General features: G+C 38.6%; 3 protein-coding genes across 3 annotated transcripts in view; 1 reads left to right on the top strand and 2 right to left on the bottom strand.

Moving 5' to 3' along the window:
* The first annotated feature begins 18,164 nt into the window (after positions 1–18,164).
* LOC141595129 (uncharacterized) lies at positions 18,165–24,397 on the top strand. The gene is made up of 2 exons (XM_074415103.1): positions 18,165–19,976; positions 24,362–24,397. The coding sequence occupies exons 1-2, from the start codon at positions 18,165–18,167 to the stop codon at positions 24,395–24,397; spliced, it is 1,848 nt and encodes a 615-aa protein (XP_074271204.1).
* Positions 24,398–31,219: 6,822 nt separating this feature from the next.
* Positions 31,220–35,309, bottom strand: LOC141594327 (putative F-box protein At3g61730). The gene is made up of 8 exons (XM_074414420.1): positions 35,180–35,309; positions 33,596–33,795; positions 33,428–33,472; positions 33,045–33,206; positions 32,909–32,956; positions 32,119–32,289; positions 31,865–31,972; positions 31,220–31,538 (listed from the first exon to the last, which is right to left on the bottom strand). Exons 1-8 carry the CDS (start codon positions 35,266–35,268, stop codon positions 31,456–31,458), a joined length of 906 nt encoding a protein of 301 aa, XP_074270521.1. The 5' UTR covers positions 35,269–35,309; the 3' UTR covers positions 31,220–31,455.
* A 23,809-nt stretch (positions 35,310–59,118) lies between these two features.
* LOC141596797 (histone-lysine N-methyltransferase ATX3-like) overlaps positions 59,119–72,089 on the bottom strand; it is a 14,845-nt gene continuing 1,874 nt past the window's right edge. Inside the window, exons 3-23 of the mRNA XM_074417044.1 lie at positions 71,596–71,794; positions 71,335–71,448; positions 71,181–71,249; positions 71,017–71,085; positions 70,819–70,913; positions 70,613–70,687; positions 70,343–70,478; positions 69,380–69,452; positions 69,168–69,267; positions 68,938–69,062; positions 68,644–68,789; positions 67,939–68,043; positions 67,145–67,209; positions 65,968–66,187; positions 62,173–62,259; positions 61,984–62,040; positions 61,807–61,896; positions 61,158–61,244; positions 60,379–60,453; positions 59,658–59,758; positions 59,119–59,440 (exon numbers count right to left, since the gene is read on the bottom strand). Of these exons, the coding sequence (XP_074273145.1) occupies positions 59,350–59,440; positions 59,658–59,758; positions 60,379–60,453; positions 61,158–61,244; positions 61,807–61,896; positions 61,984–62,040; positions 62,173–62,259; positions 65,968–66,187; positions 67,145–67,209; positions 67,939–68,043; positions 68,644–68,789; positions 68,938–69,062; positions 69,168–69,267; positions 69,380–69,452; positions 70,343–70,478; positions 70,613–70,687; positions 70,819–70,913; positions 71,017–71,085; positions 71,181–71,249; positions 71,335–71,448; positions 71,596–71,794 (2,179 nt within the window). The 3' untranslated portion in view covers positions 59,119–59,349. The remainder of the gene's footprint in view (positions 59,441–59,657; positions 59,759–60,378; positions 60,454–61,157; positions 61,245–61,806; positions 61,897–61,983; positions 62,041–62,172; positions 62,260–65,967; positions 66,188–67,144; positions 67,210–67,938; positions 68,044–68,643; positions 68,790–68,937; positions 69,063–69,167; positions 69,268–69,379; positions 69,453–70,342; positions 70,479–70,612; positions 70,688–70,818; positions 70,914–71,016; positions 71,086–71,180; positions 71,250–71,334; positions 71,449–71,595; positions 71,795–72,089) is intronic.

Raw genomic sequence — 72,089 nt, 5'->3', positions numbered from 1 at the left:
TTTTGAAAAGGTAATAGGGTTTAAATAGGATGTAAGAGCTTGAGTTTTGGTAAATAAGGAGAATTTGGGTTTAGGTAGAAAAGCTATTCCTTTTTTTTTTCGGCACCTTCTTTTTTTCCCCGGTAGTTTTCCTTTTTTTTTCGGTACCTTCCTTTTTTTTCGGTACCTTCCTTTTTTTTGTATATATGAGGAAAGAATCTTTTGAGTTGGTGTTTAGGTAGGATTGTGAAGAGTTTGTTGCACGGATATGGCAAGGATATATTTGTGAAGGAGTATAATAAGATAGAAAATATCTTTATTATACTTAGGCCTTATTTTGTAGATGTTATCGATTTTGTTGTAAATATGTGTGATTATGCAAGATATTAAATATTACCATACACATAAACAAGATATACCACGTAAAATAAATATCATTTAACATAATTGAACTTGCAACAAAATATACGGACACAATCGTACAATCTCGTTTTTCTTAGCGAGTCATTCAAGTTCCCAGACATAATTATGACGGACTTAATTATTGCTAATTAAACCAATCTCTAATATCAATAACTCAAAGCGTTTTCTAGCTAACGACTTAGTCAAGATATCAGCCCATTGCCTTTCTGTACTACAAAATTCAAGTGAAATGTTGCCCTTTTCTACATGATCTCGTAGAAAATGGTGTCGAATATCTATGTGTTTGGTCCTCGAATGCTGAGCAGGGTTTTTAGAAATTACTATAGCACTCGTATTATCACACATAATAGGCATACGACCAACATTTACACCATAATCACGTAGTTGTTGCTTTAACCAAAGTAATTGAGAACATACCAGTCCAGCAGATACATATTCAGCTTCAGCTGTAGACATTGCAACAGAATTTTGCTTCTTTGAACCCCAAGTAATAATGCGTGGTCCAACAAATGTAGCAAATCCTGAAGTACTCTTTCTATCTAACGAGCATCCTGCATAATCTGCATCTGAATATCCTACTAGATCGAAATTACACTCAAGTGGATACCATAAGTATAAATCCGATGTACCAATTAAATATCTCAAGATACATTTAACTGTAATCATATGTAACTCTTTAGGACACGATTGAAATCGCGCACAGACACAAACACTAAACATTATATCCGGACGACTTGCAGTTAAATATAAAAGTGAACCAATCATACCTAGATATATAGTCTCATCAATACACTTACCATGTTCATCTATAGTTAACTTCTTATCAGGTACCATAGGTGTATCGTAAGACTTTGCATTTTCCATATCGAATTTTCGAATCAGTTCCTTGATATATTTCTGTTGGTGAATCTTTATACCTTCATTTGTTTGTTGAATCTGCAACCCTAGGAAGAATTTCAATTCTCCCATCATGCTCATTTCAAATTCAGAAGTCATTAGATCTGAAAAATACTTGCACAATTTTTCATTAGTAGAGCCGAATATTAGATCGTCTACATAAATTTGTACAACAAGTAAATTAGAAACTTTGGATTTTAGGAACAAGGTCTTATCAACAGATCCTCTTTTAAAATCATTTTGTAATAAAAACTTGGATAACCTGTCATACCATGCCCTTGGAGCTTGTTTCAAACTATATAAGGCTTTGTCTAATTTATAAACATGGTTTTGAAACATGCTGTTTAAAAATACGGGAGGTTGTTCAACAAAAACTTCTTCTTCCAAATAGCCATTAAGAAACGCGGTCTTAAAATCCATTTGGAACAATTTCATCCCTTTATGAGCGGCAAAGGCGATAATGAGACGAATAGCCTCAAGTCTTGCTACAGGTGCAAAGGTCTCGTCGTAGTCAATCCCTTCTTGTTGATTGTAGCCTTGGACAACTAGTCGTGTCTTGTTTCTTGTAATATTTCCTTCGTCGTCCAGTTTATTTATGAACACCCATCTCGTACCAATAACGGTTCGATCACTAGGTCGTGGCACTAAATATCATACCTTATTGCGTTCGAATTGTTGAAGCTCATCTTACATAGCTAATATCCAATCGGGTTCAGCAAGATCTTCTTTGATATTGGTAGGTACAATGGTTGACAGTAAAGAAAAGAACGAGCAGAAGTTATTCAAGGACCTTCTAGTTTTAACACCTTGTTCTAGATTTCCTAGGATTTTGTCCAAAGGATGGGAACTTTGATGTTTCCACTTCTTGAGAATTCTAGGTTCATTATTATTTGATGAGCTCGCACCTTCTACAGACGAAGCATCATGATTTGTTCCCCCTGAGTTGGACTTGGAGTTTTCTTCAAACGTATTATTAACTTCATCGGAATTTTCATGATTTGGATCGGAAGTTATAACATCATTAGGTATAACTTCAAGATCTTTTTCCTTATTTGGAGAAGGGTCGATAGTATCATTAACTACGGACTTATCACTTCTTTTAGGATCGTTTGCAGAGTTATCTATGTTGGAATAAGTGTCCTCCGACAATAATGCCATCACAACTGTCGATCATAATGATCACATGTTTAAATCTCATTTTAAGAATACATGTGAGATGTAATATTTTACAGTCAACTGGTCCACACATATCGGTAATGATTGGTCGACTAGAGTTTGACATTCGTAAGATGCGACGGTGGTGATCAGTTGATCCCCTTAGGTCATACCTATAGGGAAATACTCTTAATTGATTATTTAATTAATCGTATGCCGATACGAGTTAATTAAATTGCTTAAAATTGACGGATGATTTTTGTGAGTAATATTAACGTGTCTCATTGTAATTCGATTAAATAAGATACGTACTAAGTAATCAAATTGTTTTATTACTTAGATAAATTATTGTTTACGAAACAATTGAAATTGAATGAATATTTTATTATAAATACAAGACATTGTGATTTATAATTTGATAAACCATTTTGGTACAAGTAATTACGAATTACTAGTCAATTTTGTATATGACATATTTTATGAGTTTGTTGATTTTTAATATGTTAAAAATACATTACAATTTCACATATCAAGTAACATGTCACATATGTCACAATTGACAAATGACAAAATAAAATGGATCTTCCATTTTATGTATATGTGCCGAAAAATTGGAGAGAGTATTAGTGGATAAATTGTGTTGATTATTTTAATAAGAGAAAACACAATGATTATAACCTAATACATAGCCATGCAAACCTATTATTTCTTGGAAAGAAAACAAACTCATGCATTGGCTCCTCTCCTCCCTTGCCAACCGGTTTTCCATCAAGAGGAACAAAATGGTTTTCCTCTATCATTCATTCACTACACTACATAGTTTTCTAGTGTAAGAAAAATATATTCTTCTCTACAATTTGTGAAACATTTTAGAGAAAGAAAAACACACAAAAATCCTCTCCTATAAACCGAAATAGAGGAGAATAAAATCAATATTTTGGGTCAAATATTTAAGCTAGATTAATAATATTACTAGTTCATAATATTATTAATTATTAAGAGTATTCCTTGGGTATATGCTTTTGGGAGAGGTTCTAATTTGAACTTTGTTCATCCATTATAAGAAAAGCTCAAGAACTAACAAGAAGGAGATCTTGTTGGTACCGAAATGGCCGAAAATAAGATGGTGAGAAATAGATTTTTCATCTCTTTTTATTAAGTTTGCATGCATAATATCTTGTCTTTATTTTATGAACAAATAAATCAATTCATATATGAATATGTAAACTTATGAGTTTAATGAATCTAACAAGCGGTATCATGACCCTTAGGTTGTTTGCATGCAAATCGGTTCATAGTTTTTCCGAGTTATAAGATTAACATACAAAACTAATTAATTTGGATTTATGAAGATAAACCTAAAAATAACTTTTCATGTTAAACGTTTCTGGTCCTAAGTTATTTTTAGGACATTTTGGTTTATTTATGGATTTTATTGTTCATTTTATATAATATTGGCATTAAAATGTGATTTTTATGATAAAAATGTCATTTTTGGACGAAAAATAGCTAAACTTCGATTTTTTTAGTGGTTTTTGGATATGTTTTCACATATATTATCTACTGATGGCCTGTAAATTTTCATGTTAAAATAAGTTGTTTTCCTCGAAATATGGATTTTTAAAGTTAAAATCATATTTAAATGAGTAAATAGGTTAATATGAGTTATATTTCGAATATGGTCATGGAAATTTAGTATGTTGTCACATGAAATTTTACAAGATGTGTGTAAAATATTTGGCTATAATGAAGTCTTTATGCATGATTTATGAATTTTTATGAAAAATCACATAAATAGTGACTATAATTAGTAATAATGCTAAAACATAATTCATGACTAAAGGAAAAACGTCACATGTTGTATTTTATCATATATTTCAGATCTAAAAGTGAAAAGTTGATGAAAATAATTTTTTCTCATATTTTAATGGTCATATTTGTTAAAACCGATAAACCGCAACATTGTTTTTCTCGATAAATTTTCGAAATTTTTAACCTAAGTTTTGAATATTATGAGTGTCATGGTATTTTTCCAGAATGTTCATGAGTTTAAATTTCAAAATTTGAAATTATTTGAAATTTTAATAATTTAATTTGAAGTTTATAGCATAATTTTGTATTTTTGGATCCATTTATGAACAATATTAAGAAATCAAGTTTAATTATCGTCAAAATGTTAGTGAAGACTAATTTTTGAGTCCTAAGTTGGTTAGGGTAATTAACTTGTACATAAATATGAATTTATGTAATTATTGTGATTTTAACAAGTTTAATATACGATATTGGCTCTTTAAAGGCGATTTACCATAAAATCTAGCATGTTCATACATATTATAATGCTGCATTTTATTTATGATTGTCATATTTTAATTTTATGTAATTTTTGAATTATGTAACTTTACTTAGTATGGCCTTAGTTTTAATTGGTATTACCCGAAATGTATGGGAATATCGATTCGGTTGTAATTATTGTGATCTCGTATCACCGTTTTGTAATTTAATAGATTTATTTTATTTTCATTACTAATGTATAATAGGAAGTTATGTAATTCATTTTGTAATTTAATTATTCTGGAGTTCCTTGAAGACGGTGTCAAGACCGAAGTTCAAGGGACCAAAGGAGTTGGTTTCCGATTTTGTAATAGTTTATTAGATTTACTATTTTAGAAAGGCCATACTAAGATTTTATTTTTTATGCTTTGCATTTTATTTATATGTTGTATGCATCGCTAAATCGCCATAACTAAACATGCATTTTAAATCGAGTTTATCGACCGTGTCAATTACAATTATCGTAGTTCACCGCTTTAGTTCACTTAAAAGTGATAGATAATAAATTGACATGACCTCTCCCTAAAAATAAACAATTGAGACTTAACCTTACCAAAAAGTAGAAACTCTGAAAACCTATTTCGTGAGGGAGTGCGCTCGGCCACACCGGGGTACAAACCTTGTTACGTAGGGGAAGTGGGTGATAAATGTCTATCCACCGAATTCATATTGATAAGGGATGAATCGGCTACACCGTGCCCAAGTTAATATGAATTTGGATCATGGAATCATTTATCATAGTTGGGTAGAGGTCACTATGTAAATGCTTTACTTGTTAAATTATTTACAAGTATTATTATAACGATAAATGTTTTGTTTTCATTATTCCGTTATCATATTGTTCTATTTCTTTACCTCAAAATATACGATATCATTTCGTTTTTTAGTTCAAATCTCCATTAAAACATCGTAACTAAAGACAAAATATGAATTTTTCTTCTAAAACCTCGTGTTATCCATTGTAAGGATGTCTTGTGAAGAGTATAGATAAAAGTTATCCGTGATCAAAAGGGTTTTTGATTCTTGACTAACATATCTACTTACAATAAATTGTTTCTCATATGCTTAATTGAGTTAAGTACTTTGAAATGTTAAATCATTTTGGTAACTAGATTTGTTGGAAATCAAAATTGACCAAAATACCGCAACCACTTCATTGAAAGTTTTAAGACTAAACGAATAAAATGAAGAGTAGCCTTCATGAATTTCAATTTTGCTTCTCTTAGCAAAGACTCATTGAAATGAGTGGGAGCATTCTCTTAAACCGTTAAGAAAAGGACGAGGTTCAAAGAAGTAAATTAGAATGGAATTGATACAAGGTAATGTTAAAAGTAAAGTTGTTGAGAATAACGATACTAAACCTATCAATCACGACCAATAAAGTTTCCATTGTCTTAATTGTTGGACGCTAGAAAGGAAACTACCCCAAATTATTGAAGAATCAGCAAGTTAGTTGTGGGACATCTAATGGGACCTTCTTCTTTAAATGTTTATTCGATTAACATAAATTTTGCTAGTACTACTTCGTCAATATTAGAAATCGGTGGTGGTTTTCATCATTGTATTTGATACATAGGATGATTAGAATATGACGACTAGCAACAATGATGTCGAGAGATAGAGTCATTGTGTACTCAATCTAGTTTTGGGTTTATATTTATACCTTAATTATGACTATTAAGTGAATAAACTCTAAATAAGAATATAAACTTGTTAAGATACAAAAGAGATTTCACTTTTGTGACCCTATACACCATGATTTTATGTATGGCTAGCCCATTATCAAGGGGGTTATATTCTAAACCAAACTAGAATGATATATTATGTAGATGATGCAAGACTCAAATTGGTAACCCAAGATTAAATCTTAAATTCTGGAATGATGGAACGCAAAGAGTTATCGAGTACTCTTGGAACCATTAGATTGTTAATCTTATGGTATATGCGTATCTTGTATTCAAAGCAAGATGTCTCGTGCTTTTTGGTTGAAAAGGAGATCGAGGTTGTAAATCATTGATCCAAAATAGGTTGATCATTTTCTTTTACCAACGATTTAAGTTGACACTAATGTGTTCACTTAATAAGGTAAATGGAGAAATCTTTGAAGAAGTTCAAAGAGTTCCAGGAATCACGATTTAGTCGTGATGGGATTATCAAAGTTAAGACTTTGATATAAGCCAAAGGAAATGTGATATAGTATCACAAATTAATCTCTCTTAGCATGCATTATGGGATAATGTGTGGTTGGATAAAGAAATCAAACGCTATTCGATATGATTTGGACTTCAATCAAGTTACTTTGAGTTACTTGATCCTTTTGGGGATTTTATCATTTTGTCTAAATTATTTTTCCACTAAATCTAAAACGAATCATATGAGATGTGAAATGGTAGGGTACCATGTTTGTAAATTTTTCAAAAGAAACAAATGCTCATTTTTCCTTACTATAATCACGAATACAACGGGTTTGTGGCTTGTGAAGCTGTCTTTCTAGAATACTAGTTTATTTCTAGAAGACAGAGTGGGAGAAATTATTCGAGAGCCACAAAGAATGTTATGTCGCAAGAAACTGGTCTTTCTTGGCTACATGAGACGTTTTATGTAAGACGTTGTTTCTTCAAAACCTAGGAGGTTAAAGTCGTCACTTGTTGAAGATGATGAATTAGTGTTACTTTTAGAAAGTAAAGAGCTTGTAACTTACAAAGAAATTGTTTGATTCAAGTTACTTCTGGAAAGTAATGAATATATGACTTACATGAGAGTGTATAAGTCACAACTCAATACAAGGCTTAGAGCCATGAAAATCCGAAATAAATTCCGAGTGGAATTGTTGGATATCTAAGAGAGATATCAAAGCTTGATTAGTTGCAAAGTGTTTTGCACTATTCGGATCTTCTTAGGGATTGTGTTTCATTATGATGATATACATATAACGAGTGAATCTAAAACTCACTTCTTCAATTAGAAGGAATGTATTCAATACATGTCATGAGCTTTGTAGATTCTTGCAATCCTAAAATAATGTGCAACTTAAGAGAGGGTCTTAAGTAGGACATCAATGAGTTGGAATAAATGTTTTGATCATGTTATAAAAATTTTCTCGAGAGACGAGAAGTTGTGTTTATACATAGAGTTTAGTGGGAGTTACGGTAATTTTAATTAGTCTAATATGTGGATGACATATTGATCATTGGGAATGATTTAAGACTTGGAGAAATATAATACATCTATAATATCTGGATTTATGGAGATAAATCTATATGATATTAGCATCATATAAGAGTTCTTATGTTGATAAGATTCATGACTAGTTCAATCGAGTTGAACATATTTGATTGATTCCAATTGTTTCCACTGCCGGATCAATTAAATGAGTAATGATGTATAACACTTCATATACTTTGAGTATGATGAATTATTTCAAAATCGAATTTAAGTAATAGTTACCAGTAGCCATATAGATTATTCTAAAGTGCTTGAGGAAGCATTAAGGATGGAAAGTTAAGTGTTTTTGATGCAATTAACTAATTTGTGTAAGGGTGTTACACGAATGACAATTGAGATTGCGAAAGGTTCAAGACAAAACCATATTCAAAACACATGAAGATGGTTAAGGAACCATTGTGGCTATGTTATTTAAGAAATAGATTTGCTAGAATCGTTCTAGGCAATAAAGAACAATGAGAGATATTTACAACGAAAATTGAGTACACTTGCAATCATGGGATGTGCAAGAAGGATGAGTCCCACACACTGTGAAAACAGTGGGAGCTATTCTAAGGCTAGAGAGCTTATGTCTAGATTGGATCTAGACACGTACTCAGGAAGTTTTGTAATGCAAATGTATACATTACAAAGGAAAACGAGTATGTAGTAAGGTTGAGTAAGGTACAAAAAGTTGATAAAACCTACTAACCAAAGCCTTCTCATAGGCTTAACATGATGAGTCATGTCATATGTCGTTTCAATTGCATTGAGATGAACAACTACATATAAGATGAAAATGGATTATAAAAATATGAAGTAGTAATCAGGTATTGACTATTCATATGTGATAATCACATTTGTCGTTCGAGTTTTTTAAATCTAAAACTCCTTTTATACTTTGTTACATCCAAACGGGTTGTAGAGACAATATTGAACCCCGTTAAAGTGAACACGGATTAACATGGTATTTGCCCATAATCACTTGTATGAGGTGACGTCTCGAAGTGACTAGAGTGTGATGCAATTGATGGCAAGTTCAAGTGCCATAGAGTCATATGAAATGACTAGTCGATCACATAGACAGACTGTTAGGACACTTTGTCGGGCCTAATGACCGCTTATAAAGTTCTGGCAAATTTATATAGCCTGGTCGTGACGAGAACTACTATAGTATTCTAATGAGTCGATTCTTTTGACTAAAGACTGTTCGCCTAAGGTGGCACAGTTTCAGATTAACTTTGATTTATGTTACTACGACCTTCGTAAATGGGGTCAAATGGGCATATTTTGGGTTATGATGGTTGTGGCTAGTCGAAGGGAATAGTGCGATAGGAATTGTCCACCCCTTGTCAGGGTTAAAACAATATCTCAGGGCCACTCGAGGAGTAATGAACTGGAAATGCGTGGTCACGCTCTGAAGGTATCTATGGTAGATGATTCCGGTCAATCAGTTATTCTCCAGATCGAGGAAACCACTCTCGATATGATCACTTGCAAGTACGACCTGAAAGACACCTTGCATTGAGTGGGAGATAGTAATAGGACAACAGAATTGGTGACGCACACTTGTCGAGGATAGGTGGGAGACTGTTGGAATAAGTGTCCTCCGACAATAATGCGATCACAACTGTCGATCATAATGATCACATGTTTAAATCTCATTTTAAGAATACATGTGGGAGGTAATATTTTACAGTCAACTGGTCCACACATATCGGTAATGATTGGCTGACTAGAGTTTGACATTACTGTCGTGCGACGGTGGTGATCAGTTGATCCCCTTAGGTCATACCTATAGGGAAATACTCTTAATTGATTATTTAATTAATCGTATGCCGATACGAGTTAATTAAATTGCTTAAAATTGACGGATGATTTTTGTGAGTAATATTAACTTGTCTCATTGTAATTCGATTAAATAAGATACGTACTAAGTAATCAAATTGTTTTATTACTTAGATAAATTATTGTTTACGAAACAATTGAAATTGAATGAATATTTTATTATAAATACAAGACGTTGTGATTTATAATTTGATAAACCATTTTGGTACAAGTAATTACGAATTACTAGTCAATTTTGTATATGACATATTTTATGAGTTTGTTGATTTTTAATATGTTAAAAATACATTACAATTTCACATGTCAAGTAACATGTCACATATGTCATAATTGACAAATGACAAAATAAAATGGATCTTCCATTTTATGTATATGTGCCGAAAAATTGGAGAGAGTATTAGTGGATAAATTGTGTTGATTATTTTAATAAGAGAAAACACAATGATTATAACCTAATACATAGCCATGCAAACCTATTATTTCTTGGGAAGAAAACAAACTCATGCATTGGCTCCTCTCCTCCCTTGCCAACCGGTTTTCCATCAAGAGGAACAAAATGGTTTTCCTCTATCATTCATTCACTACACTACATAGTTTTCTAGTGTAAGAAAAATATATTCTTCTCTACAATTTGTGAAACATTTTAGAGAAAGAAAAACACACAAAAATCCTCTCCTGTAAACCGAAATAGAGGAGAATAAAATCAATATTTTGGGTCAAATATTTAAGCTAGATTAATAATATTACTAGTTCATAATATTATTAATTATTAAGAGTATTCCTTGGGTATATGCTTTTGGGAGAGGTTCTAATTTGAACCTTGTTCATCCATTATAAGGAAAGTTCAAGAACTAACAAGAAGGAGATCTTGTTGGTGCCTAATTGGCCGAAAATAAGATGGTGAGAAATAGATTTTTCATCTCTTTTTATTAAGTTTACATGCATAAGATCTTATCTTTATTTTATGACCAAATAAATCAATTCATATATGAATATGTAAACTTATGAGTTTAATGAATCTAACAATCTAGTTCATCATTAATGCCTTCTATATTCTCATCATCATTTAATGGTTCATCTCTGGCTAAAGAGAAATCGGGCTCATCTGGATCCTCTTCTTCCTGTTCAACTTTATCAAACACATTATCTTCATCAAAATGAACATGAACACTTTCTTCTATGTGCAAGGTTCTCTTATTAAATTCTTTGTAAGCTTTACTATGATCCGAATATCCCAGAAAAACAACTTCGTCACTTCGAGGGTCAAATTTTCCTAAATTGTCTTTTCCATTATTGTGAACAAAGCATTTGCTCCCGAAACAACGGAGATGTGATATATTGGGCTTTCTCCCTCTTAAAAGTTCATAGGGAGTCTTTTTCAAAATTGGACGGATCATAGCTCTATTGTGCACATAGCATGCGGTACTAACAGCATCTGCCCAAAAACTTCTAGGAAGGTCATTACATAAAAACATAGTACGAGCCATATCCTCTAGGGTTCGATTCATACGTTCCACGACACCATTTTGTTGTGGGGTACGTGGTGCGGAGAAGTTATGCCCCACACCATTTTCCCTACAAAATTCTATAAACGATTGATTATCAAATTCAGTGCCATGATCCGTCCGAATCGAAATAAGCTTTTTATCATATTTATTTTGGACAAGCTTCATTAATACCACAAATTCATTGAAAGTTTCATCTTTGGAGGAAAGAAAGATTGGCTAGACATACCTTGAGTAATCATCGACTAGAACAAATACGTACTTTGATCCACCACGCCTTCTAACTTTCATAGGTCCACATAAATCCATGTGAACTAACTCAAGTGGTTGTTTCGTACTAACTACTCTCTTAGGTTTGAATGAGGATCTAACATGTTTTCAACGGGCACATGAGTCACACATTTTCTTTTGCTCGAATTTAATTGAGAGCAAGCCTTTAACTAAATCCATGGACTTAAGTTTCTTTAAAATAATTGGACTAATGTGTGCAAACCTCTTGTGCCACAAGCAAGACTCATCTAGGGTTACTTTCATACACGAGAAGGAATTTGTATTGACAGCATTTAAGTTAATCATATACACATTCCTCCTACGGTGACCCTCAAGCAGAACATTACTAGTACCTTCAATTATGATACGACAACCATTGGCATGAAAAACAACTTTGTTATCTTTGTCACATAATTGAGAAATACTAAGTAAGTTATGTTTAAGACCACTTACCATATATGCATTCTCGATTGAATGAGAGGTTGAAATTCCAATTTTTCCTACTCCAATAATCATGCCCTTCTTGTTATCTCCAAAGGTGACCTTGCCACCAAAAAAGGGCTCTAGTGAAAGAAAAAAAATTTATGTCTCCTGTCATGTGTCTCGAACATCCATTGTCGAGATACCATAGATTATTTTCTTTCACCACTACCTGCATATGAATCAAATAAGGCTTTTAGGTACCCAAGCTAAGTTGGGTCCTTTATGGTTAGTGACTCTGTAAATTTGATCCTTTCTAACCCATAATTATCTTATTATTCTTTTGGCTTTAACATAGGGTTGTCTTGGTCTTTGTCTAGGAAATGGAACATGAGATACTCTAGGCTTTGTCCTAGTGTTATGAACTTTATACTTAAGTGTATGTTTTTGATTCTCATTCATTTTGTTTGATTTTGGAGGAAGAGATGAGTAATCAAAAGCCATATCATAAGTCCATCTAAACTTATTATTACGTTCTTCATTGTTGTCAGATTCATCTATAGCCGAGACATCATCTTCAACTATGAAATCACAAGATTCGACATTCTTTTTCTCATCCAAAGCAAGTTTGACACAATTGACTTGAATATGTCCAGTAGACCCACAACAATTGTAAATCAAATATTCTGGAAGATTGACATATTTTCTTTTTCTAAAATCACGATCAGAAGGATTGGATTTGCATTTATCATGGTCTCTACAGTTATAGCATTCATGACCAAGTCCCATCTTCATGTTATTATCAGATTGTTCGGTAAGGAAGTTTAAAACTTTTGTGCTTCCTTCCCACTTATCATGAACTTTTCGTGCATGTAAGAGTAATTCTTTCAAGGAATCGATTTCTTTTTCACATTTTGAATGATATACACTCGAATCCTTGGAAGAGTTACCTTTCTTAATATCTTCAACGATATTTATCAAAACGTTCATTCAAGATACGTTTCTCATTATCATGTTGCTCTCTAAGTTTAGACATACTGTCTTTGGCTTCTTCTAATTGTTTAGAAAGAAATGTAATTTCTTTCTTGTGTTCGGAAATCACACTATCTTTGCCATCTAATTCAGATTTTAAAAACTCATTTACTTTCTTCAGCTCGGAAGTTCTAGCATCACTAGCTATAACTTTAGCTTGAAGATGCTTAATATTGAGTTTTAGCTCCGAAGTTATAGCATCACTAGTCTTAACTTTAGATTCGAGAGCGTTTTTCTCAGCATTTGTCATGTCCGAAGTTATAGCTGAAGAAACTGTAACTTTAGATTTGAGCTTTTTGGCTTTAGCTTTGAAGTTGGTTTTCTCAAAGAATGTCTAGGATTTGTTCCTTAAGGTCACTTAACTCTAGACTTTGTTCATGACAATGATCAAGGGATTGTTCAAAATACTTAATTAGAGCACTCTTAGAAAGTTTCTTAACTTGCTTTTTGAGTTCAAGAAAACTTACCTCTTCATCATCATCTGAGTCTGAATCTCCAACAAGACACATCTCAGCATTAGAACTATCACTTTCATTCTCGCTGTCGGAGATTAGGTCAAGACTAACGTTGCTTAGGCAAATATTGGCAACTTCTTCTTCTTCGGACTCGTCATCTTCAGCGTCCAAGTCTCCCCAACAATAAGCCATCATGACTTGCTTGAACTCCTTCTTTGTTTTGTCACGTTGATTTTTGTCTTTAATTTTCTTCCATGTTGGGCAATCTTTGATCATGTGATCATTATCACCACACTTGAAGCATCCACGGTTAGAGAAAGATTCTTTTGACTCAGAAGTTTTCTTGGGAGTTTGCTTTATTTTGTTATTTGTTTTATTTTGATTTCGATTGAGGAAATTTTTCCTAAATCGTTTGACAAACAACACAGTTTCATCTTCAATATCTGAAGAATCATTCTTTTTGCTAGACTCAGCTTGTAAGGCCATTTTCTTGCTTGTACCAGCATCCGACTCATCCTGATTTAGAGTAATCTCGTGAGCCATTAAGGTTCCGAGTAGCTCCTGATAGGATAACGAAGTTAGGTCCTTACATTCCTCTATAATAGACACTTTATGTCTCCATCTGCGAGACATACTTCTAAGAATTTTCCTAGCAATTTCCTTGGAGTCGAATGTTCTTCCTAAATTCCTTAACTCATTAATGATACTAGAAAAGCGAGAGGACATGATGTCAACTGACTCGTTTTGCTCCATGGCAAACAGCTCGTATTTTCGCATTAGTAATGACATACGTTGCTTTTTGACAACATCGGTTCCCTCATAGGCTAATTGTAGACCATCCCATATTTCCTTGGCAGATGAAATGGTTGAAAAACGATCGAATTTAGTTGGAATCATACCATTCTGCAACAAATTTATTGCTTTTGAATTCTTCTCAGCCTTTTTACAATCCGCCTCAATATAATGCTCTTCCTTCTTTTCGACGGTAGTGTCATTAGTGGTTGCAAGTAAGATCTTATTCGGAGCATTCTTGATAATCAACCAGCACTCCCAATCGTTACCCTTAATAAAATGGGTCATCATATTCTTCCATAAACCATAGTTCGTCCTATTGAATATAGGACACTTAAGGTGTTTGGAATCCATTTGATAAAAATTAAATGCAGCGGGAAAACGATAAATAGACTCAAAAAAAGATCAGACTCTAGCGGTTAGGCTATCAAGAGCACGAGGCTCTAATACCAATTGTAGAGTCTATTGATCAAATACGAAAGAGGGGGGGTGAATTGAGTATTAAAGATCTAACCCTACTTTTTCGAAATATATGATAAATAATTAATTACTTGATTTTATGAATTAAAATCAACTAAATAGTTATTTCAAGCAATATAAAAATAACGAAAACAGTAAAATAGAAAGAGACACGGAAGTTTGAAGTGGTTCAGTTTCACAAGTCGAAACCTACGTCCACTATTCTCGATTAATAATTTTTAGTACCTTTCTACGGATTACAAAAATTATCAATCCACTCGTATAATCAAAACTATGATTATAACTCAGATTGAGTATCGCTAAATACTCTAGTTTTGCTTCTTACGTTAATAAGAAAAGTACAACGATAAATACTAATCTCACGTTAATGAGTGAGTATAATATCCTTGTGTACTTAGTATCCTATAACGATTTTCCTTTGAGTGATTGACAAATTTGATGCGCAACTTTTGTTTAAGCAATAGATAATGAAAATGAAAGCACAAGAATATTTTTGCTTAAAAATAATTTTTCCCAAAAGTCTCTTTCAATGTTGAATGAATGAGAGTATTTATAGTTGTAGGGATCTAGGTTTTTAGGGTGTAAAACCCTAGACGACTTGATGAGCAAGGCGGCGGCTCCCTAGGGTTCGGCCGGACCAGGGTTTTCTTCGGCTCAATTCGGCCTCCTCTAGCCCACAACAAATCGAGATAGAATTTAAATGAAACCCTAGGTTGCATGACGATGTACATATCGTGTTACAAACCAATATTCCATTCAAATTAAATTCTAATTAAATCATTCCAATTATATAAATACTCTTTCATTTTTATAAAAACATTTAAAAATATATTTTCCAAAAATTAACGCATCATTTTTATCTAGCAGTAACGTTATAGCTGTGAGGTCATAACTTTACTAACATTTATCAAACAAAGTAAAACCATTACCGGATGACGACCTATACTATCTAATATTCGGAAGATCTTCAGTACACGAATCGTCTCTTCACAAGTCTCTCATCTTGAGTCTTGTGATTGGTTTCTGGTCTTGATCTTGCTTGAATACAACGATCAAGTGTTCTTTGAAGTTGTACCTTCTTGGTCCAAACTTCAAGCTTGCATCCTCGAAGTTGTACCTCCTTGGTCGAAACTTCAAGCTTGCGTCTTTGTAATTGTTCCTTTCTATATTAAGACTTGAGCACACAATTACACGCATATGTTTATAATATTAAGTCCACATACAAATCATTACTGTCATTATCAAAACAATTAATTAGGACTAAAGGTCCAACATTTATAACAGAATTCAGGTGCTCCATTCTGACCCATGGTTAGCCGACTCATCCTTTTGTTGTTTGAATATTGCGCGCCAATTGTATGATCAATGTCTCCCTCTGATGCTGCATTTATTTGTATAACATTTAGCTGAGCATTATCAGAAATTGTATCATACTTTTTTACATACGTATTTTACTCTTTCACATACACTTTTTCATTAAGTTTTCCTCTTATACCCTTGCTACCCTAATACTAAAGTCTTATGTTTTACTCCCTTTTTTCCCTAAAAACTTAAATCAAATAAATTCAGCAACTTCAATCATGGATCTACCTTCGCTAATTACTAAAGTAAATTATTGATAAAGTTATTTGTTTTATCAATTATTTGTAATTAATTTGTTTTTTAAGTAAACTTATGAGAAAAGAATTTCAGATGTTCACTAATTATATTTATAAATGGGATTGTTAATTTGCGATGGACTAGAACGAAAATTGGAGGATTATTCTAATGGGAATTATAGACTGATAGTGTATTAAATGTAGTTTCAATGCTGCTAGTCTGCTATTGATGGAGTATGCTCATCACTAGATGCTTCATCATTTGACAAACACATGAAGATAGTGCAGCTGAATTTGACAACCGGTTTGTCATGAAAACACATTACTAACTTTAATGGTTCTTGTGGTGTGGGATTATTTTTGATACAGTGCTTTTATTCTTAAATCATACGGAGTATACCGATATACGTGCAGTGATCACGGTGGCCGGAAAAGGGAGGCAGAAGCACTGAGGGTAGGCCGGTGGATGGAGAGGTAAGGGATGGGTGATTGATTCTGCGTGAGGGGATGAGAAAAAAATGTTAAGGGTAAAATCGTAAAAAGCGTATCTAAAAGAGTAAAATTTGTATGTGAAAAAGCACAACCCATAAAACGCAGTGGCGGTTTTGATGGAGGTGCAGGGGATTCACCTGCACCCCTTTGTTCAGAAATATGTAGAAGTTTGTTTCAATAAGAAACATTAAATGTTTAGTGGTCTAGTGGTTGCATACTTAACCATCAATCTAATGGTCTTGAGTTTGATCCCTATGACAGTCTTTTTTTCACTTGTTTCAAAAATGTGTTAGTTATAATTGGTTCTATTAATTTTTGGTAGTTTCATCAATTTTATTTTCAATTAAATAAAATCCTCGTATTTATTTAGTTACGATAAAATATTATGTACTTAAATATCTATTACATTTAACATAAAGAAAAACATCATATTATTAGACTACTCGAATTATTTGGATCCAATTTTATTATAATTTAGTTTTTTACTTTATTCTCGCGAATTTTTGTGTTTAAATTTTAGTTTCCGACTTGCCGTCGCTGGAGTCATTGTTAGCTTGCACCCCATATAATCAAATCCTAGAATCGCCCCTGATAAAACGTCATTTATCATTTCATAAAGGAGCCTTTAATAGTAAGTGGTGATTATTAAAGGCAATTTGTGATACTTTTCCATAGTAGAGGGAGATCTGATGTTAATAGATGAGAGAGTTAAGGAGGTTAAGTTGGAAACTTAGTCACAACGTTAATTCTCCCCCAAAAATTAGTTATATGGTACCATCTTCATTTTAGAAAATTGGAAATTAGATTTCGTTATCCATATTTTTTTTTAATTTGTAACAGAATTAAGGAATCTGTTAGGAGTCGGTTACAATTGCCAGCTCAATTCTGTTAAGTTGCTATGACAGCTCATCAAAGGCGGTTAGACAGGCTGTTAGTTAGTTGGCTTTAAATAGTGGAAATCAGTTAGAATAATTCATTCATCAATTTTGTAATCATTCTCACACTATAAACTCTTTGTAAATCTTCTCTTGTCAATATAAATCAATTGTCCGAGTTCTTCATCAATTAATAAGAATTCCTGCAATTGTTTCAATTGTGTACAACAATTCCGGAATTAAGTCCTTGATTGTTGTTACAATTGGTATCAGAGACTTCGGTCCTGAATATCTCTGTAATTTCCGCCATTAAAGCTAGGGTTTCAAGCTTGAATCATTTTTGGGGTTAGTTTGGGGAAAATCGACTCAACGCTGGCTAAGCTAACAGTTGCTCAATTACAAGCTCAAATGGAGGAAAGGATGAAGCTCATAGAGGATTCAATGGGGTTGATGCGGAAACAAAACCAGAGAATTGAGCAATTACTCCTGGGATTGCAGAATAATGGGATTAACAACAACATTAATGATGGATGTCAGGAAGGTATACCTCATCAAAACACTCGCAATTTCAATTTTAATCCCAAAGTTGAATTCCCTGTTTTTGATGGTAGTAATCCACGAATTTGGGTTAAAAAATGCAAGAAATACTTTGAATTGTGTAAAGTTGCTGATAATCAGAAACTCAATCTTGCTTCTTTGTATATGGTGGGTAAAGCTGAGTCTTGGGTTCACAGTTATATGAATATGAGGGTAAATGGGGATTGGGATGATTTTGTGTTGGATTTGTGTGCTATGTTTAAAGAAAACCTTGGTAGTAATATTGTAGAGGAGTTCAATAAATTACAAAAAACAGGATCTTTGGAAGATTATTTGGATGCATTTGAGCATTTAAGGGGATTAATGCTGCAAAGAAATGAACTATTACCTGATTCATATTTTCTGGATAGTTTCGTGGGTGGATTGAAACCCACAACTAAACCCTTTGTCAGGGCTTTGAAACCCACAACAATTGCTAGGGCTGTAGAATTGGCTAGATGTCAGGAGGAGAGTCTAAATGCATCTAAAAACCTGAACAAACTCTTGTTGGACAGGCCACCAACCAGATTCAGTGGTCAGAATGCTGGTAATAGTAGGTTTTCGGCCTCAAATTACCAAAATAATAGTAATACCAAGTTTGCCCAACCCTTTCAAAGGACGAGTAACATTCAAAAACCACCATACAAAAGGTTAACACCTGCTGAAATTGAGGAAAAAAGAAAGAAAAACCTATGTTTTCAGTGTGATGAACCCTATACTGCTGGCCATAAATGTCCTGGTAAATTGTATAATATGGTATTAATTCCCCAAGAATGGGGGAGGAAGGGGGGGTCAGAATTTGAGGCTATTATATGTGGGGATAATGAAACTGAATATGTGGAGGATTTTGGTGAGGAACAACCTCTCATTTCTTTGAATGCTATAGCTGGTCATAACTCTTACCAAACCATGAGGGTGCAAGGGAAAGTGGGAAAAAATGATGTGCACATCCTCATTGATTTTGGTAGTACCCACAACTTCTGTGATGAAAATACTGCTAGAAAACTGGGGTGTCGAGTTACCAGGACTTATCCATTGGAGGTCTCTGTTGCTAATGGAGATAAGCTAACCACTACAAAGGTCTGTAAAGGGTTCAAATGGCAGCTGCATGGTGAAGAATTTCAGACTGATGTGATGATAGTCCCTTTAGGTGGATGTGAGATGGTCCTAGGAGTGCACTGGTTATCTTCCTTGGGGCCAGTTATATGGGACTTTGAGAAATTAAGAATGGAGTTCATGTATAAGGGCAGAAAGGTGGTTCTTAGAGGGATAACTAAGGGAGGCTTGCAGTGGATATCAGGGAAAGCTCTCATGTCTACCATGGGCAAGGGAGCTGGGCAACTATTTGCTGTACAAGTTAGGCCTGTAGAGCCTGAGGGAGAGCAGACATCAAAGGGAACTCCTGTACCAGCAGCAATCAATTCAGTACTGCAGGAGTATAATGATATCTTTGTTGAGCTTAAGGGTTTACCACCACACAGGAGTCATGACCATAAAATCCACCTAAATCCTGGTGTTCCTCCCATTAATGTGAGGCCATATAGATACCCAGTAGTTCAGAAGAATGCAATTGAACAGATTACCAAAGAAATGCTGGAGTCAGGGGTTGTAAGGCCTAGTCAAAGTCCCTTTTCATCACCCATTGTAACACCCCGATATCCAGAGGAGCCTTAACTAGGCCTTCCTTAGCATATAAGGGCGTTACCATCTCGGTTGCCCGAGGTAAGTAATTATCAAACGTCAATAAAAGAACTATTAAGCTTTATTACAAGTGATTCAAACCAAAATACAATACAAGGTACAACTCAAAGACTACACGCTATGACCATCATATCTCGTGAAGACTCATCCCTGCCCAGACTCCGGCTATCCACGACATCAACACCTGCTAAGACCGACTGCTCACCATAAGGGATCACGGCAGACACATAACAAACAAACAACCACACAAGGTCAGTACTGAGATAAGACAAGACAACGACAACTACAAACAACAACACAAACAACGACATCCACCTCAACCACAATCGCCATAATCCAACCAAACCAATCATCGATCGTCCACCGGACGATCCGCGATGGGGACCGCAGCCGTTCCCACCTAAGCCCCGCTCATCGTACGAGCGATAACCCCGCTCATTAATGTGCACATCCCCTTTCGTGGCGGGTTCCACGAAGGGCGAACTAGGGCGTGAGATCACTCCCGCAAGTGACCCCACTCAGCCGAGAACGCATCTCGAGAACCATCAACAACAACCCAACCACAACCACAACACAATTACTATGTCAAGCACCCACAATACTATCACAACGACCGACACTCTAGACGATCTACAGTCACTGAGTAGGCGAACCTACCTTTACGCATCCGCAACTAATCCATGCCGACCAACACAGCATCCAGCGCACAAGCAAAGCCTATTACCATCATGCAAATAACTATTACTACAAGCAAAACCCTAACTATGGAACAAAGGCACGGATGATGATTATGACATACCTATTAGGGAGAGACAAGGCAAAAGACCGCTACCCGACTCAAAGGGCGCTCTTCTAGGGCACAAGGATCTTCACAAAGGCTTCCATGGAGGTTTTGAGGTGAAGGGAAGGAAAAGAGGCGGCTGAAGGATAGAAGGAAAGTGGCGAAAGTGATTTGCGGATTTAACAAAACGCGATATAAATCCCCCGCTGAAAACCAGGCACTCGATCGAGTACCCAACATACTCGATCGAGTAACCCCATACTCGATCGAGTGCCCTAGCTACTCGATCGAGTAGCCTCTACTCTATCGAGTACCACTCTTAAAACGCACCCCAAGATGGTTTGGCATACTTCCCTAAGGCTACTCCCGCCCCCAAAGGACAGTCAACGTTGGTCAAAGGGATCCCTAAAAGGGCGGGTATTACAGTCTTCCCCCCTTAAAAAGAACTTCGTCCCCGAAGTTCACCTCACCTATCTCCCGCACGACATGGAAATAACACGACCTTACCAAACTTCCCGGCCAAACCAATACCTCTTGAAAATACCATCCCCCCCATGTCATCATCATCACCGACCACATCTATACCTATCGACTCTTGACACTATCATGCAAACTTTAACACAGTCAACCGTTATATTATATACACATAAAACATCCGACGCGCAGTGCGAATCGTCGCTCACGAACTTCCAACATACACTAATTACTGTCCAACCATCCACCTAGAGCATATCTCATATCAATTTTCATGTGGTACAACTAATGCCACCCTGTTACTTGGCAACATGATTCAAATATGATCACACACACTTTGAAGCATTAAAGAAGGAAGTAGGTCGTTTTTTTTTTTTTTTTTTTTTTTTTTTTTTTTTTTTTTTTACACTTGATACTTACAACATTCTAAACAACTACCGATGACTTATAATCAAGCAAAACATAGTACCGACAACATTATGGATAAACAAAGCATTATTCAAAAACAGCCTTTTTATTTCGCGACATTACTCTTCCCCTCTAAAAAGGAACTTCGTCCCCGAAGTTCACCACCCAAATACCAACGCATATTACTTATTATTTGTATCTTACTCATTAAAGAAAACCGTATTGTTTATTATGGACATTACTCACTAATTATACACTCGTTAAATTAAAATCATACACACGTCATGGGACTAACTAGCCACCGATTGATAACATATATTAATATGGTAAGCACAAACATACGAGAAGCTACAACTCCGATAAATAGATCGTAAAAGGCGCATACAAAATAAAAGCAACAAGAAATTATTACCGCTTCACTACTTGTGACAAATACGCTTATAAAACTTCAATCATGACTTGTAATGTGTGAAATTAACGGCTCAAGGGCGTCACTATGCGCTCGCAACAACTTTAAACATTAAACATGCAATTATAAAACAATTGAACATTTTGAATTTTCAAAAACCCCCTGTAACAGTGACACTCGATCGAGTAAGTATCGGTACTCGATCGAGTGCCATGCTACTCGATCGAGTGTGTTGGCTACTCGATCGAGTAGCCCTAGATCAGAATGCTTTTTCTTATGTCATCCTGCAGCTACTCGATAGAGTACGGGGCCCGTACTCTATCGAGTACCTACAGGCCAACTCCTCATAAATCTGTCACGAGCTAACACCAATGCGCATACTTGACATACAAAATCGAGTCGGGACGACTCCCCAACTTCTAATACCTTGCACACAGTTAGAATATCAAATTCGGCCTTATGGCCAATCATACAGATCCAACTAAGTCTCAAAACAAAAGGAAACAACTATCAAAGTCTAACAACAATACCACCATCTAACATCAACTACTATCAACAATCACAAACGAAGATAAGAACAAGGAGTATCACTCCTGCTGCTGCTGCTGCTGCTGCTGCTCGAACATCACCTCATCGTCACCACCACCACCACCACCACCATCGGCCTTATGTACCTACTCCCGCATCACCCCCTGCTCCTGCTTCCGGGCCCACGTACCAAGGCGTCAAGCCTCCATAAGGAAAGGACTGAGGTGCTCCCCATGTCGACTGTTCCACCCCGTAGGAATGGAAAACCCCCGAGTAATTCCCAACGCCACTCCACAGATCGGATGCGGTCCTCGGTCCCTATCCCCGAGTGTACGCCATCTCATGCATGTTCCGGAGTGTCAAGGTAGATGACACTCTCTCTCGCTAGGTAATCGGATCGCGTCTCGGGTGTCGAGGTAAGGGTAGTACGGGAATGGGCCGCTTCTTTGCGGTGGTGCTACTGGCCGTGGCCTAGCCTCCGGGCCCTCTCCCTCACTCGACGGGGTCCCCTCACCACTCTGGGTCTCTCCACCCCCTCGAACTTCCGCATTCTCGCCCTTCGTCGGCTCCGGCATCTCCTGGAGGATCGTGCCATCAATGAGATAGGTCTGCAGCTGGCGGGGTGTGTCCTCATCCTCCTCCTCCTCCTCCTCATCGTCCCCATCCACAGTCACCACTGCCGGCTCCAAGGGCTCTGTGGCTGGGAGGTGCTCAGGAGCTGGAATCTTCATCCAACTCATGCCAAGCACCCTCCACGCTAGGCTACCGTCGCCCAAGGTTCTCAACCATTTGGTCGAGATAGTACTCACGATCCATGGTAGGCACGGGGGTAACTAGAGGCACGTACTCGAAGAAGCCTCAAAGGAGGTTAGCTTTTCAGCCTAACCGAGTGGCAATGGCACCACAAAAGTACCGAGAGTTAGAGGAAGCCATCGGGCAAGAGCAAAGACAAACTATGGAAGGAGCATTAAAGACCACTTTCTTGGCCCGCTCCGGATTGAGGTACGACATCAAAAGTAAAACCTCATGGTTATTCAACTTACTGATATCTTTTCGGTCATAGAGAAGGTTTGAAAGGGAACGGAGAAAGATTCTCAAGGTGATGTCTTTGAACGTCATTAATCGCATGTTGCTCGCGGTGGGAGCTTGCTTCCCAGTCAAGCAAGGCATTAGGCGGCAGACGCCGCACTCAGCTGGGATGTCGGTGATGGAGTCCTTGGGAGGCTTGGCCAACCCAAGGTGAGAGGCAAACAAATTCATGGTTAACAAGAAACTGGTATTCATCGATCCCGAACTCCACAATCGACCATTTACCGGGTCATAGTTAAAGGAACTCATGAATTCTAGGGTAAGAAAAGGGTAAGTGTGCTTCCTCAGCCGGTACAAACCAATAAAACCCAAGGTCTCGAATATATGACGGACATCCGTCTCTATTTCCAACTCCTCTAGCACACCGGTGTCTATACACTTTGTGGGTCTCATCTTGCGTTTTTGTAAAGCTACAAAACGCTCTCTTTGCTTAAAGTCAACAAAGACAACAGAAGGGTACTCAGAGACTGCGGGTACTACCGGTCCACTAGCCTCCCCCCTCTCAAGTGGATCAACCCTTCCCCGTTTACTCTAACGGGTTCCAAGGTTTAGTCTCGGCATCTGTTTTAGGCATAAGTCCAAACAACTTGTATAAACATCCAAACACTTATTTCATGTAACTTGAATTCACATATCCAGCTAAGCACAGAATTTTCCAACAATTTTGACATGTGAAGCACATAATTCATGTTATTAAACTTGAATATTAAGATAAGTGCACATGTTTATCAGCGGTTTCCAATTTTTTTGACACATAAGTTCAAGCAATTTGTATAAGACATGTAGGCATATACATCATGTAAATTAGGTTCTATATACTTAGTAAGTTTACTAATTCATCAAACAATTCCATGTTTAAGGCACATCATTCATGTTACCAAACTTAGTTGCTCAGCTAGGTACACACCAAATTTCCAACCATTCTCAGCATGTGAAGCACGTATTTCGCGTTGTTACTTTGGTTATGGAACTAAGTATACATGTTCTTTAGCAGTTTATACGATTTCAACACCCTAGTTCATATTATTACTACTCATAAGGCATAGTGGTGTAAGTAATTATCGTGATGGCCGCATATGTTCAGCGAATTTGAATACCCTATCATGCTTCTAAGGGTTGTTCCAGTACATTGCTAGATACATGTTACTAGTTCAAGAGAATGTATAATTTATGACAAATCAATATCACCTTCACTATTATGTAAAACAACTCAATCAAAATTTTCAGACGGTCTTTACAGCTGTGAGAATTGTGGCCTGTATTCATCAATCATTGTTTCTTTTATCATATTGGAATTCTATTCATGCTTATATGGTCAATTACAACATCAATTTTCTCATTCTAAGTCACGAATTTCTCATAAGACACTTTTAAGACGGAGTTTTAAGGCGACTTTCCAAGGGGAAAATCGTTAAAACCTATCCTCCAACATGATATATACCATAATTAAAGCTCAATTTTGCCATCTAATCATTATAAAACAACCAAAAATCGATTTCAATTTGGAAACCCTAGAAATTTCGGGTTCAACTATTGCAATTTCTAATCTAATTTACAGCATATAATCACCAACAAGCACGATTAGGAGGCATGTGAATCATGTTTCAACAATTAAACGCACCAATTTGCTCATTATAATCGAAAATTTCAGATTACTACACTATTTTGACATATTTAAAATAACAAGTCACATAAATTGAGAAGAATTACATACCTTGATTGATTAGTAAGATAAAGAAACGAATTAAACAAGAAAAATCAACCCAAATAATCACTACTAACCCAAGAGATAGAGAGGATTTGAGAGGAAATAAGGAATTGAGAGTGATTTAGGTATAAAAGTGTCGAGATATAGGGGAAATAGAAGGAGAAATAGAAAGGTAAAGGGTTTTAAGAAAACCCGTAGGAATGCTGCACAGTAACCTACTCGATCGAGTGCCTGGGGTACTCGATCGAGTACCACCCTACTCGATCGAGTAGGAGCTAAATCATCGAGTAACTGCGGGAAATTTCCCACATTCCGACGTTATAGCTTCCTAACTAGATCGAGTGAGGTCTACTCGGTCTAGTACGCACCCGCACTCGGTCAAGTATAGCTAAGTGCTCGATCGAAAGAACGAAGTAACTTGAAGGTCCCTGCAAAAACATCATCGCGTGTCGGTTCCAACTAAGTTCGGAATTCGACACTAATTACCGCATTCAATCACGTTTTATAACCATCGTCGCACAAAATACAACTCTCCAACAACTAAGAGACATGTCACGTTATTTTATACAATTACCCAACTCGGTCTACCTGTCACCGAGTTACGTATAAATCTAGCCGTGTTATCTTATTACATTTAAACTTACCTTTCATGCTATTACTAAACTCGTATATACATCAACTTGAAATGTATAGTTCACATTAATTCATTCCTTTACACATTACATAAATGCATACTTTCCAAGGCAACTTAATCTACCATGTTTCACATTCTATCATAAGCAATTTATGGTGCATAAATCAACTATTACGCAGCAGAAAATTTCAACTGAATAACAAAACATAAACACATTACCACACACTCGATTCGGTCATTACTCATCTACACTATAATTATCATTATAGTCATCGCGGTAGGATCTACAAGTTCACTTACAACTTCCGTCATCATTCTATGACAAACACCTACGTGTTCGTTATTCATATTACACATTCAAATTCACACTTCCACGCATCTCCATGACGTATAATCTCGTCACATAACTCCTAGCTATCCTATAAGCTCATTAATATCCAACGAGCTTCAATGATCTCGTCATTAATTACCATACTTGGCCCAACATTACTATCACACCTCTATTAATTCTAACAAAATTAACCGGAGGTAGCTCCGGTACAATTAACGTACATAACACGCATGGACACACGGACTCCACATTCCCATCCCATGTGACTGGCTTAAGTATCATGGGGCCAAGATTTTGAAATGAGGGCGCCTACTCACCCAAAATCTAGCATCAGCCGGGGCTCCCATTACACATACACCAGGTTCATTTTATTAGACTCTCTACATTCGTTATGTTCATTTGTTACAGGTTCCAAAATCGTCGCTCTGATACCACTTTGTAACACCCCGATATCCAGAGGAGCCTTAACTAGGCCTTCCTTAGCATATAAGGGCGTTACCATCTCGGTTTCCCGAGGTAAGTAATTATCAAACGTCAATAAAAGAACTATTAAGCTTTATTACAAGTGATTCAAACCAAAATACAATACAAGGTACAACTCAAAGACTACACGCTATGACCATCATATCTCGTGAAGACTCATCCCTGCCCAGACTCCGGCTATCCACGACATCAACACCTGTTAAGACCGACTGCTCACCATAAGGGATCACGGCAGACACATAACAAACAAACAACCACACAAGGTCAGTACTGAGATAAGACAAGACAACGACAACTACAAACAACAACACAAACAACGACATCCACCTCAACCACAATCGCCATAATCCAACCAAACCAGTCACTGACTGTCCACCGGACCAGTCCTGCCAGTGGGGGACCGCAGCCGTTCCCACCTAAGCCCCGCTCATCATACGAGCGATAACCCTGCTCATTAATGTGCACATCCCCTTTCGTGGCGGGTTCCACGAAGGGCGAAACGAGGGCGTGAGATCACTCCCGCAAGTGACCCCACTCAGCCGAGAACGCATCTCGAGAACCATCAACAACAACCCAACCACAACCACAACACAATTACTATGTCAAGCACCCACAATACTATCACAACGACCGACACTCTAGACGATCTACAGTCACTGAGTAGGCGAACCTACCTTTACGCATCCGCAACTAATCCATGCCGACCAACACAGCATCCAGCGCACAAGCAAAGCCTATTACCATCATGCAAATAACTATTACTACAAGCAAAACCCTAACTATGGAACAAAGGCACGGATGATGATTATGACATACCTATTAGGGAGAGACAAGGCAAAAGACCGCTACCCGACTCAAAGGGCGCTCTTCTAGGGCACAAGGATCTTCACAAAGGCTTCCATGGAGGTTTTGAGGTGAAGGGAAGGAAAAGAGGCGGCTGAAGGATAGAAGGAAAGTGGCGAAAGTGATTTGCGGATTTAACAAAACGCGATATAAATCCCCCGCTGAAAACCAGGCACTCGATCGAGTACCCAACATACTCGATCGAGTAACCCCATACTCGATCGAGTGCCCTAGCTACTCGATCGAGTAGCCTCTACTCTATCGAGTACCACTCTTAAAACGCACCCCAAGATGGTTTGGCATACTTCCCTAAGGCTACTCCCGCCCCCAAAGGACAGTCAACGTTGGTCAAAGGGATCCCTAAAAGGGCGGGTATTACACCCATTGTCATGGTAAAGAAGAAGGATGGTAGCTGGAGGTTTTGTGTTGACTATAGGGAACTAAACAAGCATACAATCAAAGATAAGTTCCTTATACCTGTCATTGATGAATTATTGGATGAGCTCCATGGTTCTTGTGTATTTTCCAAAATTGATTTGAGGTCAGGATATTGCCATATCAGAATGAGCCCTGATGACATACACAAGACAGCTTTTAGGACACATGAGGGTCACTGTGAGTTTGTAGTAATGCCTTTCGGACTCACTAATGCTCCCTCAACCTTTCAAAGTTTAATGAACAATATTTTTAAGGATTTTTTGAGGAAGTTTATCCTACTATTCTTTGATGACATCTTGGTGTACAGTCCTGATATGGATACTCATGTTAAAAACTTGGGCCAAACACTACAAATTTTGAGGGATTACAAGTTATGTGCTAAAATGAGTAAATGCTCATTTGCAGTTGCAAAAGTGGACTATTTAGGTCATATTGTTTTTGCTGAAAGAGTTGCAACTGATCCACAGAAAATTAAGGCAATGACTGATTGGCCAAGACCCAAGGATGTCAAACAATTAAGGGGGTTTTTGGGGCTCACTGGTTATTATAGGAAATTTATTAAGAATTATGGAATTATCAGCAAGCCTTTAACTAATTTGCTGAAGAAAAATGCATTTATGTGGTGCTCAGAAGCTGATGATGCCTTTGAAACACTTAAACAGGCCATGTGCAAAGCTCCAACACTTGCATTACCTGATTTTGACTCTGAATTTGAAGTGGAGACAGATGCCTATGACAAGGGCATTGGTGTTGTGCTGGCTCAGAAAGGACATCCTATAGCTTTCATTAGTAAAGCCCTCTCTGAGAAACATAAAGCTCTTTCCACTTATGAAAAGGAGCTACTAGCTGTGGTATTGGTTGTGGATAAATGGAGACCCTATTTGACTGGAAGGCATTTCATCATTAAAACTGACCATTTCAGTCTCAAATACCTACTTGGTCAGAAAATTACTAACTCTTTCCAAGGGAAATGCTTGCCTAAGCTATTTGGCTTAGACTATGAAGTAATATACAGGGCAGGAAGAGAGAATGTGGTGGCAGATGCTTTGTCTAGAATAGATGGGGCTGAATTAATGTCTCTTCTGGTATCTCAAATCAGAACGGATCTTCTGCAAAGGGTGATTAGGAGTTGGAATGATCCTGATTTACAGCTTCTCATCCAACAATTACAGAATGGTTCTCTTACCACCAGCAAATTTAGTTGGCAAGGAGATCAATTATTGAGGAAAGGGAGGTTGGTGGTGGGTGCTGATGAGAATCTAAGAGAAGAAATATGTGCTTTGATGCACAATTCATCCATTGGGGGACATTCAGGTGCTCAAGTGAGTTATAAGAGAATGTCAGCTCTCTTCTATTGGAAGAACATGAAGAAATACATGAGACTGTGGGTGAAACAGTGTATTACCTGTCAACAAAATAAACCCTTGCTCAGGGCTCCTGCAGGACTACTTCAACCACTTCATATACCAGATGCAGTATGGGTCAACATCTCTATGGATTTTGTAGAAGGGTTACTTAAATCTCAAGGAAAGGATACCATATTAGTAGTGGTGGATAGATTGAGCAAATATGCACACTTCTTGCTGTTGGCACACCCTTTCAGTGCTGTGGATGTTGCTAAGGTCTACTTTGACAATATATTCAAATTACATGGAAATCCCAAATCTATAGTGAGTGACAAAGACAAAGTGTTCCTAAGTAAATTTTGGCAAGAGCTATTCAAGCTTCAGCAAGTGAATTTGCTAATATCAACAGCCTACCACCCCCAAACTGATGGCCAGACTGAAGTGGTTAATAAATGCTTGGAAGCATATCTCAGGTGCATGTCAGGGGAAAAACCAAAGGATTGGGGTAAGTGGATAACATTAGCTGAATGGTGGTACAATACAAATTTTCACTCGGCTATTGGTACAACACCATATGCCATAGTCTATGGGCAGGAACCCCACATTCATACACCTTATATTATGGGGGATAGTGCTGTGGCTGAGGTGGATAGGAGCTTAGCTACTAGGGAGGAATGTATACTCATGCTGAAATTTCATCTCAAGAGAGCTTAAGATAGGATGAAATCACAAAGTGATAGACACAGGACGGATGTGGAGTTTGAGGTAGGGGACTTGGTTTATGTCAAACTCCAACCTTATAGACAGTATTCAGTGGTGTACAGGAGTTGTCAGAAATTGGCGCCAAAATACTTTGGACCTTTCACAGTGCTGGCAAGAATTGGGATGGTAGCCTACAAACTTCAATTGCCTAGTTATTCAAAAAGACATCCTGTCTTCCATGTGTCTCAGCTCAGGAAACACCAAGGTCCACCTCCTGTAACAAGTTGCATTCCAGAATTGGATATTAACCTGCAACTCAGGGCATAACCAGTGGCAATTTTGGAAAGGAAACTTGTTAAACGAGGCAACAACCCGGCAGTGTATTTCTTAGTACATTGGTCTAATGGCACAAGGGAAGATGCAACTTGGGAATGGTCTGATGATTTCATAAAGAAATTCCCTGAGTTTCAAATTAACTAAGCTTGAGGACAAGCTTAATTTCAAGGGGGGAGAATTGTAACAGAATTAAGGAATCTGTTACGAGTCGGTTACAATTGTCAGCTCAATTCTGTTAAGTTGCTATGACAGCTCATCAAAGGCGGTTAGACAGGCTGTTAGTTAGATGGCTTTAAATAGTGGAAATCAGTTAGAATAATTCATTCATCAATTTTGTAATCATTCTCACACTATAAACTCTCTGTAAATCTTCTCTTGTCAATATTAATCAATTATCCGAGTTCTTCATCAATTAATAAGAATTCCTGCAATTGTTTCAATTGTGTACAACAATTCCGGAATTAAGTCCCTGATTGTTGTTACATAATTTAATTAAAAAGTGCTCTCGATTGAACTTGAATGTGCATCAAGACTTTTACTACTCCGAATCCAACTTGAATTCAAGTAAAATTCAGAAAACGTGTATTTTTATGATCTTTAATACCAAATCAAAATGGAAAAAATACAAATTTCTACCATTCAACTTGAATAAGCATCAAGATTCAAGACTCCTTACTAGACTAGCTAACTTCCATATACTTTCATAAATCATTAATGTTACTTAAACTTGACTACAAATATCCAACACGAGTATGTGTCCGTTATGATTCATGTCAATTTAGACATACATTCATTGCTTCTAAAAAATCCACTATGAATTTCGTTGTAAACCTTTACATTTTCTATAGTGACGCTAATAAGTAAACCTTAATAATGTACTGTAGTAGTATATCTTTGGTAGTCATCTTGTTTTCACAAAAGCTGCTGAGAGATTCTGATTGCTACTATTTGGCCATTAATTCCTGCTCTCATTACTTGGAATTTCACATTAAGCCCTGCAAATTCGACAATGTAAAGCCGTTGTTATACATACCATAACGAAATACTACAACCGCAGCAGCAGCAGCAACAACAACAACAACATTAAGTCATTAACCCAATGGTCAATACCAGGAGCCCCCGCAATTGCAGAATAAGCGGGGTGGAGGGTTGGTTGTAGACAACTTAGTTGAACTTTACTTTACTCCAATGTTAGTAACATAAAGCGACTGTTTTCACATCGAGCAATAATGAAACAGAGAACTCAAACACGGTATACTTATTTTCAATTATAATGGTAATTTAGATACTCCATGGCAGGTGTAAAAGCTGGATGCATTACCTTCATTTTGGTGCAGGTTTGTGTTGATAGCAACAGCATGACGCGTGATCTTAACCTTTGGTATGCAGTCATCCTGTTTTCCGACCCATGTCTTCGTCTTGAGCACCTCTGCAAAATGCCAAGCGTCAGACTATGTTTTCCATACGCGGTTAGAAATATCTGAGTACTGGCCGTGGCTGTGCTACATAATCTAAAAAGTCGAGTTAACATAGGCCACAGATACTTTTAGGCTAAATTCAGTCTCAAGTTTTAACCTGTAGTTGAAGCGTCGTGCAAGTGCTTCAAATCAAAGATGGCCCCAGTAGCTTCATTGGCATGTTTTTTTGTCTCGTGTGACCCGAGGTTGATGTAGTCCCAGCTTCCATTTTGATAGCCCTCGTTCAGAAAGAGCTCAAAGTGCCTTGTATCTAGCATCTGCATTGTCCCTGCACATACCAAACTTTCAGACCAATGAACGAGTAACAAAATGGTGTATAACACAGAATAATTATCATGTTGCAGAATTCTAGACCATGTTCATCACCTAATTTCTACTACTGCTTTCTACAAATCCTTGTTCAGAATTCTAGATCAGAAAAAAAACAGCAACATTGAGTGTTGTGTTAGAAGGTTATATGCAATAAAACAGCGGTTTGTTTGTATGCATATTAATAGGAATATTTATAATAGTTGGGCCTCAACCATCACCTTAAGGTTTTGGTTGAGATGGTTCATCTATCATGGTATCAGAGCCAGTGTGACCGTAGGTCACGGGTTCGAATCTTGGCAACCTCAAAACTCCTCAAAAACTCGAAGTGAAAACCCATCACACGGTACGGGGGAGCCGGTGCACAACTAACCACTCTTCAAGCCCAACGGGCATTTGAGTGAGGGAGCGTAATAGGAATATTTATAATAGTTGGGCCTCAACCATCACCTTAAGGTTTTGGTTGAGTTGGTTCATCTATAACCGTCTCATACTCTCATGTAAGTTTCTGTATAGCTTCAAAGTGGCTTATTCATCGACTATATTTCTCTAGTCACGCATAAATCTAAAGCGCTCACCATCACATTTGCTGAGATTACAGACTGGGCATCGAACAAGCTGCAGATCTGCAAGATTATGATCAGAATTTTACTTGAATTCATCAAACTAGAAGTAACTAAAACGAGCTTAAATCTGGCAATCAAAATTGTTTACCAGCTATCCAGATTCCGGTTTTAATGTTGGTGAGCACACATAATCCAATGGTTTTCAGCATCTTCTCAATAGTGTCCATAGAAACTCTTCTAGGCCAAGATAATTTTCCCGTCACGAGTGCTGCTGGTGTGTCCATGAAAAAAGCCCCAATCCGCATCCATTCTGTACCGTTAAACAAGACAAATGATAATTGAGTCTTGACTCTAAAAAAAAATGGATCATTGGTGACTTTTGATGCTTAGTTCTCGAGTAATTAACATTTAACAATCAGAATTCTTTAACTGTTGAACTTGCACCAAATTAAACAAAAGCCATCAGTAGACTCAAACTTTCTCCACTGAGTGTAATAAATTTATTGACCAGAGAAGAAAGTGTCACTGCACCTATGTACTTCTCTTGCTGACGAAAGAAGTACGAGTGAGTACCATCTGCAACCATAATCAAAGAGAATCAAGCTTATCAAAACCGTAAGCATTTTCATTCTGTTATTGTTACAACATAGCATTACATTTGGAAAACAACAGCGAAATTCTTAAGAATACTGATCATACCAAATGCTGATGCATAGATTTTTTGCCACCTGAAGGATACATTTCCTGGATTAGGCATGCCAAGATCTCGTAAGCAAGCGTATTTCCAAATGCAATCTTCTGACATGAGTTTGTAGAACCATTTGCAAGTACTTCCTAGCTTCACCAGTGACTTTCCGCCTAAGTACTTTGATATCTCTATCCATACATCATCCTCATAACTTGACAAACACAGATTACCAAATAACACATTCAGATAAATTCGAGCATGTATAAACTCCAAAGATACTAAATACTAATCATATTTTGTTTATGCACATCCATTCGACCGAGTAACATACAAACGAGTTAGTATGCTATGATCCACTCTGATGATTGAACTAAAAACGTTTGGTTCATGTAACTGTTCATTATCGATCTATTCGAATTATTGAAATGGTTAGCTAACAAGCAAAACTCAAGCAAACGTTCCAAAAAATCGGTATAAATTAACTTTAACAAGCTGATTCTCACTCTTTTTATTGAATTATCTATCAGATTAAAGAACAGCAGTTGCTTTATTCTTTCTAACGGAAATCACAAGTGTTCGCGATTAAAAACCAAGCATCGTACTTCTCAAAGACGTGAGTACTGCGACAATGAAATGAGGTTCTTAATTCTCATCAATTTTCCATTTTCCATTTTCCAGTAAAATGCAGATAGTCTTTTCATATTCAATTGAAGCAAAACAGAATTTCTTACATCCAAAATTCAAATTATTAAACTATCAAATTCTGTGTGATTGTAATTATTAGCTGAAAATGACAGATTAGAAAGACAAGAGAAATTAGAATGAAATCGAAACCGAACACGAACACTAAAATTCATCGTCACAGATGTCGAAATTTCACATATCTTCAAATTCAAAGTTTCAAATAAGCTAAAATTAACAGATTACAAACCGAGACAAATTCAGAACAACAAGAAAAACAGAAATCGAACAATTAAAAAACAGTGAATGCTAAAATTCAAGCTTCATGAATATCGAATTTTCACGATTTCTTCAGATTTAACCAAAACATACAAACAGAATGTTATGAAGCTCATCTCAATCACCTAAATTTCTACTTACAGCTTAAGAAAAAAAAATGCAGGTAGAGTAACATCAAAATTCAGAAGAAAAACATCAATCGAACGATTAAAAAACGCGGAAAACTAAATATCCAGCTTCACGAATGCCGAAAGTTCACGATATTTTCAAATTCAATGAAAATAGTAAAATCAAACAGAATTTCATAAAATCAGCTCAAATACATACATATCTTACCTGCTGCTAATTAAATGCAAAAATATTGGTAGAATAAATGAATAACATGAAAATTCAGAACAAAAACTTTAATCAAACGATTAGAAAACACCGAAAACTAAATATCCAGCTTAACTAATGTCGAAATTTCACGATATTTTCAAATTCAAGGAAAAATAGCAAACTCAAGCTGAATTTAACAAAATCAGTTGAAATACGTACATGTCTTACTTACAGCTAAAGTAATTGCAAAGACGAAGGTAGAAGAAGAAGAAGAAGATGAAAAAAAGAAAAAGAGAGAGAGAGAGAGAGGAAAATACAAGGAGAAAGGGGCGCGAGAAGAGTAGGAAGTGGGAGGAGAGAGGCAGCATGAACAAATTGTTCTAGGTCTTCGCAATCTTTTCGCCATTTTTGCGTTGTTCGTAAATTCAAACTTTTCGAAATTTTTGGAAGGAGGGAAGGTTTTAAACATGCAGTTCGTTACATGCTCTGCTCTTTTTATTTCACTTTGTTAGTTTCCTTACGTCACGTTCCGAATATTTGGACATTTTACGACGTCGTTTGCTTCTTTTTCCGTAATAAATTACTAGGTTAGACCCGTGCATTAGATGCACGGCTTATAAAGTTTTTTTTTATTTTTACTAAATTAAATATATAATAATGGTATCTCATTAGTTGTTAATTTTTCTCATCGTTACATTTTGCTTTGAGAAATAAAAAGTTAAAACTGAAAATTAATTAAAAAAATTGAGTAACATGTTGAAATGTATTTTTGTAAATAATATTTTTTATACCGCAAAGCTAATGATTCCAATTTATAGAGTTTCTCAATTTTTTGTCTCGAAAGTAATTAAAACGGTTTGTAATTTTGTTTTATACACAGTATGAGTCGGGTCATTCTAAAATAATAGAATCGGTAAAATATTTAGTAATTCATAGTTTGGTACAATTTTTTTATTAAAATATTTTAATTTAAATAGTATAGATTAGAGTTTAGTTAAAAAAAATATATAATTTGATGAAAAGATTAATTTTAATGAAAAGATAATAAGTTCATGAAATAAATTATTATAATTATTAGTTACCTAACTTAGTTAATCTATACTAATCTATAAAACAACAACTATTAACACAATTTTTTCCCTCCAAACTACTCATATCTTTACTTCCATTGAAAATTAATATTTCCTAAAAGAACTCCTAAATTGGAGCACTTTATCAAGAAAAAAAATCTAAATTTGTTTACTCATTCTCCAAAATTATGTACTTTCAATATTTTCTAAGTTATACTTAGCATTAAATGACATATTTTCGATATGTCTAACTTATACATTGAAAAATTTTAAAAACTAAATTTATTTTAATAATTATTTTTTAATCATGTTTATGAATTAAAAAGGCCACGACTTAATAAAATTTACAGTATTATTTATTATTTCATTTTTTATACATAGAAAATACATATTTTCCTAAATATATATAAAGTAGTAATTATTAATGATTTATAATATTTAACATAGATTTAACATAAACTTATTTTCAATCTATCAGGTCGAACGTGTCGGATTTTGACCCTGAAATCACGAGTCATTAAGAGTCGTGGATCGTCCGAATCGCATGTCATAATTTACGGGACATGACCGTAAAATGGATCAAACATTCGGGTTTATGGTTGGGTCGGATAAATTGTAATGCATGATTGCTGCTTTTGGACGGATTACAAAAATCGTCAAAACAACTGATTTTGTTGTCTTAAGAATCTTTATTGGTATAATTAACCGTCGAAGACATTGAGTAAACATTTTGATGGGGCATATTCTGCACCCGCTGACCGAGTCAACATATTGAGCAAGGTCAAAGATATCCACAGCAAGTCAACGTCTTAGACAGCCTAACCGACGCAGCCTGTCGGCCTGTCACTTGGGTCTCGGCTAGGCAACTAGCCAGCCGGGAGGCATATCCGCGTACTCATATCCAAGACCCCTCGGCATGGAGTCAACCAGGTCCGCCGGCCTGCCATGGGTCCCTCGGCCGAGGGTAGATCAGTCTTTCCACCTGTTCTGCCACTTGGCCACTTGGCCACTACGTGACAAAAGGTGAAAGTCTATAAATACTCCTCAACCCTCATTGAGAAAACGATCCAAATAATCCACAACTCACCCTAATACTCACTATAAATCTGGTATAAACTCCATTATCTCTCTACAATATACTTTGCCAAGTAACACACAACTTAATCTCTTTAAGTTTACTGACTTGAGCGTCGGAGTGAGTTCGCTCGGTACCAAGCCGAGCCCTCAGTTTGTTCATTGTTTCAGGAGAGACCAGAAAGGAAGAGTCAAGCAAAGTCATCATTCTACAAGCTTACGTGGTAACAAACCCTGCTCCAGAATTACACCCGGAACAATTGGCGCCGTCTGTGGGGATCAATACTAGAAGCTAGTCAAATCCCTTACAAAAAAAAAACACAAAACAAAACCCACCCAGCAAGCTAGGTAGATGTCAAAACAACAAGAAATAATTGTGAGCGACGAAACTGCATTCTACCAGGATGACACAGTCTCTAATTCTGAGATCGGGCAGTCCCCCACCGGCCGAGTAATTCAACCGGCGTACGGGATGCCGATACTACAGTAAACACGCGCCCACGGCCACGTCCTTTGTCATGGGACATGTGGTCGATGCATCAAATCGAAGCTATTCCTGGACGATGGGTAGTACGCCGATCACCCCGCCGCAACGACGGTGTGGCAGCAGACACCCGCAGGTGACCAGGGCCCATAAAGTGACCCCGAACAACTTGTCCGGGGCGATACAAGGAGGCATGCATACTAGGACGCCGGCGGAGCCCGTGCTGCCAGTGGCAGACCAAAGTCCTTCCGCCACTCGCGGGAGGACAGCGTCGCCGCGGCAACAACGAGGCCACCCCCGAAGAAATGAAGAAAGAAGTCCGACTCTCCAAAGTCGGACAACAAGAAGCCCTTCCCGCCACGGGGAGAGAAGCCGGACTAGGATTGCGAGGAGCCGATCGCCACCTGTCATTCGACACGTGGTCAGACAGCCCCTCAGTGCCTATGTCCTCGAAGTCTCCGTGCCGACCAAACTGAAGCTGCCGTCCCTATCATACAAAGGGGACAGTGACCCAACCGACCATGTCGGTATGGGAGCAGCCTGATGAGGTATGGTGCCGAGTCTTCCCAACAACCCTGCATGGGATGGCCCAGAGTTGGTACAAGGGTCTACCTAATGGTTCGGTATACTGCTACGCCGACCTAAGGGATAACTTCATAGCCCAGTACGCCTGCAACAAGAGAAGGGCCGTGGAGATATCGGATCTCCTCACTATCCGACAGGGGGAGGACGAGTCTCTACGAAGCTACGTGAAGAGATTCGACGCAAAAGCTCAGCAGATCCGTGAGCTGAACACCGAACTGGCGGCCTTCGCACTGATGAAAGGCCTCCCGAAAGGCGAGCTCAAAAATGAGCTGATCAAGTGCGAGGACCTCAACCTCGACTCCATGGAAAGATGGCCGACCGAGCCGTAAAGGTGGAGGATTACCACAAGACCTGGGTAGGCCACAGTGAAGCTGGGCACCCAGAAAGGAGGAGCCGCCGGGAGAATGCTGATGAAGGTCGCCGTGACATGAATCGGTCACGGCTACCGAGAGATTTAATAGGAAATGAGAACTCGGCGGGCGCGGGGAGTTCGGGACCATACACCCGAGAGCGGTACAACGGTCTCACCCCCCCGGTCAAATCTCCGGCCGAGGTCTTTGCCCGAGCAAGAATGAAGGGCGAAGTGGGCAAGACCCCCAAGACGAGGGGGAAGGCGACGCAAGCCAATTTTGCGATTACCACGGCCAGACCGGCCATAAGACCGACAACGTCGGCATCGAAGAACGCCATCGAGGAGCGATCCGAAGGGGGCCCTCGGCAAGTACGTGGCGGGGCCCCGGAAACGAGCTCCGACGGGGCGAATAGGAAATCGTATTCCGAGAGGATGGGAGTGATCCAGGTGGTTATCGGAGGAAACGAGAACGGAGGGTCAGCTAATGGGCACAAACGGCACCTAAATGAGCTTTACCAAGCCATCAACTTTGTGCCCACCACCGCGATCCCCGCTTCCACCGTCCCCGATATAACCATCGGAAAGAAAGACTACGAAGGAGTCGTAGCCCCGCACTGACGACCCGACCGGTAGTCCACTGGACATAGCCAACCACTTGGTTAAGAGGTGCCTAATTGATACACGGGCGCCTACACGAACATCATGTTCGGGAATGCTTTCTCAATCTCGGTCCGAAGATTGAGGACCGAGCCCCCGCACCAACCCACTATACTGACTTCTCCGGGGCCTACTGGTACCCCGGGGTCTATCGGGGATCGCCGGTGATGTTTGGCCAAGCCGATGCGGCCAAGAATGTTTTATCCGAGTTCGTGGTCATTGATGGTTCGTCCGCCTACAATGTTCTGATAGGCCGGGTTACTTTGAGCGAGGCCGATCTTTGTAATGTCTATCCGGGCCCCGACATTGATGTATGTCTCGGACCGGGGGAGGCACAAAAGCTCATCTCAAAGGACGAGAGAGACGAAATTTTCAATGTCCAAATATCTGCCAGAGGGTGTAACATGCAATCCCTCAAAGTGGCGAAGAAATCAGAGAAAGGGAAGAGTCCATTCTTACAACAGGAGGGTGATCCGATGAACACCGTCGGCATGGTCGAGGGAGCCGAGACCGAAGAAATAGAAATTGACCCGGGCGCACGTAATCGTCGGTGTCGGCCTGGAGCCAAGTCGAGCCGATCTCCTAGACCTGCTGAGAAAGAACAAAGACGTCTTCGCGTACTCAGCCGCCGAGATGCCAGGCGTGAGCCGAGAGGTAATCGTTCACAAGCTGAACGTACTCTCCAACGCTCGCCCTGTCAAGCAGAAGATGAGGAATTCCTCGGCCGAGAAAGATGAGGCCATCAAGGCCGAGGTAGACAAACTATTAGAGGTGGGCTTTATCATGCCTTGTACTTACCCTGAGTGGCTAGCAAATGTTGTAATGGTGAAGAAGTCATCAGGGGGGTGGAGGATGTGTGTTGATTTCACAAATCTTAATAAAGCATTCCCTAAAGATTGTTATCCCTTGCCTCGAATAGATAGTTTAATTGACGCAACGGCAGGCTACACTATGCTAAGCCTGCTAGACGCCTTCTCAGGGTACCATCAGGTATTCATGGCCGAAGAAGACATGCCTAAGTGCGCATTCATCACCATACACGGCACATACATGTATAAAATGATGCCGTTCGGTTTGAAAAACGCTGGCGCAACTTACACTAGGCTGGTGGACAAAGTGTTTCAAGATCAAAAAAGGCGAAACATCGAGGCTTACGTCGACGATGCTATTGTAAAAAGCAAGTCTGACAGCGAGCACTTGGCCGACTTGAGCGAAACATTTTGTTCACTAAGGAAATACAAGATGAAGCTTAACCCAATGAAATGCAACTTCGGTGTCCGGGCAGGTAAGTTCGTTGGCGTGCTTGTCAGCGCCAGGGGAATTGATGCCAATCCGGAAAAAGTTCAAGCAATATTGGACCTACCGGAGCCGAGGAATCGAAAAGAGGTTATGATGTTGACCGGGAGGATGGCGGCTCTCGCCCGTTTCATCTTTCGGTCAGCCGACAAAAGCACCCCATTCTTCAAAGTGTTGAAGGGGAATAAAGACTTCACCGGGGGGAGGAACAGAGCACGGCTTTCGGAAGTGAAAGCTCATCTACTAACTCTCCCGACCCCGTCCGGCCGATCTTTGGGGGAGACGCTATATCTATACATAGCGATTACCTCGGCCACGGTCGGTCGATGAATCGTCGAGAAGAAGACAAGCGAAGCAACACCCAATCTACTTTGTCGCCATACACCGCGCCCGCCGAAAGAAATTACCCACCGATTGAAAAAGCGCTTTTCTTTGTCGTCGTTGCCGCAAGGAAAAGCGAAACCTTACTTCGACGCGCATCCCGTGACGGTCTTAACCGACCAACAATTGGAGAAAGCATTGGAAAAATTTGAACAATCCGGCGGCAGCTCATCAAATGGGCAGTAGAGCTATCCGGCTTCGGCATTCAATACAGGTCGAGGCCCTCGATAAAGGGGCAGGCACTCGCAGACTTCCTGGCCGAGTGCACATACCAAGAAGAATCGCAGCCCGGCGTATGGGAAGTATATACCGACGGGTCCTCTACGGCAAACTTGACTCAGAGCGGCATCCTTATCATCAGCCCAAACGGGGACGAGTTTGAGTATGCCTTGAAGTTTACCTTCTCGGCCTCAAACAACGAATCCGAATACGAGGCGGTGATAACCGGAGTCGAGCTAGCTAGAGTGCAGGGGCGGAACACATTGTGTTGAAGACGGACTCACTATTGGTGACTAACCAAATCAGAGGAGAGTATGAGGCTCGAGACGATGGGATGGTAAGATACCTGGAAAGAGTAAAAGCTGACACTGCAAAATTGAAATCTTTCCAAATCCAATGCATCCCAGTGCGAGAACAACCGAGCCGACGCTCTCTCAAAACTTGCAGTTCAACCATCAAGAATGTCACCAACCGTCTGGTGGATATCAGGAATGCTAAAAGCATCACCGAGACCGTCGGCATGGTGGGCGACATAGAAGCCGAGACGACGTGGATGACTCCGATAATGAAATACAAACTAACAAAAGAGTTCTGGGAGGACCGCAGTCTCTCTCGAAGATAAAAAGGATCGCCGCAAGGTACTTGGTATTTGAAGGAGAATTGTATAGAAGGTCCGTAATAAGACCACTTTTAAAATGTGTCGGCCCAGCCGACGCGGGGCTCATACTGACAGAAATTCACGAAGGCATCTGCGGACATCACATGGGGGCAAGAACGCTAGCCCACAAAGCTCTCCGAGCCGGCTACTTCTTTTTTTTTTTTGGGAAATGTAAGTGATTATATTAATGCCCAAACAAACAAATTTGCCAGAGATCAATCTCTAGCTCATTACAAGACTCATGCTAGTCGTGTTATCCAGTCTTGCACACTCCTAATACTGGACCCAACACAACTAGCTCTCAATTGCATAAGAAAAATCTTCTTCACCTGCTTTATAACCTGTGACAGCAAAGTCAATACATTTTCAAGCCGACGCCTATTCCTCACCTGCCATATGCTATACATTACATGTGCCAAACAAGCTGCTACAATTTGCTTTCGCAACAAAGACCTATCCCTATGCCCTAGCCACCAAGAAATCACATTCTGAGCAGGGATAGGGGACCCCAACCAGTCTGCAATCTGCTGCCTACAATGCTGACTGAAAGGACACAGGAAAAAGAGATGATCTATGTTTTCCTCAGCTGCTCCACATAGAAAGCAACAGTTTCCAGGAATAATATTCATCTTCCTCAGTCTATCCTGAGTGAGCAATCTATTCTGCGCAACCAACCAGATAAAGAACTCATGCTTGGGGAGCATTATCCTATTTCTGATCCAAGGGTACCATGGAACATCAGCAACATCCTCTGCCAGCCAAGAATAACCCAGCTGTACAGAGTACTCCTGATCATTCCTCCTCCAATCATCATCAAACATGTGATGCTTTAGCTGGTGCTTAACTGCACAAATGCGTTTCCATGCCCAACTAGAACTTATAGAAGGCTCATAGTCCTTCCATATCCTGTCTTTTATATAAATAGCATGCACCCAACGAACCCACAAATGATCAGCTTTCATCTCCACCCACCACACATACTTGGCAAGGAGAGCAATGTTCCACTGATAGAGATTTTTAAAACCAAGACCTCCTTTTTTCTTTGGTTGACAGATCTGATTCCATGCTACCAAATGAGGACGTTCTTTGTTCTTAGTACCATACCAGAGGAAAGCTCTACAGACTATGTCAATCTTCTTTAGAACAAGTTTTGGGAGCATGAAAATTCTTGCCCAATAACTATGGAAAGCACTAAGCACTGCAGAAATAAGGACAACTCTTCCTGCATATGACAATTGTTTAGCCCTTATTCTCTGTATCCTCTCAGTGACCTTATCAACTAAACACTGACAATCAAGTACCCCCAGTCTTTTAGGCATTACTTTGACACCCAGGTACTTAAAGGGAATACTACCTCTCTTCATACTAGTAAGAGCCTCAATATCTTTTACCAGACTGTCACCCACCCCATTACAATAGAAACTGGATTTGCTACTGTTCATGTGGAGTCCAGACGCCAAAGAGAAAGTACTGAAGGCCCTCATCATTAGAGTAATAGAATACAAATCACCCCTGCTAAATAGCAACAGATCATCTGCAAAACACAAGTGATTCAATCTGAGTTTATTGCATAATGGGTGGAATTTAAACCCAGGGAACCTGTGCAGCACTCCAAACAGTCTACTCAAATAATCCAGACAAATAGTAAACAGCAAGGGGGAAACAGGGTCCCCTTGCCTCAACCCTCTTCTCCCTTTGAAGAAACCAAAAACTTCCCCATTCAGAGCCAAAGAGTAAGAAGGGGAAGACACACATTGCATAATAAGATCAATGCTAATCTTAGGGAATTGGAGATGGACTAGCATATCATGTAAGAAACTCCATTCAATAGAATCATATGCCTTTTGAAGGTCTATCTTCAAAGCCGGCTACTTCTGGCCTACCATGCTTGAGGATTCCAGAGTTAAGACCAAGAAGTGCAAGAACTGTCAGATGCATGCTCCGGTAATACACGCACCTTCCCGAGAATTGCAACCAGTACTTAGCCTCCTACCATTTGCACAGTGGGGGATGGATTTATTAGGGCCATTTCCAACGGCCTCCGGAGGAAGGAAGTACCTCATCGTCGTCGTTGACTACTTCACCAAATGGGTCGAAACTGTCGTGGTACCTGCCAAGACCACGGCGGCCGTAAGAAAGGTAATCTGGGAGAACATCATAACTCGTTTTGGGTTACCCCAAGTCATGGTATTTGACCACGGCCGAGAGTTTTGGAGTGACATGGTGATGAACTGGCTGGAAGAGCTCGGTATCAAATTCGCATACTCCTCCGTCCGCCACCCTCGAGCAACGGGCAGGAGGCGAGGCAGCTAATAAAACAATATTGAACGGATTGAAAAAGAAGGTTGAAGATCTAAAAGGGAGGTGGGTGATGAACTACCGGCGTCCCGTGGTCACTTTGAACCACGGAAAAAGAAGCAACAGTGGTACAGTCCATTTCACCTAGTCTATGGGTCCGAGGTCGTCCCGCCAATTGAAGCAACGGTGCCTACATTTAGAACGCAAACCTTTGACCCGATCGAAAATGAGGAAGGCACGAGAGCCTCCCTAGACCACGGTCGAAGAGAGTCGAGACATGGCACGGCTCAACTTAGCCGTTTACCAAAACAGAATGAGAAGAGCCTACAACCGAAGGGTCCACAAAAGGGACTTAAGAGTAGGAGATCTAGTCCTAAGAAATTCGGCCGCCACCAACAAAGGAAACATCCATGGCAAAATGACGGCCAACTGGGAAGGACCCTACAAAGTGGTTGAAGAAATGAGGCCGGGTACATACCGGCTGACAGACATGGAGGGTGTACCTCTAATGAGCCACTGGAACACCGACAACCTTAGAAAATACTTCATATAGCGGCGGAGGTGTCCGAGACCGTTGTGGGCACCCCAACGCATGATTATATCTAACGAAAAGTGTTCCAAGTTTTCCATCAAAATGAAGAGTCCCCCTCCATAGTCCTACCAAAGTAGGCGCCGCGGCCAAAGCCGGGCAGTCTCTACCCAAGAAGAAGAGCGTATGAGCACTGTTGAGAAACGCAAATCTGACCGCCCCGATCAATATGTCTATAGATACGGAAAGCAGTCAAAACGTAAACTCAGTTGCCTCGGCTAAAGCCGGGAGTGACGAGGGAAACGCGATCCGCAACGGTTAGATTGATACTCGCAAAGCGGCCAATATGCTTAAGAACGTATAAGTACGGTTGAGACGCAAAATCGACGCCTCGGCCGGCACCGAGAGTGAACGAGGAAGCGATCAATATAGTCTATAGATACGAACGCTGTCGAGCCGTAACCCCGATTGCCTCGGCCAAAGCCGGGAGCGGCGGGGACACAACGACCGATACGCTAACATGTTCACAACGGCGGTTGGGAAGCGCAAATCTGACGCCTCGGCTAAGACCGGGAGTGAAGGAGGAAGCGACCAACATGCCAACATGTTCAAGAGCATGTTTACAACGGCGGTTGGGAAGCGCAAATCTGACGCCTCGGCCAGACCGAGAGTGAAGGAGGAAGCGACCGACATGCCAACATGTTTAAAAAACGTTTAAGTACAATTGAGATGCACATTCTAACTGCCTCGGCCAGGCCGAAAGTAAAAACGAAAGGGCACTCAATATGTTAAAAACGTAAGAAGACAACTCAGATAAAAATGAGATAAAAACCTCGGCCAAGCCAGAGGCAAAATAAACAAACTCTTATTAAAAATGTTCACAGGTAATACAAGAAAGAAGTCGACGGCCGTCCCCATAGGGATAGCCTAAACACTACCTACCAAAGTTCAAAAAAAAAGAAAGGTACAGCAAAAGGTTACAGACATAAGAATTGAAAGCGCCAAAAAAGATGGCAGGGAGGAAAGGCTCAATAGTTGGCCCCCGAACAGCTGAAACTGTCTGAAGGGCCGGGTGAATCCGGTGACGACCGCCCGTCTCCCTATGCCATTTCGCTCGCCATCGCAGCGATAGAGAAAGCATCACCATCAGTGGGCGACCTAGAAGCCGACTTGGCAGCTTCACCTGCCTTTGCCCTCTCAGCTTCCTCCCTGGCCGCCTTCACCTTTTCAGCATGGGCCGCCTTCTCCGCAGCCTCCTCGGCGGCCTTCGCAGCCTCTGCCTTCTCCGCAGCCTTTGCCTCCGCAGCAGCCGCCTTCTCATCAAGAAGCCGATCAAAATCCTACCACGGGAAGGGGTCTTTAGTAAAGAGCTCTCTGATTACTTCCCTGGTGGCATTTTCGGCCTGGTCCCGGTACTGGGCACACATGTTAGGGATGATGACAGTTTGGAGCATCTCAATGTCCTTCTCCCTCTGGGCGAGGATAGCCCTTGTGTTCCTGTGTCCCTTCGCCTGAGCCGAATACAGAGACTTCCATTCTTCCCTCTTACCAACTGCAGCGTCGTAACCACCCTGAAGCTTGTCCCGCTCCTCCCGCAGACTTAGCGGCATCGGCCAAGATGACCTCAACCTTGGCCCTCTCGGCTAGGACCTTCTCAAGATCCTCCCCGAGCTTTCGCTCAGCGAGGAAATCATTTTCGGCGGCCTGGAGGTCCTTCTTCGCCTTCTCGGCCTCTTGCTTAGAGGCATCAAGCTCGAGCCTAATCCGTTCAAGCACAGGGGCAGCTTCAGCCATGACCTTTTCTTGCTCCATAATGTGAGCGCCGGCTAGTTCAGTCCACTTGGACAGCCTTATGCCTTCCGCCCTAATCTGGGCGGGGGAAGGCTTCAGGGATGAGGAGTCGACAGTGGCATTTTTATTGCTCATCTGCACAGGCCGCTTCTCCAATTGCCGTTCAGTGAGAGGGACAGCCGGCAGCGGTTGATCTACAAAAAATTCGGACAAAGCATCCATGTCAACATTCATTGACATGCCAGAAAGCCTGTCATCAGGAACGCCTAATGAACCGGCTAAATCTGAGCCATAGGTTAGATCCGTACCAGCCTTGGCCTTCTTGGTTGGAAGACCCTTTTCTTTACCGGCCTCGTGAATAAGCAGCGGCGGCGGCAGACGCAACATCTCTTTTCTCTTATTTGAAAGAGGAGGACCCTCAGCAACGGTGGCCTCCTCGTCAACATCGACGACCACCACCACCTGCTCCTTTTGGACCTCAGGGACTGAAGATTGAGCTGGGGTTGACACCGTTGCCGCCACAGACGTTGTCTTTGATCTCCGGCGCGCGCACGTTCATTCGGCAATACGCGCCGAGCGCCGTCACATCCAAAGTGCCTTCAATCGCCGCTCCATAAGTTCGTTTGGGGCGGTCTGCGATCACGTGCCGCGGCCTTAGGATGCAACTCAACAACTCTCCCGTTCTCGTCAAGTCCCAACCTCTCGAGGACGGGAGGAGACGATCCGGGCCAAATCGGTCTGCAAAAGAAGCGAAGCAGGAGTTAAGCAAAAGAAATAAAACAAATTCAAAAACAGAAACATAAAAAGCAAAGATGGGCCTCACACCGACCCCACTCACCCTGTTCGAGGGCCGGTATGAGGCCGACGTGGCAGAGCAGCTCATCATGAAGAACGATCTGCGTCGGGGGCATCCATCCCTTCGGCGTCCCATCCTTCTCAGCCTCAAACAGCTTCATTGCCCGTTTTTCGTCCTCATTAAGATAGACCCTGCTGGCGTCCATCTTAAGCTTACTCTGGGAGACATATTTGTCATGCTCCCCTTGGTTCTCACACCGTAAATTGACGCGGCTCTGAAAGGACCAGGGCAGCGGATAGTCCTCCGGAACCTCAACGTATACCCACCGCCCCTTCCAGTCCTTGCAAGAAGTAAGCTTAGAGACGGTGATATAACCCGGCTCAGTCTGTATGCTATACCACCCCGTGCCACCTAGGACATTCTGTCGAAGGTGGTGAAGCCGGCGAAAGAGGTTCACCGTTGGGGCCTCCCCTTTGAAAAGACACAACCATACAAAACCAACAATTGTCCTGATGGCCAACGGATGCAGTTGGGCCACGGCGACATTCATGGCTTTAATAATGGCAGCAACGTATTCATTCAGAGGAAACCGGAGCCCATACTCCAGGTGTCTGATATATACGCCGATACAACCCTCGGGAGGGCAACAGACGACATGACCCTCCTCAGGGATAACAATTCTATACCCCCTGCCGAAGGAGAAATGATGTTCAAAAAGTTCAGAGCCGGAGCGGCTAGCGAACTTATTCGTCCGTGCACGATCGGGGACCGATCGAGCAGGCATCACCGTGACCCGAAACAAGCGGCCTCCCTACGGCAGAAGGGGTCGCCTCATCATCATCATCATCATCAATACCCTCCAAATATCTCTCATCAATTTCAGGAGAAGGAGACCTGGGGCCCTCGAACCTTATCGGGGTGACGGCAAGTGGCTCCGCTCATCGAGATCTGACGGTTCGCCCCGGCGTTGGAAATCTTGGGTCCAAAGACATCATAAGACATGACAACAAATACTTAACAAATAAAAGTTGAAAAATTTGTTTGTTTACCTTGGAAAAGTGTTACACCGAGTAACGCTTTGAAGACTAGAGAGAAGTTTCTTCGAAGAAAGCTAGAGAGAAGAAAATTTTTTGAGAAAATGAATTTTTGGTGGCCAAAATCAGGGGCTAACTGCTCTATTTATAGAGCAAATCCCATGAAACGGACCAATCAGGGCAAAGCCCATGAAGCGTCAACCAATCAATGCCAAGCCACGTGTCAGACATGCAGCCACGGAATGTCAATCGACATAAAGTTACAAATCTTCTTTGACACGCTCCTTGGCAGAATGCCAATCGACGTATCTTCTCCAACACGCTCCTTGGTATCCACTCGCTAACGGCCAGCTGATCAACAAAGCAAAGACAAGACAGGCCGGGGGCAATCAAAAGCACACGACACTCTCAACCTCGGTCCCGACCCGTGCCATTTTATTTTCCACATTGGATGTCCATTACACAACCATGTGGAGGAGGGATATGGTACGGCCTGAACAGAAGCAAGCCGAGGAAGAAGAAGCCGGGGAAGAAATTTTAACTTGCGCAGAATACGCTCAACACTCATCGAAGGTCCAAACCACGGCATAGACTACGCTGGGGGAAAATTGATGGGGCATATTCTGCACCCGACCGAGTCAACATATTGAGTAAGGTCAAAGATATCCACAAGAAGTCAACGTCTTAGACAAATGACCCTAACCGACGCGACTGTCGGCCCTGTCACTTGGGTCTCGGTTAGGCAACTAGCCAGCCGGGAGGCATATCCGCGTACTCGTATCCAAGACCCCTCGGCATGGAGTCAACCAGGTCCGCCGGCCTGCCATGGGTCCCTCGGCCGAGGGTAGATCAGTCTTTCCACCTATTCTGCCACTTGGCCACTACGTGACAAAAGGTGAAAGTCTATAAATACTCCTCAACCCTCATTGAGAAAACGATCCAAATAATCCACAACTCACCCTAATACTCACTATAAATCTGGTATAAACTCCCTTATCTCTCTACAATATACTTTGCCAAGTAACACACAACTTAATCTCTTTAAGTTTACTGACTTGAGCGTCGGAGTGAGTTCACTCGGTACCAAGCCGAGCCCTCAGTTTGTTCATTGTTTCAGGAGAGGCCAGAAAGGAAGAGTCAAGCAAAGTCATCATTCTACAAGCTTACGTGGTAACAAACCCTGCTCCGGAATTACACCCGGAACACATATGATAAACTTGGGTTCAAAAGGTGATACGTGCATTTTATATAGTCTTATTAGCCTATTTTATGCACGTATTTCTATGCTTTTATCGTGGTTTTATGCTACGAAACGCCCCGAATATGCTACTTTGGTTTGTTTTGTCTTATTTGTAGGAATGAACCCAAAAGTAGTAAAATCAAGCCTTTTACCGTCCTTTAAGCATGCATTTGGAGGAAGAATGAATTTGGAGCAGGAATGTAGCTATTTTGAGATGCGCAAAGAAGAAAGATAGCTAGGCGAGCAAAGGAAGAACTTCAAATTGCTAGTGCCTAATTTGAAGAGCTATATCTCGAGTTCTACAACAGATATTCAGGTGATTCCAATTGTATATGAAATTTTGTCCTTTTAGCTTTCCAATGCCACCGGAATCACCCTGTTTGTCCAAGTAACGAAGAAATGGCAGCCGTTTGAAGTTCAGTGCGCAAAGCAGGAAACTGTCGCTGGAAAGTACTCGATCGAGTAGACTTTTGCTCGATCGAGTCCTTTTTCCACTCGATCGACTAGTTGCACTTATTTAGTTACTCGATCGAGTGGTTATTTCACTCGATCGAGTGGTTTAAGCTTTAGTTACTCGATCGAGTGGTTTTAAATCACTCGATCGAGTGGATTTGTTATGGGCTGGGCCTTTTAAGCTTATTTCCGTCATTAGGTTAGTTAATAATCTTATTTTTCTTATAAATAAGAGGGATTTCGACATAATAGGGGGCTCGCCTCTCTAATTATTTCCTAAACACTGTTACTTTTGTTCTTCCCTATTTCCGGATTTATTTCAGTAACATTTCTCTTCCCTTTTATTCTTCCTTGTTCCTTTATTGCTTTTATTGTTTCTCCTTTTAGTTGCCATGTCTTATGTTATTAGATTAGCAATTGCTAGTGTAGTACCCCGAGCCATGTGTCGCTAATTTCCTTAGTATGTTAGGATTAGGGAAGCCGTGGTAGCAACATGTTTTAATTGACTTGAATAGATTAGTCTTGCGATAAGAATTGTATTAGGCAATTTAATTGTTATCAGGTCGAATGAATGCATGCAGGAGACCAATAAATCTAGTTAACCCCGACCTGGATCGAAAGATTGGAAGGGAGGGCTTGCTTAATTACAATAGGGTATTGTAGTGAGAGCGAAAGCTAAGCTATTTACGCTCTAGGGCGGTTTAAGGACCGAAAGGTGACGACCATAGCTCTTCTTATCAATAGTTTAATCGTCTCAGTATTCCCGATAGTATAGATACCACGGTGGACCGACTCCTAGCATATTTTCTTTCTCTTATTGTTAATTTCTTTTATCCCTTTTCTCTTGCCTTTAGCCTCAGTAGTTTAGTTAGTCCAATTCAATCAAACCCCCAGCATTGTGACATTAGACAGATAAATAGACAAGTAGATAGTACACCGCCTCCCTGTGGAGATCGACCCTACTTACCGCTGACTTCTGTTAGTAGTACTTAGGTATTTTATTTTTGGTACGAAACGACAGTATCAAATTTTGGCGCCGTTCTTGGGAGGCATGACTATTTATTTATTTGTTTTATTTTATCATTTTTAGTCTCATGGGATTCTTTCCCTTGAGGCCATTCTAATCTTTTGTTTAGTCTTTGTTTTGATAGGCCTTACAGTACTACCTAGACAGTTCTAGGTGAAAGACCGTCAAAGGAAAGGCTTGAGTACCTTTGACCCATCACCAATGTCCTATTATATGGAACAAAGCGGGTGATTTTCTTGTGGGAGATGTGGTCTTCTTTGGGCATAATGCGTTCTTTGTTTGGCGAGAGAATGACGAAGTTTACGCGTTCGAGCGGCGTAGTCAAGTTAGTCAAGCAGCTGTAGTTGTGCCGCCACATCCACCCTATCAATGGCCACCGCAACAAGATCCTCGTGATATACAAAAAGAAATTGCATGAGTGAAATCTTTAGTGTAGGAACATAATAGACGATTTTTCGCGCACGTTGATGAAATCAAATCGTAATAGCTCGATTAACAACCGAGTCGGATGGTAGGCAACGAAGAAGAGGTGTACTTGACTAAGAGCGGTTTTTCCCATGAAGAACCCGTGTTGCCCAATGCCGAGAATGATTTCTATATTTCGGATGACGAATTTCTATCGTATTTCCGAATTTATGCGAAGATTCCAGCCCCAGACGGGAGGGATCACTCGATCGAGTGACTTATATTGGTCGATCGAGTGATTTTCCAGAAGAAAGTGCTCGATCGAGTGATATTTCCACTCGATCGAGTGGAATTCAGAAGGAAGTTGGTCGATCGAGTGATTATTCTGCTCGATCGACTGAGTTGGCCATTGGGAGCTATGATTCGTCATGTGGGTTTGATTTAGATGACGATTTTGACGATGACAATGGATACGGTGAGTCTCCCTATTCAAAGTCGAGTTGGATGCGCTTGAGGAAATTTGAGATTTACGGGGCGAATTCCACTGAGGGCGACGGAAGGATAGCTGAGTCGGTATATGCTCCTAGCACGGATGAGGTAATAAATTCCTCTGTCAGTGATTCCGATGTTGAGAGCAACCTACCTGAGGTAATTAGCGGTAATTTTATTATTGTTAGTATTCAAAGTATGCTACCTCGTTTGACTCGTGCTAATTCTTATAATGATATACCCCCTCCCATGTGGATGCATAATTTGACGAATTTTCACCGTACTTGTCATGTCAAAATTGCTAATCTGAATCGGGACCTTAATTTATCGTCTATTGCTCCCGAGCTCCTTTATTTTGTGGATAAATTTAGGAGCTCGCATAGGAAATTTGTTAGACTTAAATGTTTACATACCTTCATTTCCTATTTCTCTATTATTCCACTTTGGTGCTACTTATGCTTCTTTGTAGCACTTGCGCAGATGTACGATCTAATGTTGCGCGCTTTGAGCTGTTTTGATTGTAGCTGATTATAGAGGCTCGAAGAAAAAGAAGGTCGAGTGGGACTGTCGAAGCTAGCGCTACCGGGAGGCAACCCGACGATTTTATTTTGCTTTTATTTTCAGTTGTAATAAATGGTTTTTATACCATAACTTTATCAGTATGCTTGCTTGTTAGTTTTACGGGCTGTTTTATTTGCGTCTTTGCAGGAAATCCTTAAGCTGCAGAAAGACGAGTCACTCGATCGAGTAAAAAAAAAAATTTACTCGATCGACCACTATAATTACTCGATCGACCACTTTTCCTCTCGATCGAGCTGTTTTGGACGCCCATTGCTTGACTTAGCTTCTTGTGACGATATTTCGGAGCTTTAGCAACCTCCCATGTTCATGGTCGGTTTGGGGAGGTCCCTTTATTCGCGTATCTTGTAAGTTTTCCGCATTCACTCTTTTCCTCCTTTAGTTTGCGTTTCCTTTCCTTGTTTTGGTACAATGGGGGCATTTTACGGTTTGGTTTGGGGAGGTTATGCATCCATATCTGTGTCTGCATTTTGGTTTCATTGCATTTCAGTTATATCGTTTAATTTATGTTTGCATTGTTGTTTATTTTTGTTAAAAATTCAAAAATTCCACAAAAAAATTGAAAAATTCAAAAATTCAAAAAAACTTCACGTTTATTTTAGCATATAGGTTGAGTCGGAACGGTAGATTTCAATGATGAAATTGCACTGCGTTTGTCTTTTTGCTTAAGCCTTGCATTGAATTAATTATCTTATTAGCTTTGTCTTATTGCATATCTACGAGTTAATGTTTAATTTAGCTGAACGAATAGACTTAACCTGAAATTTTGGCAACCTACTTATAATTTCTAAGGAACTAGAGCCTTATAAACTGGTGTCATTTGTGACCAGTTTCATGTAGGAATGTGAGTAGTTACTCCTTGCATAGCATGTTCATCAATTTGCACATATATGAAATTCAATTGCTTTTTGCCTACATACATTCGGGTTAGTGGTTGGTGTCACATGCAGGGAGGTGCTTACAATTTCCCTTTCTTTCATTTTTACCCATTTAACTCCACATTAGCCAAATTTGCCTATTGACCCTTAACTACATTCCAAATTTAGCCTGCCTTGTCAAGCTAGTTTAGATTGTTTTTTGCGGTATATTGTCTATTGTATCAAGTTTGGCTTATATCTATTGTTTTGGAGTTGGTATTTATGAAGAAAAGGAGGAAAATAGAAAAAAAAAAGAGTGAAAAAGAAAAAAAAAACATGAAAAAAAAAAAGAAAAAAAATTCGAGAAAAAAGAAAGAAACCGAAAGAAAATAGAAAAAGAAAAGAAAATTCGAAAAAAAAAAAGAAGAAGAGTTTGTATTGTTGACGGTTTCGCTCCTATGCTTTATTTATATCATTTGAGGAGTATTTCTAGTTCGGTTTGGTGAGTTTTATGCCAAATGAAGGGCATGTGCTTAATTCATAATTGAGTTGGAAATGGATGTTGTCATATGGCTTTGTTTAGGTACTAGCTTGATCACCTATACCTCCACATTCCCATAAATGTTTTGCCTTTTCCTACCCATTGCCTCACTTTACCATATTTTTGTAAGCCCTCGGCTGTGACAGGACCTTGTTTGGTTGGAATGTATGTTTGGTAGCTAGAATTGTCTATCATATTAGTTGCATGCATGTTTATATGTGGGTCGTAGTCTAGGTGAGCGACTATTCCTCTTTCTCTCTTTTACGTATATATGCTTACCCTTTGCTTCATGAGAGAAGAGTGACCCGTGAGAGTCCACTATTAAAGGTCTTGCAAGGTCGACGGTTCAGCTGTATTATAAACATCTTACAACTCGTTTGCATTTGATTTCTTTGCTATAAGTGTTAGTTTGTTTGCATTAAATTGGCTTAAGTGGGCATTTGTAGCTAGCTCTGAATTATCTTTCTCCGTTACATTAGTTGCATTTTAGTTTACTCGAGGACGAGTAAAGGTTTGGTTTGGGGATATTTGATACGTGCATTTTATATAGTCTTATTAGCCTATTTTATGCACGTATTTCTATGCTTTTATCGTGGTTTTATGCTACGAAACGCCCCGAATATGCTACTTTGGTTTGTTTTGTCTTATTTGTAGAAATGAACCCAAAAGTAGTGAAATCAAGCCTTTTACCGTCCTTTTAGCATGCATTTGGAGGAAGAGTGAATTTGGAGCGGGAATGTAGCTATTTTGAGATGCGCAAAGAAGAAAGATAGCTAGGCGAGCAAAGGAAGAACTTCAAATTGCTAGTGCCTACTTTGAAGAGCTATATCTCGAGTTATACAACAGATATTCAGGTGATTCCAATTGGAGATGAAATTTTGTCCTTTTAGCTTTCCAATGCCACCGGAATCACCTTGTTTGTCCAAGTAACGAAGAAATGGCAGCCGTTTGAAGTTCAGTGCGCAAAGCAGGAAACTGTCGCTGGAAAGTACTCGATCGAGTAGACTTTTGCTCGATCGAGTCCTTTTTCCACTCGATCGACTAGTTGCACTTATTTAGTTACTCGATCGAGTGGTTATTTCACTCGATCGAGTGGTTTAAGCTTTAGTTACTCGATCGAGTGGTTTTAAATCACTCGATCGAGTGGATTTGTTATGGGTTGGGCCTTTTAAAGCTTATTTCCGTCATTAGGTTAGTTAATAATCTTATTTTTCTTATAAATAAGAGGGATTTCGACATAATAGGGGGCTCGCCTCTCTAATTATTTCCTAAACACTGTTACTTTTGTTCTTCCCTATTTCCGGATTTATTTCAGTAACATTTCTCTTCCCTTTTATTCTTCCTTGTTCCTTTATTGCTTTTATTGTTTCTCCTTTTAGTTGCCATGTCTTATGTTATTAGATTAGCAATTGCTAGTGTAGTACCCCGCGCCATGTGTAGCTAATTTCCTTAGTATGTTAAGATTAGGGAAGCCGTGGTAGCAACATGTTTTAATTGACTTGAATAGATTAGTCTTGCGATAAGAATTGTATTAGGCAATTTAATTGTTATCAGGTCGAATGAATGCATGCAGGAGACCAATAAATCTAGTTAACCCCGACCTGGATCGAAAGATTGGAAGGGAAGGCTTGCTTAATTACAATAGGGTATTGTAGTGAGGGCGAAAGCTAAGCTATTTACGCTCTAGGGCGGTTTAAGGACCGAAAGGTGACGACCATAGCTCTTCTTATCAATAGTTTAATCGTCTCAGTATTCCCGATAGTATAGCTACCACGGTGGACCGACTCCTAGCATATTTTCTTTCTCTTATTGTTAATTTCTTTTATCCCTTTTCTCTTGCCTTTAGCCTCAGTAGTTTAGTTAGTCCAATTCAATCAAACCCCCAGCATTGTGACATTAGACAAATAAATAGACAAGTAGATAGTACACCGCCTCCCTGTGGAGATCGACCCTACTTACCGCTGACTTCTGTTAGTAGTACTTAGGTATTTTATTTTTGGTACGAAACGACAGTATCAAAAGGATCGACAAAAATGATCAAGATATTTTCTAAAGTAAGAAATTTAAAGTGAATATAGAAAATATTAATTTTGCTTTAAATTTATAAGTCAATTTTTAAATGATTTTATATGTACCCGTGCAACTTTGCACGAGTTTTAAACTAGTGTATACATAATTGTTATTAGCTACCTTATTTAGAAAGATACTTTTTGGAGGGAAAATTTGTGAGCATGCCTATTCATTTAGTAGATAGGGGATTTTAAATTATGTTTTTGTTGACTTTTTTAAGGGTGTTTGTTTCATGCATGGGTATTGATTGGGAATCAGGAATCATACCTGGGTGGTATCGGGTTGGAACTTTGATACCTCATACCTTGTGTTTGTTTCAATTCTGGGTGGTATCAATCAAAGCTAAAAAAATCTTCAAAATACAATATTTTTAATAATAAATTTTAATACTATTAAATCGTGTAGATCAAATTTAATCAAATAAATACAGTATATAAAAAAAATTTTACAATATGACATAATTATTTTTATCACTTTTTATTATTTCTAATTTGATCCATGGGTATCAGTCTCATACTCACCCTCCTCCCTGGGCATGAGAAACCCATACCCATACTTCATGGGTTTGAGGTATGGGTATGAAACCTTTATTTTCGTCAAACAAACACATGGTATGAGTTTGGTTCATTCCAAACTCATATCTCATACCTATATTGGGTGAACCAAACACCCCCTTAGTGGGTTGAAGCATAGAATTAATCGAAACTAGTTTTAAATCCGTACAAATTTGTACTAGATTGAATAGTCGACAATTTGTACTCATCATATTTAAAATTGTACAAATTATATTTAAGATTCAATGTCAGACTCTTTAAAATGAAATTAAATTAAATCGTGTATGAAATTTCTATACAAACGTTTATGTATTGATTTATTAAATTGAAACTTAATCATCAATCACATTGTATAAACATCAATCACATTGTGTAAAAAATGAAATATATAGAGGATAGTTGCATTGTACATAGAAATTAATTAAAGTGTGTAAAAATTAATGTGGTGTCAGCTTTCCTATAATCAAGGGAGCAATTAGAAACTCTAAAAAGACTCTCCTTTCTTATAAATAGGAGATATGTTCTTCTCGAGTTTTATATTGGAATAGATTCTTCCCTAAAATAAAAAAAATTCTAAAATCAGAGGGTCGTAAACTTATCAATTGAGTTTTACATCTTCAAGAATTCAATAAGCATTCACTTGTTTAAATACAAGAATTCCGGTCCCCGTCCCCATTGGTAAGATCCTAATGATCCATCCGGAGTAGGCGGTTTTGGTGCGGGTGCTTCTTTTCCTTGTGCTTGACTTAGGTGCCCCTTTCCCAAAACCTAAGAACATGGTAGTGCAAGTTAGGCTTGTGACGGATTTGATTTGATTAGCATTTGTTGGTACACTTGTAAACTTGGTTTATTCTCATTTCATATATGAGATTTGGTAATTGGTGTTCCATTTGTGTTGTGAGTTTGGTTTGTGTTGGTGTTGTAGTAATAAAAATGCAGGTACGAGGAATGAAATGGATTGGGTAGTAGGAAAACCGAATTTTCATGCAAAATTACACTGAAAATGGCGACTGAAACGTATTTTTGGCGACTGATTTCAGTCGCCAAAACAGAGTATCCAAAACAGTGGCCACTAGTTTGCCAGTACCAATGGCGACCACTTGGCGACCGAAAGCAGTCGCCAAAATGGCGACTGAAGTCACAGTAGTCGCCAAATTGGTGACTGAAAGGAGACCACTTTGACTTTCAGTCGCCATTTTGGCGACTACTGTCAGTCGGCATTTTGCGTGTTTGGCGACTATTTAGTCAGTCGCCCGAATTTTATTTGGCGACTAAGGCCTACGACTGTGTTCTGGCAACCATTTTCAGTCGTCAATATTGTTTTAGCGACTGATTTCAGACGCCAATTGTAGTCGCCCGAAACAGGAATTCTTGTAGTGTTTGATGATATATCTACGACCCTTGGAATTTGACGATTGAAAATGTTATTGGAATTCTCTAAATTAAAATTCCAACCATGAACCACCTGAAGAGGATTCTGAATTCTGATCACCAAAATAACTTGTACACCGGCTAATAAAACAATAAAACATATATAACATCATCTAAAATACTGTGTTGAATTTTACTATAACTTTTTCCCACACCATTTTTTTCTTCATCATATTGAGGTCGTCCTATACTCCTACGGTATAGGACGGTTCTATAGGAGAGCTACTGCTAAACATTAGACTAAGGATAAGCGGAAAATGTTTACCAGTTTTTATTGGGCCTTAAGCATTAGGCTCATGAACATTACACTATAATATGAATGAGAAAGTGGATCCAATGTTGTCAGGATCGGGATTCTACTTTGAATCGTTCGGGTTCCGTGAGATCGGATCGTGGGATCGGATCGTAGAATCGTACGATTCTATGATTCTCGTAAGTTTAGGCATGATTGATGGAAGGGATCTCACAAATATGTAAATTAACTATAAAATAACATAAATGAAGTATTAATTATATAATTATAAAAGCTACTATAATGTTTTTGAACAAAAGAATTGATAATTCAACCGCTAATGTCACCACTGCTAGGTTACGGCAACTAAGGACCAAAATGTTGAAAAAATAGTGGAAGGGACAATTATAGTCTCGGACGACATACTACTATCAACACTAGTTATCAAAGCTTATTGTTGAAAAAATAGTGACAATGATAATTGGAGTCTCGGACAACATACTAATTCAACCCTAGTCATCAAAGCTTATTTAGGGTTCATGGGTGATGAGTAATGATAGCAAATTGTTGAATGTTAAATTGGGAGTTAGGGATCGTGGGTATTTGACAAACGAAATAGAATTAGGAAGTTGGGTTAACCAGTTTAGTTCGGGCTTATTTTTACGTCTTTTTTACTTCATTTTTCTTACTTTTGTTGGTCAAACGGATTAACATAACTAAGTGGCCACATAAGTCAATGAAAGAAAGGGAATTAAGAGTGTAATAGGCCTTAAAAAGTTGTAAGAACATGTGGCCCACTGGCCCATTACATGAAAAGGCATTTATTATAGGCAAAATGTAGAATCGTACAATTCTACAACGATTCTACGATTCTAACCGATTCTACTGCGATTCTACCTCATAACGATCCTATGAGCGATTTGGATCGTTTATCTATTTTTGGATCACGATTTTACGATCCGGATCGCGATTTTAACAACATTGAGTGGATCTCGTACGGTGTGCTGAGCCGATATGGTAAACCAGTCAACCAACCAACTTCATCTCCAGATACAATAAACCCTTAAATGAAATAAACAGAAAGCAACTACATTAACTTGTTCATAAACCACCAACTTTGAGACTAGCAAATTTAATCAAATAAATAGAACCACTTAGGGATGAAAATGGCTATAATTATATTGGCAGAATGTAATCATTTACAAGATTATCACCAGCAATAACCGGCAAAAACAGAGTCTGTAATTACAACCTCGAACAGAACAGATAGTAAAAACATAGGTGATGCATTTCTTCAATGAGTTTCGCCGTTAGTGTATAGGTCAGCCTTTGATTCTCGTCCTAGGGTTTGCAAAACTTTTTATGTATACTCATGGCGTTAGTGTCTAGTTCATAAATTTACGGCAGTTGGGAGCTCGGCAAAGACACGGTACTTTAGCGTCATCGCGTTCATCAGGGTCGAACAAGTAATCATATCTGCAAAAATAAAGAAAAAGCATCTCATTAATCCTAGACTCTAATAGTTTCTACAACATACTGGGATAGAAATGGGAGTTTTCGGTATAAAGGGATAACGGCATTATGATGCTGATTGGATTTGGAACCTAGCCACCTAGGTCATGAATATCACCATTCAATGAGTTTACCGTTAAACAGACAGTTGCGAAAAATAGAAATGGAAAATAATTCATACGTTAACTCGTCACCAGCTGAGACATTAATCTTGGCAATAAGCACAATTCGGCTTTGGTCATCTCCCACACTCATTATCCTAGCATAACAATTCGGCATACACTGCAAAGGAACAATGCATTGATGAGCTATTCATGCTGACTGAAATAAAATTTTAAAAAAAAAAGAATAAAAAATACCAAGTCGTTACTCCGAAGGTTAGAAAGCTTACAAAACCTAATCTATAAAACATCTGAGATTTTCATATCCCAGAAAAGGAACACGTTTGGTGTGTTTTTGTGTTTGGATGGAGGGATTTGGAGGGAAAAGAAAGGGAAGGAAAGTAGATGTTAAATCCTTTGTTTGGATAGCAAATAAAGGTGAAGGGAAAATGAGGGGGATGGATTTGGAGGGATCCATTTTACCTCCTCCAAGGCAAATCAAAATCTCTCCAACATAGGAAAGATTTGGACGGAAAATGTATCCAAACAAACACTTCCCATTCTCCCTCCCTTTCTCTCTCCTCTCTTTCCTTTCCCTCTATCCCTCTCCCCTCCCTTTCCCTCCTATTTTGCTATCCAAACAAGCCCCAAGTGTAAACTAGATTTTTAAGTTGGTTCCTGACAAAGCAAGACAACTAATCTGTGCCTAAGTTTTGTCATGCTTCGCTCAAACAGCATCAGAATATCTAACTCAAGCAAACCAACAAATAAATAATGTGACAAGCTTGAGTAAGAACTGACAGAGTGGTTGATTAAACGAGCAATGTTTCCCTTGTTGGTGGCATCAATTACTACGTTCTCACTGATCTTAAAGAGCTGCAAAAACAAAACAAAAAGAAAGTATATGAATTATGAATCAACATAAAAAACAATCTACCAAAATAAGATGGTCGCAGTCATAGCACAAACTTAACAATCATGATACATTTGTATCCTAATCTCAGCACAAAGCTGTCAACAAAGTATAAAAGAGCAGAAAGTCCACAAACATCATCGCAATTAGAAAGCCTTCTGTGTTGCTCTTTGGAACTCCCTTGACATTTCCAAAAGGCAAGCAGGTAGCTGATATCACATAAAAAGGTCTCCGGGGAGAGGGAAGAAAATAATAATTAAACAAAGGGCTAGAATAGCATTAATCCGGTAACTAAAAAGGCTCCAGACCATTATGAGGTATGAAGAATGGGCTTGTCTGTACACAACCATACCATTCTGGCAAATACAAAGAGGCTGTTTTGGGATGACCTAAAATGAAATTTGCATTGGAATTACATCAACCAACTACCCCTTCTCAAAACACGAAACACAGAAAGCTTAGTGACCATTTTGGGTCACCAGGGATACTTCAATACACCAAACTAAATTGTATTATGGGATGGCTTCGACAGCTGACTTTTAATTGCCATCTACACAGATTTAGTAGTTCATACAGCATCACCAGCAACATATATTACTTCTTATGGTCTTTCCTAAAAGAGGTGGAATGAAAAAGGAGAAAAAGAGTTATGCAGCTTTTTACTTACATAGCAATCTTTTCCTTCTCGGCGATATTGTGCCTCTCTTAAATCTGCAACACTGCGCCTCACCTGCTCTCCACGGTACTCCAGGACCTAAAAACAAATGCCATATCACTTGTTACCATCTGCAAACTATAACTCTCCTGCTTCTTTCCAGTTCAAGCATGGTAATAATTACAATAGAACACGCAGGACCAACAACAACAAATTTAATTCCAATATTGTGCCATTCGAACATAAAGCAATGAGGAAAGTTGCTTATTTCTTTAATCAATCAACTACTCCCTCCGTACCAGACCAAAGGTAACACTTACTATAAACGGACGTACCATACCAAAGGTAACATTCCTTATTTGGCCCACAACATTACCAAGTTATCCTTATAACCATTTGATATTTATACGAAATGCCATTACATACCCCACCTACTAACCCACAATTAAACCCACAATTACATACCCCACCTATTTTTTCCCTCTTTACCCTTACTTTTTCCACATTTTCTTAAATACTCCACTTTTCCCTACGTTACCTTTGGTGTGGTACGGAGGGAGTATTTTTTAACGATCACCTGAGATTATGATCGAACACCAGACTTAAAACATAAGTAACAGAGCAAACAAGAGAAAATTTCAAGAATTCAACAGTAGTTTACCATATCCCCTTCTTGAATACTTCGACGTGCAAAGAGGCCCCAACCATGTATTCGAGATTTTCCGAAACAAACCCTGTATATCTCAGTCTTCTGAAAAACAACAGCAATTAGTAATTTAGAAGGACAAGCTTAACAACACAACTGCAAAGCAATAGAAAATAGAGGGCAAAAGCTTGCCTGCAGTTGCTGAAGGCGCTCCTTGAATGTAGAGAACTGCTTCGTTGGATTAACCTCCTGAAAAACAAATAGAAAATCAATTGTCAATCAGCCAAGCCAGTCAGCTGAAGGAGTGATAATCGGTAGTCGGTACACAAACAAAGCATGGAAAAGAGAAAGCAATAGTAAGTTTTGCACATGCAAGATTACCAGAAAAGAGTTCAGACGCTCAATATCTAGTATTTTGTGATGGAGAGGCCCCATTAACCGATGAGATATTGGCTCTTCTCCTGCATTCTGGTAATTCAAGGCAAACAGAAGGAGCGATCAAACAACGAGCAGATACTATGTAAGACTTGAATTACCTTAATAGTTTGCCTATAGGCTATATCCCAATATATTCACAGAAATATATATATATATATATATATATATATATATATATATATATATATATATAGAGGAAGGATCAACTAAGGTCCTCTATATATTTGAGTCCATAAGTCCTATTGTGAGCCATTGGATGGAGGGAGATGGATGGCCAAGATCAACCTCCAAAAGTGTGTTTATGTACTAATATCACTCATTCTCTCCTCCTTCACTAATCCTTCTAATTAATCACTAATTCACTATAACTTCTTTTCCTCTCATCCACTTCTCTCATATATCACACAACTCATCTTCTCTCTAAAACCCCAAAAAATAAAAACCCAAAAAATCCAAATAAATAAAAAACCCAAAACCCAAATAAATAAATAAAACCCAAAAAATCCAATTAAATCAAAAAACCCAAAAAATCCAATTAAATCAAAAAACCCAAATAAATCATTCATTCTTCTCTTCCTCATTCACCACCACCCACCACTATCCCACCCGACACCAACTCACCGCCCACCACCGCCGCCACCACACCGCCGCCACCGCACCGCCGCCAACTTTTTTTTTTTTCGTTTGGTCTTTATTTTCATGTTTTGAGTTGTTTTTTCCATTCATTTTTTGTTGTTGTCTTTTATTTTCTTTTATTTTGTTACTTCTCCTTTTTTATTCATTTTCTCAAATCTCTTCTTGTTATACTTTTTTTTAAGATTTCGGGTTTTAAATCTTGTTATTTGGTTTTTTTTAGATTTCGGGTTTGGTTGGGTTGTTGGTTTTTTGGTTTTATTATTGTTATTTGGTTTTTTGTTTTTGTTATTATGAGTTTTTTGGGTTTTTGTTATTATTTTTTTTTCATATTTTTCATATTTATTGTTTGATTTTTTAACTATTTACGACTAAAGTTATACATTTTATGACCAAAGTTATACAAAAATGCACCAAAGTTATACAAAAAATGGATTAAAGTTATACAAAAAATTGGACTAAAGTTATACAAAAATGAACCAGAGTTATACAAAAATGAACCAAAGTTATACAAGAATGGACCAAAGTTATACAAATATGGACCAAAGTTATACAAATATGGACTAAAGTTATACAAAAAAAGACTGAAGTTATACAAAAATAGACCAAAGTTATACAAAAAATGGACCAAAGTTATACAAAAATGGACCAAAGTTATACAAAAATGGATTAAAGTTATACAAATATGGATTAAAGTTATACAAAAATGGACCAGAGTTATACAAAAATGAACCAGAGTTATACAAAAATGCACCAGAGTTATACAAAAAATGCACCAAAGTTATACAAAAAATAGACTAAAGTTATACAAAAATGCACCAGAGTTATACAAAAATGCACCAGAGTTATACAAAAATGGACCAAAGTTATACAAAAAATGGACTAAAGTTATACAAAAATGGACTTTGGTGCATTTTTGTATAACTCTGGTCTATTTTTGTATAACTTTGGTTCATTTTTGTATAACTTTGGTGCATTTTTGTATAACTTTAGTCCAATTTTTGTATAACTTTAGTCCAATTTTTTTATACCTTTAGTCCATTTTTTGTATAACTTTGGTGCATTTTTGTATAACTCTGGTCTATTTTTGTATAACTTTGGTTCATTTTTGTATAACTTTGGTTCATTTTTGTATAACTTTAGTCCAATTTTTGTATAACTTTAGTCCAATTTTTTTATAACTTTAGTCCATTTTTTGTATAACTTTGGTGCATTTTTGTATAACTCTGGTCTATTTTTGTATAACTTCAGTCCAAAATTGTATAACTTTAGTCCAAATTTGTGTAATTTTAGTCCAAAATTGTATAACTTTATTCCATAAGAGTATAACTTCAGTCATAAAATGTATAACTTTAGTCATAAAATGTATAACTTTAGTCGTAAATAGTAAAAAAACCAAACAATAAAAAAAATAAAATCAAAACATACGTATAACTCTAGTCATACAATGTATAACTCTAGTCACAGTTTGTATAACTCTAGCCAATTTTTTGTATAACTTTAGTCCAATTTTTGTATAACTTTAGTTTTTTTTTGTATAACTTTGGTCATAAAATGTATAACTTTGGTCATAAAATGTATAACTTTAGTCATAAAATGTATAACTTTAGTCATAAAATGTATAACTTTAGTCGTAAATAGTAAAAAAATCAAACAATAAATATGAAAAATATGAAAAAAATAATAATAACAAAAACCAAAAAAACTCATAATAACAAAAACAAAAAACCAAATAACAATAATAAAACCAAAAAACCAACAACCCAACCAAACCCGAAATCTGAAATAAACCAAATAACAATAAAAAAAACCAAATTTAAATATCGTGTGTATAACTCTAATGCACGCAGTGTATAACTTTAATAGACAAGATGTATAACTTTAGTCCAAAAAATCAAATAACAATAACAACCAAATAAAAAATTAAAAAATAAAAACAAAAACAAAAAACAAAAACAAAACAAACAGAGAACACAAAAACACAAAAACACCAAAAAAACCCACCCTTAGCCACGCAAATCTGAAAAAAAAAAAACAAAAAAAAAACTGAAATACTAAAAATTAATTAACCAACACCCAAATAAACAAAAAAAAACGAGATCTAAAAATACCAAAAAAAAAAAACGAGAAAACCAAAAACGAGATCTAAAAATACCCAAAAAAAAAGCAAGACGATTTTATTTAAAAACATGAAGAAAAGTTTAACGCAGCAACAACAATGAATGAACAACTTAAAATTTTTTTTTAAAAACATTAAGAAAAGTACAATGCAAAGGCAACAACAATCCAACACCATTGAAAACAATAACACCACCAATCGACGACAACAATACCAACTAGCACTTTTGTTGTCCCCAAGATCCGACCACCGCCGAAACAACCAACAACAATCACGTTTTTCAAATGAAAAAAAAAAAGGTGGAGTAGTGGCGGCGTCGGAGTAGACCAAGTCGGGTGGTAGCCGTGGAGGCGTCAGAGCAGATCCGAGATAAGAGGGAGAAGAAATGTGATGTTGTACAGTTGTGGGGAGGCCGGAGAAAAGAGAGGAAGGAGAAGGGGAAGAGGAAGGCGGCGGCGCGCGGTGGCCAGTGAAGGTGGGGGTGGTGGTTGCCGGCAGAGGAAGAAACAATGATGGTTGTTGTGTTGAATGTTGTTCATGAATGTTACAGTGTCTTTTTTTGGTTTTTGTTTTTGGGTTTTTGTTTGGTTTTTTTTTTTTTTTTTTTTGGGTTTTGTTTGATGAGAGAAAAATGAGAGAATGTGAGTTATAGAGAGAGATGAAGAGTTTGTGATAATGAAGGATGAATGATTAGTGAGTAACTTAATTGCAATGAGGAGCTAATTAGAGTAGAATGAATTGTGGCCATCCATTGAGATATAATCCCATCCCTCCATCCCTTCCATCCAAAGGCCCTTATAAGGACTTAGGGACTCATAAGATGCAAGGACCTTATAAGAACCCTTCTCTCTCTCTCTCTCTATATATATATATATATATATATATATATATATATATATATATATATATATATATATATATATATATATATATATATATATATACAGGGAAAGGGTAGAAGATTTTTAAAAAGAAATATGAAATACCTTATTTTTAGGTCGTGTATATACCCGACACCTTGCCGCCGAATAGGGATCAACCGTCTCCAATTGTAGAGGCAAGGGGTCAGGGAATTCAACTCGTTTAGAGATGAGCCTCGAACCTTCAAAGTTTTTTGCATGATTTTGGTCATGAAGCAAAAAATTTGCAGAGAAGAACACCCCTTCTTGTGTTTGCACAACTAACACAGCATCTGGGTTAGGAGTTCTGCAGAAAAAATATAACAAAAATATTCAAGGGATGAAATGTAATTTAGACACAGTAAGTCAGCAATCATCAGGAATCATATCCTTGTCACCTAACTTACATGACAAGCTTTGACACGAATATATGTCGTCAAGATCTGATTATCATAGTCAAAAAGAGCAAGCACAATGACAAAGAATTGATTTGTCAACTCAAGAAAGAATTATAAAAACAAATACGCAATGTCACTTCGATTCTCATATTACCTCATTTATTTGTCTCAGACAGTCGATACTCGAACATGGGTATGACACTTGACACTACATTTTAAGCCGAAAAATATGAAGATTTTTATTATAAAATAACAAGAGTTCTACGCTTTGACACACAGATACGTCTAACCTAGTCCAAGTAACATAAGAAAATACGCCATCTGACAAAAACAATGTAGACGGGCACCAGTACACCTACTAAGCACAGACCTCTTAGCCCTACTCCACCAATTCAACTACCCAAACAAAGCCATACAATAGTACCATAAATCCTTAGCAGCATCACTATTTAAGTCAAACATCTTCACCACTACTTATCAGCGTGTGTCAGATTAATACGAAGAGCAGTACCACAACCTCCTTCACTTGGTTCCATACTCAAGCCTCATCTTCTACAATGCCATCAATGGTGGATTCTTTCCAGCAGCCAATTGCAGAAGAAGATAATATTCAAGAGAATATACATTTTTAAATGGCTGTTGGATTTTTTAGCTGTCTATAGCAAAAGAGCATAAATACATAATATAATCTTCAAGAGACCATACACCACTAAAAGAAGTTTACACCCTCTTAAAGGCGGATTCAAGGAATTAATGGTAAAACCCTATTAACAGATGTGGAAAAAAAGTTGATGTTGCAGAAACATGTCAGAGTATCAGACTAAGAGGGGCATCTGAAAAAGAAAAAAAAAACAGCAAGAAGTTACCTATGAACAGCACAATATGACACTTTTCTTGTTTGCTGTACTCCATTCTCCTCCATGCAGTGCAACTGAGAAAGATTCATAAATGAACAGCTTAGTAGATGTGTGGCCCGATGAACAGAGGGAAGGGAACAAAGAAAGGGTCCAAAAGCAAAGGACGACATACAAATCCACAATTAGCCAAAAACAATTGGAAATCTACACGGTAAAGCAAATTTTGAAAGTTTGCAGTGAATTAATAACTCAACTATTTTCTAAAACAGCAAACTAGCTGCTAGAGGCTGCCATGGCATATGCATATATGTCATAATGCTTAAAATTTCCCAAAGCAATTGTCAGCAACAGTGGCTGCTAATTACTAAAAGCAGTATACAATAACAAAACAAGCTATTGGATAACTTGGCTATGCTCCAACTCTCACAAATTCTATGCGTAACTTTAATTTTTGTCAGAGATAAAAGGAAATATCCTTACAACATCATTTTCGTAGATTCCACTTTGACTGACCTAAGAGCTACAGGGATTTGTGAACTGTTCATTGTCAGAGAACGAAACAATGTCCAGCTCCTCTAGCAACAACTAACGAAAAAAAATGTTCTTGAGACATCCACCAAGGTGAAGAAGTTACGAATTCAATTAACAAAATATAATCAACCTCTCGTATCATTCAAACCTATTTTGATACAGTTAACCCAGCTATAACCAATAAGAGAAACATATACTGATAAACAACACTTAAAAGCAAAAACAAGCAATATGTACTTGCACATACACCGTCAACTAGGGGGAAAACTTACTTCCATGCAGTATCCTGCCCTTGCTGCACATGTTGCGTGATAATACGTAGCGCATTTCGAGCACTGAATGCAAGATCCATGAATCTGCTTGCATATAACACATTTCTGTCATAAAAAAATGGAGTTAGATCAGAACTACCACCACCTATCTATCTCTGATTAGATTCAAGTGTGCTTTTCTTTACAAGGTACTCCCTCCGTCCCGGTCAATTGTTGTCCTTTGGTTTTGGCACAAAGACCAAGGAAAGAGGAATAGGCCAATTACTAAATGACAAGTGGTACAAATTGAGTGTGAATGATCAAATTGTTCATCAAATTCATACTTAAAATAGAAAGGACAACAAATGAGTGAGACACCCCAATATGGAAAAGGACAACAAATGACCGGGACAGAGGGAGTATAATATTAGTTAAGGAACACCAAGGGTGTGACACCCATGTACAAAAGATATCATAAAGGTGGCGCCCATCTACAAGGAGAAACGATTAGATTTATAGTACCAATAACACAACAACGAAAATTATTTTGATCAGCTAAATTATGGAACCGTCAATGTGAGGTGAGAAAACAATGGAAAGTGGAGAGAAAGAGATGAGAAAAAAGTAAAACAGATACACAAACAAATAAGTGTGAAGAGAAGAAAAGGAAACCGCATAAAAACACCGTAAACCTTTGAGAACAAAATTTCAACGTCAAGAAAATACCCTTAAAAATTGTGTTAAAGGGATTCTCAGGATTCCCATTGCAGGCTCCATTCTCAAGTGATCCAGGAAAGCAACTTCCGGATTAAACCAGGCACATGTGACATGAACCCATAGTGTGTCAACATCAGTTGGCTTAAGAGCACCACCTAGAAGAAAGCAAACAATATTACAACTGAATTCGCCAAAAAGCAAGATCAAATATACATGTGACAAACAGAGTACTAAGATGAAATATTTATAACTCCAAAGGTTATAACTTATAAGATAAACTGCCAATTACTATCATACAAATACCTTTCACAGGGCAAAGACAACATTCCCTATCCAAATCAGAAATTTCACAAGCTCTGCAAAGCCAGGATGTGAAGTCTTGAACATTGCCGGCTCCATAGCATTCTTGATGAACTGCTATTTGACACCTAAGCAGCGGGAAACAGAAATCAGATTTTACATGTCAACCAAACACACTGCATCCACCTACCGGAAAAACAAACTCCAAAGCACTCAAAATTTAACTTAATTACCTGTTGCAAATTATAATTTTATTGTAATCCCAGTCTTCAACCCATCTACAAACAGCACAGCGTTCTGTAGTCCACTTTGCAAGTACGGGCTCATAATTCTCTGTAGAAACACAAAATAAGCCTCAGAGATATAAAGGACAAAGTTGACTATTGATATAATAATTTATCTTAATATTGGAAAAAAAAACTTCGTAAACAAGAACAAGGAGCACCTTGCATCAAGTCAAACAACTTTGACTGATCCAGCCTTTGAGGATTACAATTTGACACACCAGTCCCTGAAAGCTGGAGAAAAAATGATCATGTCAGTCACTATGTGTAATGAGTGTCATTTAATACCGTGTAAGATATATGGGAAGAGAAAAAAGAAGATTAGACAATCAGATATTAGCTCTGAAATCAGACAGCAGCCAGTAAACAATAGATGTAGAATGTCAGGCTAAATGTCGTACAGAATTATAAGACAGCAGAGTGTCCCACCTCAACTGCATAAATCATTCGAAGCTAAACTCTTCAGATGACTCATGATTTATTTTATTTAGGCTTTTATTAAAATAAAGCAAAAATGACTTGCTAGACTGTTTGTGCTTCTTATACTGTTCGATAGCAATAAGTTAATGCAATTCTCAAAGTAATCAAAATTATAAGCAACGTCCCGGTCATTTGTTTACCTATTCCATTTATGGGTGTTTCATTCATTTGTTTACCTTTCTATATTTGGTATGTTTTTGAAGAGTAATTTGATCATCCACATAACTTATTGTCCACTTATCACTCAATAATAACACTCACAAGTGGTCCCCTCCTCCTCTCCTTGGTCTTTGTGCCAAAACCAAAGGTAAACAAATGACTGGGACGGAGGGAGTATTAATTTAAGGCCTATCACAATTCTCACCAAGATATTCGGCAAAACTGCAAAAGTAAGAGACGCGACATGCCAAACAATATATATTGATTTAGTAAGCACAATCCCAAGCATTTACAAGCAAAAACAAAAACATCATGCATATAAAGCTATGCATTAAAAGAGCTCGAAAGCAGAAAATTAGGAACACTAATTTTAAATGATTTAACAAACATCACTCGTCTACTACATACACTTAAGAGAAGCTGAAAGAAAAGAGAACAAACTTGACCTTTACATATTACTAACAGATTTACAAGAACTGCCTTACCCATTGATGCAAAGGGACTGTTGACCCTTTGATTTTGACACTATACTTCCATTTCTTTGCCCTACAGCCTGTGTGTTTTTCCCATTCACTAAGTGACTGCTTCCTTGACCCACATCTACCACACTTGCACACAACCCTGAAGCACAAGGGCATAAAAACCAATTTAAATTAACCAGAACTTCAAAAGGGAAACAGAAGAAAACCACAGCTTCTTTGTATAGTATTCAAACTTCTGACATAATATAGTCAATGTCTATGTTCACTACTTACAAATGAAGTTTAGTGATATATGTAGCCTCCATGCCATTGCACACAACAGCTACCTCACCAGGAACCACCATTGGCCTGCATTATGGGTAGGCAACCCAAGATATTAAATCAGTGACAGAAAAAACATCAAGCATGCAAGAAGGCCACAGTATTAAATTGAAAAACAAAAAAAAAAATTCGAGATTACAGAAGAATAAAAAACAAACCTGGATTCGGGTAATACCGTTGTGTATGATGGCGTAATAATCTTTGGTTTGTTTGGTTTGCATCTAGGGCAGTAATACTCGGAATCTTCCAAATCCTTGGATTAAGATGAGGAAACAAAGAAGTTAAAATCAAGCTTTCAGAGCTCTTGAATTCAAATCAACGACCTTGGACACAGAAATAGCACAAAGAACCCAAACCTTGAGATTTCTGCCGTATACTTCAGCACACTCTGCATGAACCCACACATCACAACCATCGCAACACACCTAGGAAAAAAACAGGATCAAATTATCAATACGAAGTAATGGAATTGCAAACAAGAGAAATTCTCAAGAATGAAATCAGATATGCATAGGCTTACCCAACTCCCTCCATCTGAATGATGCCAGATTTTCTTACAAACACCACAGTACTGCTTTGACTTAAGTAGCTGCAGCATTTTCCCCAATAAACAACATTCAGATCAATGTATTAAACATGATTTGAAGGGAGGAAGAACATTGCCATACAGTTACCTTGACACAGTGTTTGCAAAGCAAGCGTCCTTCATGTGCAGCAAATGCCTTGGCAGAAAGGACCAAGCCACATCCACTACAAGGGTGTGTATCTCTCTTCTTAGCATAAACACCCTGAATGCAGATATGAAGTCATATCCAAAAATTCAGTCAATATGAGCAACTAACGCAAAAGCACAAAAACTGAACATCTGACCCTGGGTCTTTCTAAATTGACAAAAAAATTGAAAGGTAAAAGAGTGAGAACAAAAAAAAACACGCCTGTTCTTGAGAAAGACATTCTTGGACTTGGCTGGAACCAATATCGTCTTGAAACCCAAGAGAATTTCCATGGTAAGGAGCTGCATTCCCCATTCCCAACTGACCATCCATTAACCCTTGCTCTGCCAGAAGGGCCTCCTCAATGGCCATTCTAAAATCACTAGGCTTACTCTTGTGCAAGTCTGTCTGCCCTTGAAATCTGAGTGGGTAGGATAAAACTCAAAATGTTATTGCCTCATCAGTAGAAGACTACTGTGAATTAGTCCTTCGTTTCATGACAACTACCTTCAGGTAAACCATACTATAACAATTTTCCAACAGGGGTAAAAAATGCAACCTTGAGACCGTCCTACCACAGCTTTCAGAAAGACTATATTAGCTTTAATAACGACACCTTCATTTACAACGGCGAGCATTCAGGATTTCAATAATAACCTCCAGTACCACTTATAATGGGATTCCCAAAGGTATATTTGATATTTGATAAATATATA

This window comes from Silene latifolia, chromosome 8 (assembly GCF_048544455.1).
Source record: "Silene latifolia isolate original U9 population chromosome 8, ASM4854445v1, whole genome shotgun sequence".
NCBI classification, from domain to species: domain Eukaryota; kingdom Viridiplantae; phylum Streptophyta; class Magnoliopsida; order Caryophyllales; family Caryophyllaceae; genus Silene; species Silene latifolia.
The sequence above is the reverse complement of the archived record's forward strand: the minus strand, read 5'-3'. Positions and strand labels throughout refer to the sequence as shown.

Coding starts and splice junctions, on each gene's coding strand:
- LOC141595129 (XM_074415103.1), top strand. CDS start 18,165: ATGGAGGAAAGGATGAAGCTCATAGAGGATTCAATGGGGTTGATGCGG. Junction 19,977..24,361: donor GTCCCTTTTCATCACCCATT/GTAACACCCCGA, acceptor TCACATATCCAG/CTAAGCACAGAATTTTCCAA.
- LOC141594327 (XM_074414420.1), bottom strand. CDS start 35,268: ATGGCGAAAAGATTGCGAAGACCTAGAACAATTTGTTCATGCTGCCTC. Junction 33,796..35,179: donor TCTCGCGCCCCTTTCTCCTT/GTATTTTCCTCT, acceptor GTGTTTGTCAAG/TTATGAGGATGATGTATGGA. Junction 33,473..33,595: donor AATCTATGCATCAGCATTTG/GTATGATCAGTA, acceptor TTATGGTTGCAG/ATGGTACTCACTCGTACTTC.